This window comes from Ambystoma mexicanum, chromosome 6q, assembly GCF_040938575.1.
Source record: "Ambystoma mexicanum isolate Mex_15411 chromosome 6q, UKY_AmexF1_1, whole genome shotgun sequence".
Classification (NCBI taxonomy): domain Eukaryota; kingdom Metazoa; phylum Chordata; class Amphibia; order Caudata; family Ambystomatidae; genus Ambystoma; species Ambystoma mexicanum.
In genome coordinates, this window is record NC_090937.1 from 24,026,740 (window position 1) to 24,098,828 (window position 72,089).

Sequence of the window (72,089 nt, forward strand, 5' to 3'; positions counted from 1 at the left end):
AAATACGTACTGCCAAACTGCCAAAACAGGAGGTAATTACTCCGAAAAATCAGTGCTGTTACCCGCATTTCAGAGAATTAGGTAAATGTATCCAGCTGATGAACTTGAAGCCACATATGCATATAATTGCACCCGAGAGAGCATTTAATGTTCACACCTTCTCTAAACCAAGAATCTTGCAGCCTGTAGCATCTGTGTACTACTGCCTCCACAATTTGCTACTTGTCATTGAGCTGCAGAGACATGCAGTGCAGCCAAGAATACCAGCTCGGCAAAGGCAGAGGACATGCATGATGAAGAGGCCATCCATGCCTTGTTTCAGTCCCTCCCCCTTAGTTCTGACCAACATTCAAATATTCACACTCTATTTGCTGAAGAGGTACATCATAGCAGAACTTCTCACCCTGATAAAGGTGGATCTCCTGAGTGAGATTAACATCAGGACTCCCATCCCACCCTTGCTGAATCTGGTTCTAGTCTTGCATTTTCCAGCCTTGGGCCCACTTCTGTTTACCATTAAAATTCTACATGGCATGTCCCAGCCAACCTTCCTGAAGAGCGTGATGCACATTTCTGTGCAACAGCCCACTTCTCCAACTTGATTGCTGTGCTGGACTGTGTGAATTTGGCATTGGTTTAACTGCAGGCACAGGAACATGTCCATCACAACAGGAAGCAGTACCATTACATACAAATTAAGTGTTAAGCAGATTTGAAAGCAAGCCATTGCGGTGCCTATTTCCTTGTTTCCACCCATGATGACATGGGCCTGTGGAACATTACCTTGCTTTAATAAATGGACACCCACAGGGATCACTGGACAATGGGCATGCTGCAAAATTGACATTGAAATGTGTATGTGGAGCAAATAATGAGAAGGGGATGAGACGTAGGGGGCAGTGTACAACTGCCATACGCACGTCATGCATGCCCAAATGTGTTGCTACATGATGCATGTCCATAAAATAGCAAGACTACATTGCCCAGGCATCACAAAACTCCTGAATGTTGGCATAGCTGCAGTGTTTCAAAGGCCCTTATGCACAAAATCATTGATGGCATTACTGTTCCCCTGATGCCTAGAACGTGATGCCTGAATTAGGCCCTGGCCAATATCAGTGCCTCCCCAATGCAAAGTGTGACATGTGTGGGCACACTAGTTGGACACCCCCGCATGCAGTAATGTGCATACCCTAATCCTTGACAATCTCTGTAGCATCCAGAAAGGCAGAAACATGGCACGAACACTCAACAATCCACAGTACAAGTAGCATAGATTACCTACAACAGTTCAGCAATTGGATATTGCGTATTTCATTTTGGACAGTGATGTGAGAAAGACAGGCAGCTCATCAACCATGGAGAAGAAACTCCATGTATACCTGAGGTAAATGAAAGCCTAGCAGCACAGTAGCACGACGAACACTTACTCAACAAACACACCTGTCATAAAATACCTCTCTTACCTATTGCAGGTGACTCTGGCAAAGCAATGGCTACCATGGCTGGAGACATGCCTCACAAACCCTGCAACCTCACAGGAGATGGCCTACACCAAGGCACTCATATGGACCAGGGTGCATATACAATGTACGTTCACCCTGCTTAAGGGATGGTGCTGGTGCCTCTACCAGACATGTTGGGCAGACATGTACAGCTCTGAGAAACTAGGGGAGATAGTCATGATCTATGCAATACTGCACAACTTGTGAATTACGAGGAATGGACCCATGACTCCATAGGATGGCAATGACTCCATAGGATGGCAATGATAACCTGAATTCTGATGTTAATGATGACACAGGCAATCACATGCCACTTCGGGGAGGATGTGAAGATGGAAGGGAGAAATGCATCATCTATCAAGAGCTCATTAAGAACTATATTTTAAGGGATATGAATTCACATTTAACTGTGCCATTACTATTGTTAAAGTGCATCTATGACATACACTAAACGACCACTGGATACTTTTGTCATAATGCTATTTTATTCAACTGGCGAATACCCAATGCCACACACTACCCTCAACTCTAATACCATGGCGAATACCCAATGCCACACACTACCCTCAACTCTAATACCCATGCCCACCTACCACTAGCAACACCAACACCATGGCCATCCAGTACGGTTTAATTGCTGGCTGAAATTGCCTCTGTCAGTTCTCACACCCTCTGTCCAACCAGGGTGAGGACAGCAGTTGAGTAAACATCTGAACCATTGAAACACTTGTGTATAGGCACGTTACAAATGCCATATCATAACCAGCGTAAAATTGATTAGGCACAGAGGACCGGAAAAAATACTTTTATTTAATGCCCACATGGATTAAGAGATTCAGCATGTTTTCGGTGGACTCCAATCATTATTCACATGTATCCACAGCTTTAGTAGCATGTACATCCCATTTGGTTAATGTACTTTTGTGCCTAATCCATCCTAAGGTGATTAGGTGTGTTCTCAATGACCGATTATATACACTGTCCAAATCTTTATTACCTTTTACTTTATGACTCTCTTAATATGCAATAGGGTACAACCAAAGACTGAATTAAATCACTTCTACCATTGGCAATTGAGGAAATAGCTGAAATACGAAATGGAAATTTCAAAATAACCTTATGTAAGGTAATTGCAATTTGAGTGACGGTCCATGATGATAATAAAACACAGTGGGCCTCATTACGAGGTGGGCGGTAAGGGTTAACGGGCACCGGTAAGGAGACCGGTGCCGGTAAACCCTTACCGCCCTATTCCGAGTTCCCTTAGCAGGTCCCGCTATGGGCGCCTGGTTTTACCAGGCGCCCTTAATGGGAGCCGCTAAGAGACCAGGGAGCTAATAACGGGCCTGCTATCAGCGGGCCTGTTATTAGCTCCATCCCCATTGAGCCCTACGGGGGCACGAATGGGAATGGGGAATGGTTTTCGGAATGGGGACTTACCGGGTCCTCCAAGGTTGGAATGACCCGGTAAATCCCTAATTCGAGAACCCGGACCCGGAATGCAATAAGGGGGTAGCCATGGTGCTAATAGCACCATGCTACCTCCTACCTCTAATGAGGCCTGAGGCCCAGTATCTTCTGTATATTAAAGGCCATACATTTATATTTGGAATTGTGTTGCCTCAGCAGGATACATTGCGGCTAACAATAACAGTTGTATTGGGATTTGACAATATGTTCTTCAACCCACCACATCTAAAACAACTGAGAGTTAAGACAACTTTACAGAAATATGTTCTTACTTACTAGGTATAGTTTAATACTTAGTAATAACAGTGAAATACTTTGGGCCTCATTCAAAGTTTGGCAGTAATTCTGTGTTAAATCCACCAAATTACCAACAAAATCAGTTACCGTTTCAGATACTTGCAGGCCGATTCATGGAATGAATGTGTGCTGAAAAAACGGCGCACGCGTGCGAAAACGTGCGATTCGCAGTGAAATAGTGAAAATCGCAGTGCAAGTGCGATTATTGCATAGAAAACAGCGCACATCTATTCATGGAAGTCCGTGCATGTGCAAAATGTGGGAAGTGCGCTGAAAAAGTGTGCGGCGCACGCTGGCGCACAGGTCATCCAACGCCGTGCGATAAGGCCACAGCGATTTTGCACATAGCGCGGCGCACATAACAAAAGTAGGCGTAACACGGGGCGTTACACGCAGAATGGGGAACAACTTGTGAAAATGTGGGCATCACAGAGGAAGTACAGGAGGCAAGTGCGCGGAACGCCCACACGCTCGCCTACCACACGTATTCATGGAATGGAATAGGGAAAAACAGCGCACGGCCAAAGACACGCACAGGCCCACACATGTCCGCCATACGAAAGCAGGCGGTAGCGTCCCTGCGCAGGAAGAAAATGTGCGCCAAAGTTCTACATGCGCGAGAAGTTCCACACGCGATCGGGCCTGGGTGTGGCGTGTGGCGTGTGCGTGTATTTCAGAGGTGTGCGAGAAGTTCCACACGCGATCGGGCCTGGGGGAGCGTGGGCGTGTATTTCAGGGGTGCGCGCAAAGTTTTACACACAAATGGCCTGGGTGCGTGTATTTCAGGGGTGCGCGAGAAGTTCCACACGCGATTGGCCTGGGCGCGTGTATTTCAGGGGTGCGCGAGAAGTTCCACATGCGATTGGCCTGGGCGCGTGTATTTCAGAGGTGCGCGAGAAGTTCCACACGCGATTGGCCTGGGCGCGTGTATTTCAGAGGTGCGCGAGAAGTTTCACACGCAATTGGCCTGTGCGCGTATATTTCAGGGGTGCGCAAGAAGTTTTACACGCGATTGGCCTGGGCGCATGTATTTCAGGGGTGCGCGAGAAGTTCCACATGTGATTGGCCTGGGCGTGTGTATTTCAGAGGTGCGCGAGAAGTTACACACGCGATTGGCCTGGGTGCGTGTATTTCAGAGGTGCGCGAGAAGTTTCACACGCGATTGGCCTGTGCGCGTGTATTTCAGGGGTGTGTGAGATTTTCCACATGCGATCAAACCTGGGGGAGCGTGTGCGTGTATTTCAGAGGTGCGCGAGAAGTTTCACACGCGATTGGCCTGGGCGCATGTATTTCAGAGGTGCGCGAGAAGTTTCACATGCGATCGGGCCTGGGGGAGCGTGTGCCTGTATTTCAGGGGTGCGCGCGAAGTTCCACACGCGATCGGGTCTGGGGGAGCGTGTGCGTGTATTTCAGAGGTACGCGAGAAGTTCCACACGCGATTGGCCTGGGTGCGTGTATTTCAGAGGTGCGCGAGAAGTTTCACACGCGATTGGCCTGTGCGCGTGTATTTCAGGGGTGCGCGAGAAGTTCCACACGCGATCGGGCCTGGGGGAGCGTGTGCGTGTATTTCAGTGGTGCGCAAGATGTTTTACATGCGAATGGCCTGGGCGCGTGTATTTCAGGGGTGCGCGAGAAGTTCCACACGCGATTGGCCTGGGCGCGTGTATTTCAGAGGTGCGCGAGAAGTTCCACACGCGATTTGCCTGGGCGCGTGTATTTCAGAGGTGCACGAGAAGTTTCACACGCGATTGGCCTGTGCGCGTGTATTTCAGGGGTGCGCTAGAAGTTCCACACGTGATCGGGCCTGGGGGAGCGTGTGCGTGTATTTCAGAGGTGCGCGAGAAGTTTTACATGCGAATGGCCTGGGCGCGTGTATTTCAGTGGTGCGCGAGAAGTTCCACACGCGATTGGCCTGGGCGCGTGTATTTCAGAGGTGCGCGAGAAGTTTCACACGAAATTGGCCTGTTCGCGTATATTTCAGGGGTGCGCAAGAAGTTTTACACGCGATTGGCCTGGGCGCATGTATTTCAGGGGTGCGCGAGAAGTTCCACACGTGATTGGCCTGGGCGTGTGTATTTCAGAGGTGCGCGAGAAGTTTCACACGCGATTGGCCTGCGCGCGTGTATTTCAGGGGTGCGTGAGATTTTCCACATGCGATCGAGCCTGGGGGAGCGTGTTCGTGTATTTCAGAGGTGCGCGAGAAGTTTCACACGCGATTGGCCTGGGCGCATGTATTTCAGAGGTGCGCGAGAAGTTTCACATGCGATCGGGCCTGGGGGAGCGTGTGCCTGTATTTCAGGGGTGCGTGAGATTTTCCACATGCGATCGAGCCTGGGGGAGCGTGTTCGTGTATTTCAGAGGTGCGCGAGAAGTTTCACACGCGATTGGCCTGGGCGCATGTATTTCAGAGGTGCGCGAGAAGTTTCACATGCGATCGGGCCTGGGGGAGCGTGTGCCTGTATTTCAGGGGTGCGCGCGAAGTTCCACACGCGATCGGGTCTGGGGGAGGGTGTGCGTGTATTTCAGTGGTACGTGAGAAGTTCCACACGCGATTGGCCTGGGCGCGTGTATTTCAGAGGTGCGCGAGAAGTTTCACACGCGATTGGCCTGTGCGCGTGTATTTCAGGGGTGCGCGAGAAGTTCCACACGCGATCGGGCCTGGGGGAGCGTGTGCGTGTATTTCAGTGGTGCGCGAGATGTTTTACATGCGAATGGCCTGGGCGCGTGTATTTCAGGGGTGCGTGAGAAGTTCCACACGCGATTGGCCTGGGCGCGTGTATTTCAGAGGTGCGCGAGAAGTTCCATACGCGATTTGCCTGGGCGCGTGTATTTCAGAGGTGCGCGAGAAGTTTCACACGCGATTGGCCTGTGCGCGTGTATTTCAGGGGTGCGCTAGAAGTTCCACACGTGATCGGGCCTGGGGGAGCGTGTGCGTGTATTTCAGAGGTGCGCGAGAAGTTTTACATGCGAATGGCCTGGGCGCGTGTATTTCAGTGGTGCGCGAGAAGTTCCACACGCGATTGGCCTGTGCGTGTGTATTTCAAGGGTGCGCGAGAAGTTCCACACGCGATCGGGCCTGGGGGAGAGTGTGCGTGTATTTCAGAGGTGCGCGAGAAGTTCCACACGCGATTGGCCTGGGCGCGTGTATTTCAGGGGTGCGCGAGAAGTTCCACACGCGATTGGCCTGGGCGCATGTATTTCAGAGATGCACAGGAAGTTCCACACGCGATTGGCCTGGGCGCGTGTATTTCAGGGGTGCGCGACAAGTTTCACACGCGATTGGGCCTGGGGGATTGTGTGCGTGTATTTCAGGGGCTCACGGGTGGTTTTACACGCGATCGGGCCTGGGGGAGTGGGGTACGTGTATTTCAGGGGCTTGCGGGTGGTTTTACACGCGATCGGGCCTGGGGGAGCAGGATACCACTCACCGTCTGCCTTGCATGTAGAAGAACGCCTAGCCAACACCCACCCGCTGTGAAGTAATAGCGTGTGAACCCCAACGCCTGCAAAACACACGCACCGCACCCCACAAAAAGCAACGCACATGCGCGATACGTCACAAACGCGCATACGCGCTAAGGGCCTTTGGTCCAATGGAATCAGGTATGCGTGCTGACGCGCTTACGCGCTAAGGGCCTTTCCTCGAATTACACGCTGACGTGCAGAATTTTCACGTGCCAAATCACTCCGTATCAAGCTGGCCACGCGTAAGCACACGGAAGACCACGCTCCTGCCCAAAAGGCCGAATTACTGCCCCCCAGAGCCCCGAGCAGCCTCCCACGAGCCATCTGCTGCTGCCTGCCTGCCTGCTGCCACCGTGCCCTGCCATTTGGTGCCTGCACATCGCCATCTGCAGGGGTCCAGTTGCTGTGTCCACCCCTGCTGGAACAGAACACTCCCGACTGGGATACCATCGCTCCACAGCCCAGCCCCAGGACCCAGTTGCCCACCCACGCCTGCCTTGGGGGTCGCCATGTCGGGGCAAACACCATCCAAGACCACTGGCGACCCCCAGCCAGAGGGGCAGAGGGCCACCAGCTTCAGTCAGAAGCAAGTTGGTGTCCTGGTGGAGCTTGTCCTGGGGCATTATGATGCCCTCTTCAGATCACCACGCGCCGACAAGGAAGGATGGGACAGGATCTGGGACGACTTTGTGGTTGCCATCAACGCGGAGGGGGTGGCAACCCGCAACCTCAAGCAAGTCAAGAAGCGCTGGGAGGACTTGAGGTCCAGGACCCTCATAAAGGCCCGGCGCCTCGTGGAGGGGGGCCGGGGCAGCATGAGTACCATCCAGCTGAGGGTCCTGGAACGCGTACGCCCAGCGCTCCATGCCCATATCCTTGAGAGGCAGACCCGTCTGAAGTCGAGCGGTAAGTGGCCAAGCATTGCTGTGTGAGACAGGGCATGTTGCAGTGTGCTGGTTGTCTGATACTTGCCTGTATGTGTGACATAGGCCATGTACACGTGTGTGTGTGCAGGGACATCATGGTCATGCATGTGAGACCAGTAATGTGTGAAGCACACGGTTGGTGTATGTGTTTAAATGCAACATGGGGAGCCGTATGCGGAACGGACACATGAGAGCATGCCAGTCTCTGTTCCTGGACATGGGTGGGGGTGAGGGATGCGTGCTGATGCCATGTACATGTATGGTGTCCATGCCTGTGTTTCTGACCTGCGTGTCTGTGACTTGTGAATGCCATGGATGCATGACACATGTCTGTGACAATGTTCAGAATCACTGATGCAGCCTAGTTATCCTTGCATTCACTGTGTCTGGGGTGTACGAGTCCAGATGGATGAAAGTACGTTGAAGTGTGTGCATGTGATAGGCATGACCCATGATGCATGTGAGTCCAAAAACAACATTGTATGCTTCAAGAGTCCCTTGGACATGTTTGCTTATTTCCATAGCATGCGCCATGCCTGTTACTGCATGTGTTTTGCCTGCACTGACCCATGTGTTGTGGAGGGACATGATGGAAGTGATCTTTGACAGTGCCACTCATCTGCTATTGCGTCCTGTCTAGGGGACCATTGTACAGTACCCTGATGCTTGTGTTCTATGTCTCCCTCTACACATCGCAAAGTGAAGAAGAGGGCGGAGACGGCGCTGTGGGGCTAAGCGGCAGGGATGCCCCCACGGCTGCAGCGGAAGGGGTGGGTGAGCCCTCACAGGGGCTTGCAACGGCGGAAGACGGTGTGGAGCCATCCAGGTTGGTGGTTTCCACAGAGGAGGAGGAGGCCGCTACTGAGCCGCACATGGGGCCTGGTGGGGGCATCCCTGCTGGTGCAAGTGGTGTAGTCCAGGGGCAGGGGCAGGAGGCAGCACAGGTCGCAGTGGAGGTGCCTGTGCATGTCACTGTCCCTGACGCTGTGACTGCACCACCATGCACCAGCAGGGATGCCCCATCCCAAGCCCGTCCGCAGGTAGGGGGGATGTCCATGTCATCTGACTCCCCTCCACCTGTGGACGAGGGGAGCCCTGGCCGTATGGAGAAGGTCCTGATTGGTGTCGCGTTGCGCACGGCTGTCATTCGTGATGAGGTGCGTGCTTCCCGGGGGGAGCACGCACGTCATCACGAAGAGCATTGTGCCAACGTGGCCCAGTTGGGAGCGGTCATGGTTGGGGGTCTCGTACATGTGTCGGGCACTCTGGCGACCCTCTCCTCCTCTGTGGAGGCTATGCTCCAGTCGTACTCCATGCCGTCTTCCGGCCCAGATGCCACCAGGGCCCCTTGTGGACCTGCCCCGACCAATGCAGCCACCTCGGTGGGGATCCCATCCCTGCCACAGTCGGGAGTCGGAGGTCCAGCAGGGGTGGACACACCAGCAACTGGACCCCAGCAGATGAAGGATGTGACGGCATCATCGGGCAGGGCACGTGCACGACGGCGTCGGTGGATTCCAGCAGCCTGGATGCCGTCGTGCTGGCACAGGCAGTTGCGTCGGAGGCAGCGGCAGGCTCGACGTGGGAGGCATCATGGCTCGGGGCCATCAACATCAGGGGTGCAGGCATCGGCCGGAGGGCAGGAGAACCCTCAAATGGGAGTGGCTTCCGTGTGGGAGCAGTTGGGCCAGCAGATAGGTGCGGAGCGGCATCAGGCAGAGGAGGAACGGCTCACAATGGTCAGGGCGGAGAACTCCATGCGGAGGGCGCTGAGTGCCTCGAGGGTCTTTGCACGGAGTTGGAGCTGGACACTGCATTATCCCTGCGAGACCTCGGGGCCAGGGAACATGCCCGCCTCCAAGCCATTGAACAGGAGTTTGATGATGCCCTGGCCCATGACAACAACCAGTGAGCCGTCGGACTAGCCCGCTGCCCTTGTAAATAGTTATGTAGTCAGTGTTAGGTTTCCTTTGCTTTTTTATTTATTTTGGACCTTTTGGACAATGGACCACATTTTTGTATATAGTTTTTTTATTAGGCAGTATTTTTATATAGGTTTCATTTCTTCAGTTGGGATCATGGACCCTGGATTGTTTATCTGTATATAGTTGACTGTTGGATTTTAGGGGTTTTTTGGATTTACCCATGGAGCAATGGTTTTCGGTTTTGTTTTTACCTTGGATTTACTTTCTTGAACTGTGACTTTGGACACCTTTCCTTTGGATTATGATTTGTGGTTTTTCTTTATTTTACGGACATGCTGCTTTTGGTTTTTGGTTCCCATTGTCATTTGTTTATTTTTAATTCCATTTATGCTGCTTTTAATACATTTCTTTCATCAAACTTCAATGTGTAGTATCATCTCATTGGTATCATGCATATCATGATATGGGTTTTGAGATTCACTGACACCCATTGGGTGTATGTGAGGGACATGTGTTCATTTCCAAACTTGCAATTGGGGTTCTATCATGTTATTGGCATTTCTAAGTGGGTGGATGCAATACTCGGGTGGGTGTTTGGCATTTGGAGGCTGACCATAAGGGCCAGGGATCTAGATTGTGATGACATGTTGGCTGGGGGACATGTGTGGGGGCCTGGTGGAGGGTGCCCCGCAATGCTGGGGGGTGGGGGCGCAGGGGGACATGTGTGGGACATGAGTGGGGGCCTGCAGGCAGGTGCCCCGCAATGCTGGGGGGTGGGGGTGCAGGGGGACATGAGTGGGACATGAGTGGGGGCCTGCTGGCAGGTGCCCCACAATGCTGGGGGGTGGGGGTGCAGGGGGACATGAGTGGGGGCCTGCTGGCAGGTGCCCCGCAATGCTGGGGGGTGGGGGTGCAGGGGGACATGAGTGGGGGCCTGCTGGCAGGTGCCCCGCAATACTGGGAGGTGGGGGTGCAGGGGGACATGAGTGGGACATGAGTGGGGGCCTGCTGGCAGGTGCCCCGCAATACTGGGGGGTGGGGGTGCAGGGGGACATGAGTGGGACATGAGTGGGGGCCTGCTGGCAGGTGCCCCTCAATGCTGGGGGTGGGGGTGCAGGGGGACACGTGTGGGACATGAGTGGGGGCCTGCTGGCAGGTGCCCTGCAATGCTGGGGGATGGAGGTGCAGGGGGACATGAGTGGGACATGAGTGGGGGTCTGCTGGCAGGTGCCCCGCAATGCTGGGGGATGGGGGTGCAGGGGGACATGAGTGGGACATGAGTGGGGGCCTGCTGGCAGGTGCCCTGCAATACTGGGGGCTGGGGGTGCAAGGGGACATGAGTTGGTGATCAGTAGTGCAAGGAGACATGTGCCTTTGCTGGGGGGCATGCCCATGTTGGGTGGGCTGCCTGCGGGACATGACCAGGGATGCAGGGTAGTCCCCTGTGGTGTGGGCTGCCTGCAGGGGCAGTGGAGGGTGTATAGGGAACACCTGGGAGGACCCACACTGCCAAATCACATGTAGGACTCCCCGACACCCCTGGAATACACGTACCCAGCCCAATCGCGTGTGAAACTTCTCGCGCACCCCTGAAATACACGCACCCAGGCCATATGCGTGTAAAACTTCTCGCGCACCCCTGAAATACACGCGCACGCTCCCCCAGGCCCAATCGCGTATGAAACTTGTCGCACACCCCTGAAATACCCACACCCAGCCCAATCGCGTGTGAAACTTCCTACGCACCCCTGAAATACCCGCACCCAGCCCAATCGCGTGTGAAACTTCCCGCGCACCCCTGAAATACATGCACCCAGCCCAATCGCATGTAAAACTTCTCACGCACCCCTGAAATACACGCAGCCAGGCCATTTGCGTGTGAAACTTCTCGTGCACCCCTGAAATACACGCACACGCTCCCCCAGGCCCAATTGCCTGTGAAACTTCTCGCGCACCCCTGAAATACACGCACCCAGGCCCGATCGCGTGTGGAACTTCTCGCGCACCCCTGAAATACACGCACACGCTCCCCCAGGCCCAATCGCGTGTGAAACTTCTCGCGCACCCCTGAAATACACGCACCCAGGCCATACGCGTGTAAAACGTCTCGTGCACCCCTGAAATACACGCACACGCTCCCCCAGGCCCAATCGCGTGTGAAACTTCTCGCGCACCCCTGAAATACCCGCACCCAGCCCAATCGCGTGTGAAACTTCCCTCGCACCCCTGAAATACACGCACCCAGCCCAATCGCGTGTAAAACTTCTCGCGCACCCCTGAAATACACGCACATGCTCCCCCAGGCCCAATCGCATGTGAGACTTCTCGCGCACCCCTGAAATACATGCACCCAGCCCAATCGCGTGTAAAACTTCCCGCGCACCCCTGAAATACCCGCACCCAGCCCAATCGCGTGTAAAACTTCCTGCGCACCCCTGAAATACATGCGCCCAGCCCAATCGCGTGTGAAACTTCTCACGCACCCCTGAAATACACGCACACGCTCCCCCAGGCCAGATCGCGTGTGAAACTTCTCGCGCACGCGTGTTCCCGAAACCCGTAATACACGTTCCGCGCTTTGCGTTTGCTGTTTGCCAGTCCGGGAAACTGGTCCAGGGTTGGCGCAGCCCTTTGCGATGGTTTTGCGATCTTGATGGCTTGTCCTTGCGCGAGGGCGTTCTTGGGGGCGTAACTGGCGCTGCTGCAGGGTCGCTGCGCCACTCTGCGCCACGTCTGCTTTTGGAGGCGAGAATACATGAATACGCTGTGCATGGAAATTGATTTTATCGCATGCGGCTGGCGCAGACATTCGCACGGGCACGCTGTGCGCCAGCCGCGTGTGACACTTTTGTGCGAATTTCCATGAATTACCCTGTAGGTCCTGTGGACTTACCACAAGATTCTGGGTGGTGGTATGGCGGAGTTAGTTCCCATTTTTGGCTTCCATAGGACTGCATGCAGATTTTGGTGGATTTCCGCACGAACACTAATTCCGCTACATTAAATCCACCAATTGTTGGGCATTTGATCAAAATATATGCCGCCAACATTACGTTAGAGGAAAATCCTCTACTTAAAGGCCAAACTCTCAGTTTGAGTGTTTGGAAAATGAGGCAGTAATTCCATTACCGCCAGCAAATGTGGAAGTAATTGAATTACGGCCCCCTTTTTTTTAAAAACAATTTTATTTAATTTTCAGGCCACGTCACATATTGCAGCTAAGTATCAAGATGTGCATTTTACAAGAAGTAGAGACATTGAGCAAATCATTCAACTACAATTCGTGGTCTTCATAGTCTGTACAGTGTGAGTATCTTGAGTTGCAGTGATAAGAAGAGACCAGGTTGCACCCCTCCATGGCAACTTTATTGAGGAGCCCAAAGTTCACAGGAAATCAAAGTGTGCCTTAAATCTCGGTTTATACATAATCTGAGAGTATGCCTGTGTGTACTCAATAAACAGGAGTCAGATATTGACATAGTTAGAATAATGATCCATGGACAATTCAGTGTTTTTTTCAGCCACCAGTGCATCCCATATCTTGCCCCACCCATCTGTATGAATGGACCGTCCACCCCTTCCAATTAATTGCAGCAGTCATCCTCCCTGCTACCAATAGATGAATGATCAATGTTGCCCTGTGCCCAGAGCATGGGCATGATCTCACACTAGGGTCCCCACGTAGCTCTGCCCCAGAGATGGCCTTAATGTGTGGGTGCACTTCCTTCCAAAATATAGCAGATTTAGGACAGGTCCAGCACATGTGGCACAGGGTGCCATGAGTTCCACATCCCTTCCAGCAGGTCGGGGAGTAAGCAGGCTTGATTTTGTGCAGTCTGCTTGGGGCAGTTACGATTTGTAGTATCATTTATGTGGGTATTGCTTATCAGTGGACCAGCTGACATTGGGGAATGGCATCAATAAAAAATCCGCTCATAATGACACCCTGACTAGGCCACCAAGCTTTGACTGTTCAGAACATAATACACATAACTAACACCTTAAAAATCATATGTTTCCATGAAGCACTGTAGGACTATGTTAAGTTTTTGTTTTACAATTATACTTACATGTGATGTCCAGTCCATAAATCGCTCCGGTGCACACTTGTAATCTCCACATATGCAGATGATAGGCCCTCAATTGACTAATTCCAATTCTTGAATGATTTGTGCGTAGCCTTTCTTTTGTGCATATATGGTAAATAGTTGGAAAGATTGTTCTTTGACCATCAATAGAGCAGCAGCACATTTTCACTTCTATCCGCTCATATTTAATTATTTTAATTTCAGTGTTAGTAGTAAGATTTGCAACACCCTACCATGAATTTCTCTTTGAGGAAGCCAGCATTTCCTTGGGCATGATTTTTCTTTGAATGAAATCATCATCTTGATAACAGAGATGTGTTTCTTGTAAACACATGATATATTGATATATACAAAGATGGGTGTGTCTTCCAGAACACTAACTTTCCACATTTGGGAACGAACTTCTGGGGTATCACAAGGGAACACAATGTACTTGCTCTCTCATAGCATATGAAGGTAAGGGAGGGGATTGCAGGTTCACACACAGGGACTCAATGAAGTTCAGATTTGGTCAAATGCACATGAATGTAACTGCAACAGGAACTCACTGGTGGATCCACCAACAAATGGACCAAACTGAGTCTGCCTTTCTCTCCCTCACCTCTTTCGTGTGCTTGTCAGCCACTGCAACACCCTATTCATGTACTTCCATGTGCACCCTAAATATTCTATCCTTCTATTTGTATGTATTTTAGTACACCCTAATAATGTTTCTCTTTGCTGTATCATTCGCCACTCCCTCTCGTCTAGGATCATGCTATATACAGCCCAGTGCAAAAATATGCACTGTTCCCACCATTGAGCTTACAATAAATGAGTGCAATGGTTTCATGATTTATTTTGTATCTGTAGCATTATAACAAATCATTATTTCTCTTAGAGATTTTCCATTCCCAGGCTCCCCAACTTTGAACATTCTGACAACCACATCCCCTTTCACAATGCATCTACATTTTACATAAGGCTTCAGCTGGCGCACACTTCTACTTTCCATAATCTCCCATTCAGAACACTTCTTACCTCCATTTTCTTTGCTGTCGTCCCAACAGATCATGGGTAATTCCAACAGTGGAGGGCCTACCAAGCCTGCTGTTCATGTAGTGTGGGCTGCATGGTAACACTGGTGTTGCCTTAGCACAGGGTTACACCTCTCAATGATTGGACAATAAGAGACTACGGGAGTAATTTATAGAATGCAGTGCAGAAATAGCGCATGCACCTAGCGCAGAGAGGGAGCGTGCGTCACATGTGAGGCAGTCACAGCGTAAAACAGGATTAAGGCTCACCGCGCATTCATGGATTTCCCTACCCATTTGCAGCCGTGGCGCAGGGAACATCCAGCAGCACCAGTTACGCCCCCAAGAACGCCTCTTGTGCCAGAAAAAGGCTCTGAAATCCCCAATACAGTGCAATGGACCGCGCTAACCCTGGACCAGAATACAGCCCCCCTTACACCGTAATTGCGTGAAGAAATGAGGGTACCCCACTCGCACCAGCCAAAATGCATGAAAATCTGCCTGCGCACCCCCTTCAATACGTGTACCCCGCTCGTGGCATCCAAAACGCGTGAAAATGTACTCGCACACCCCCTTGAATGCGCGTACCCCACTTGCGGCAGCCAAAACGTGTGAAAATTGCATCCGCGCACCCCCTTCAATATGTGTACCCCGCTTGCAGCAGCCAAGTTGCATGGAAAGTGTCCTGCGTGTGGTGACAGGTGTTGGACTGTTCCCCCTGTGGTGTGGGCTGCCTGGAGGGCATGGTGACGGGTGATGGGCTGCCTGCAGGGCATGGTCATGGGTGAGAGGGGGATCCCCTGTGGTGTGGCCTGCCTGCAGGCCACGGGGAGGGTTGCAGGGGGGACATCTGTGGTGTGGGCTGCCTGTGGGGCATGGTCAGGGGTGATGGGTGGTCCCCTGTGGAGTGGGGTGCCTGCGGAACATGGGGAGGGGTGTAGGGGTCCCCTGTGGTGTGAGCTGCCTGTGGGCCATGGGGAGTGGTGTAGGGGGGTCCCCTGTGGTGTGTGCTGCCTATGGGGCATGGTGAGGGGTGATGGGTGGTCCCCTGTGGTGTGGGAAGGCAATTGGGTCCTGGGGCTGGGCTCTGGACCGATGGTACACCAGTCGGGAGTCTTCGGGGTCAGCAGAGGTGGTTTCAGGAACAGGATCCCTGGCAATGGCTTCTGTGCAGGCACCAAATAGTTGGGTACGTTGGCAGCAGGCAGGCTGGAAGCAGCAGGTGGCTTTTAGGAGGCTGCTCGGGGCTCTGGGGGGCAGGTAAAATGGCCTTCTGGGCAGGAGCCTGGTCTTCCGTGTGTTGTCGCGTGGCCAGCTTGATGCAGAGTGAGTTCGCACGTGAAAAAACAGCATGTGAGCGTGTAATTCGAGGAAAGGCCCTTAGCGCGTAAGCACGTAAGTGACGTGATGCACGTAGGCGTTGCTTTCAGCATGGGTTAAAGGTCCACGTAGCATGCCCTTTTGCTGTATGTGCTTATTGTGGAGAGCGAGCGTGATATTCTTCTACCTCTTGTGGGTTCACACGCGATTACTTCACAACGGTTGCAGTTTGTATTTCTTGTTTACAGTGGCAGAGCTTACTTCTTGTTTTGGCGGGGGAGTTGCATGTTTTTTTCATACTTTCTCCAGGCAGACGGTGATCGCGTATGTATTATTCCCACTGTGGTTGCCCCCATGTCTCGCGTACCCCATTCAAGAGGTCATAGTAGCCTGCGTGTTCCACGCGTATGCATTTTTTGTGTATCTGGGTGCCGCAGCGTACTGCTGGACCTTAATTCCATGCACATGGGCTACCGAGGGGTCGCGTGCACATTTGTTTTTGTTTTTGGGGTGCCTGAGCATTGCGTGACCCATCATTTCTCCCCAGGGGTCACAGACAGCCTTGCAGGAGCACAGGGGTACCTATTCCATCTAGTACCCAGCCCCCTTCACCCCACATGCCCAGGACAATTGTTTTCTGCACCTCCCATTTGCACAAGTACATCAGTGCCATGGTTGGGAGGCGACCAACTGGTAAGGGAGACAAAGCTGGGTGACCTCCAAGAGGTGTCCGTGGTAGGGGATGTGGCCATGATGGCCAGGGTGTCCAAGGTGGCAGCGGTAGGCGACGTAAGCAGGGTGGCCCAAGAGGGCAGTGTGTCCAGGACCATTCAGGGACAGCTATGCCTCCCCCCCTGGGGGTCAGGGAGATGCAGCTGACACCATCCCAGCTCAGGCCCTGCTAGCCCGGCCTGGATTGGTCACGGAACAGACACGGGATGACTCACAGGCTGACTTCCGTGTCACAGAGTCCAAGCTATGTGTGGCAGTGAAAGTTGCTGTCACCAGGCCATGTGGATTTGGGGCAGCAATGTCATCTGCTGTCCTGAGCAGCCAGGTTGTGGAGGCTGCAGGGGCAGCTGCAGCTCACACCACCCCAGCTGTGAGTCACTCAGCCGGGACAGTGTTGGTCCCGGCCCCTCACACTGAGGCAGTTGTCGCGCTTGGTCCTGGCAACAGCACACAGCAGCCAATGCCTGCAGTGAGACCTTTGGTAATCGTGCCATTGCATGCTTTCAGTGGCATAAGCCACTCAGGGTCCGCACCACCTCTCAAGAGGAAGAAGTGTACTCTTGTGGAACTGGCTGGGACCCCAGACATGGCTCGGCCCTCCGGCAAGGAAACATAGTTTCAATAATGTGGAACTCGACGCACTTGTGGGCTACATGTTGGAACACGGCCGCAACATGCTGGTGACAGCAAGGTGCAAAACTGCACCTGATCACGGTACAGGGGCCACTGGCATTGTATCGCAGACCACATTAGTTCCTTTGGATTTGTGAAGCGCACAGCTGATGATTGCTTGAAGCGTTGGAATGACCTCAAACGCAGAGCAAAAAACAAGCTGGCTTCTAATTACACCTCTACTCTGCTGACTAACAGTGGGTCACCACCAGAGGAGGATGAACTCACAGAACATGAGGCAATCACTGAAGAATTCATCGCAGAGGATCAGATCCAAGGTGTGGGAGATCTCCCAGATCTTGAGACAATGTCCGGTGAGTGTCCATACGTGTGTGTCCAGACCATGTGTATGTTGCTTGGGTGATGTATTGTGATCGAGTGCCAGGTCAGGCTATGTAGTCATAACTGCCATATGTGACCCATGTAGTGCCTCCAAGCCATCCCCCACCCTTGGGTCTGGGGTTCACTGTATCCCTACTAACCACTGCAAACACTTTGCACATGATGACTGCACTTGCCCATAAACTGCCGTCATGACACAACATTGTAATTACATTTGTTTTCTCTTCATTGACTGCTGAGGACCTACACATGTACTGGACCCACTCACTTCTGAGCCCTGTTTCAACCTTCAGCATGCCAATTGACTTGTGACATGTCAAAGTCACCTACCATTGATGTATCCATGTGTCTCCCATCACTGTATTTGAACACACTGGCGTTATTTCATCGTGTGACACGTGTGTTTTGACCCACTCTTTTGCATGTTCTGTTTGATTAAATGCATTTTACATGGATGGGGGACAGTAGTGCTTAACTCCCATCTAAGTGTCTTTGTCAGTTCTGCCATGGCTATTCTATGTGCCATCTGTGTGCTGGCATGTGTCATGTTTGTGGACGGTTCATGCCAATCACAGGCTTATGTGTGATGCAGGTGCTTTGAACCATGCAGCACATGTGTTGCTTTTCCATTTTAGACTAATCAGTGTCTGCTTTCAGGGTCCCTTCCCACTTCATTGCCACTGCATGCATGGCTGAGTTTGTGTCATGTGTCACATGTCTGATTAATGTATTGGAAGTCAACATTGTGATGCCTATGTGTGTGGGCTATGCTGTTCACGTGTGTGTTCATGACTTCTTTTTCATTTTGTCCAGGTGATGCGGCACTGGAAGCTGTGGAGGAGGAGGAGATGGTGCAAGGGCAGGAGTACTCAGAGCCCCAACCAACCACCAGTGGAGGATGTGGGGTGTTGCTGCACGAGAATCCATTGCTCCTACAGACCATCCTGTCCACGGGTGTCTCTGGGTACACCTCTGAGGATCTCTATGGCTCAGGTGCTGAACCAGACATTGACACATTTGTCCCGTCACAGGTGAGTGTTTCTGGAAGGGATGCTGTTCTGTCCAATGCACCTGCACTGGGGGTAGACCCCTCAATGGCCCATTCAGTGTTGGAATGTCTGCCTATGGCGGTTACGGATGCAAGGTCACACTCCACAATATTTTTTCCTGTTCCTGGGGCAGCTGATCAAAGGAGGAATGCAGTCCAAGTGTTGTGTCTGGCAACGCGGTGGCTGTGCACCACCAGGCAATACTGTGTGGGAAGACTCCAATTATGCAATTGCACAACAACAGGTGCATCATGCGAGGTGATGGCTCAGGCTGTGGAAAGGGTGGCCACTTCCATTCTGCCCCTCGAAGGCAGGTGGAGCTCCAGCAGCAGGCAACACGGTCCACATGCCGCTCACACAGGCAGGACATGTTGGCCGCCAACAGGACCTGCGGGCTGAACTGGGGGCTCTGTGCACAGCCATATCTGCACAAGCACAGGCCCACATGCCCTGATGGAAGATAACAGCTCCCTCAGAGCTACTCTGGGTAGACTTGAGATGGCCTGGAGTAGACGGTCAAAACAGCAGCTGGAGCAGCTAACACAGAACATCTCGGCTGAGCTCCATGCAACCTGTGAGGAGATCCGTGCATCATGTGAGGCCTTGCAGGCAGAACTCCATGCTACACGTGAGGTGCTGCATGGGTACCTCCGGACCATCATCCTGCAGAACCAAACCTTTCAAACCCTCATGCTTGCTGCCATGAAGGAGCATACCAGGGCTTTACGTGGTCTGCCTCCCGTACCAAGCATGTACCAAAGGGTGATGACAGGGATGGCAGTTCTCCCACTATCGGCTAGCCCTGGGGGCCATGAGCCCATGGAGGGATTTTTTTTTTCTCAACATCCACGTAGCAGCCTGCCATAGACCTGGTCATCAGGCATCCCAAAAAGGCTGGTCCCGGGTAACAAAATGTGGGGCCTGGCTATCCTCCTCCTCCTGCGGTGTCCCACGACCACTGCTGTGAGGAACGGCACATTCATCGTAGTGGTATGAGCTTGTTTGTTGTTTGCGCGCACTTTTATGCTGCACAGGGGCGCTTACACCAGCTTTCGGCTGGCATACGTGTTTCCGGCTTAGCACGTCTTTTGTGGAGCATGGGTTTCCTCTGTTCGATTCCATGAATAAGTGTTGTTATCGCACATGTAGGCGTTGTGAGGATTTTGCAGCGGTCCTTCCCCCATAACACCCACATTTTTGCATGTTGTTGCACATTCCACGTGATCCGTCCCCTTTTTAGGTGTGTGTGCTGGGCGGTGTGTGCCTTCACAGGGCGTCTCGCACACAGCCTTCGGGATGTCGCAATGACATGTGCGCCACAGACGGATTCAGCGCAGGTCCCACGTAAGCCAAGCGCAGCGCCTTCCATGAATCACCGAACGGGCGCTTGCGCAGCTTTCGCACACATGCACTGCAATTTTCATGCTTGCGCCCCTGTTTTAAGCGCACATTAATTCCATGAACTACCCTCTTTTTTTCTTTGCAAAAGGGTGTAGATGTGACGTGGTTTTCAATTAGTCTGCCATAAAACCAGTGAAGAATTAACTTTGTAATCAACTGACTTAGAACAGAATGAAACAACGACATGTTGTAGAGCAAAAGTAGAGATTGTTTGTCCATAATGGTTGATGGAGCACCAACTCAAAACCCATTATGGACAAGCTAAGCCAGCTTAGTGAAAACACTGAGCCATCGTTCAGGTGCAGCAAGTAGCTCAGGTAGAGCCCCTGTACTGACTTTAACTGTAAAAAAGAAACATGTTTTCTCTTTGACCATTTTCAGTACCCAAGGGTGCATTTCGATGGGCCTGCAAAGCCAAGGGAGTTTTGCTTCTCCAGCCTTGCATGGCCCTTTGGGGATGCAGACTGAGGTACTACTTGGCCAAATGTATATAGAGAGCACTCCTGTAGCTCCCTGGATATTCAGGTTCCCCAGTGGTGGTGCAAACACAATTATTTATGACCACCACATGTATGCAAGAACCAAGGAGCTTTCCCTGGTTCCTGGTTCCTGTTTCGTGCTGCACAGGAGCTCAAGGGCCATCATGGGAGCTCCAAGTGGCATGAAACTGAGCCGAGTCTGGACCAGGGCTGAGGGTATGGAAACAAATATGTTTGCATGGGTTTGTGTTTGTAAAATTGTGTGTGAATGAAAGAGTGTATGTATGTTGTTTGAGTATGAATGACAGTAATTTTTATGTGTGTGCGGGTGAATTATAAAATGTATGAATACTGTATGAGTGTGTAGGTGAATGTTTATGAATGCTGTATAAATGCGTGTGCTAGCATATGTGCCGGGAATTGGCTTCTGATTTGTGTGGGGAGGGGTTACATGTGTGCACCAGTAGCCAGTCTGGACATTTCTTGGTATGACATAGCAATTTTTTCTTGCATCAAGCATAAAGCCAGCACAATGAGATTTTTTACATAACTGTACTGGCCTACATTGGGGCAGCCAGTCTCAATCTATTTTCTTAATGTGGCATGGCATTTCATTTTGTACTGGCCATCAAAGTTAAAGCTAGAATTAAGAGTCTTCTTGTGTGGCTATGATGCCCTACATTGCTGCAGATAGGCTGGACATATTTTCATTCTGTGGAAAGACAAGTTTTACTGGGCATCAAGGGTAAAGCAGACATGATGAGTATTCTTGCATGGCCATGCTGGAATGCATCTGTGAAGATGGGTTTTAAAAATGTCCAGACTGGATGCACCAATGTAGGCCAGTATGGCCACGCACAAACACCTTAGTACTGAAGAATGACACTTTTTACTGGACTATTAGTGGGTTTTTGTAAGAACCTTGTTCACCAGGATGCTGGAATACTGGTAATAATCGTTGTGATTTGACCTACATTGTCAAGCAATAAACAAGGAGTCATGTCACTTGTTTCTAGGGTATATCAGTGATTTATTACACACTTAAAGCCAACACGTGTTTTGACCCAACATGGGCCTTTTTCAAGGCTGTGGTGAGTTTAGATAATGTGCAAAAGTATTCATAATGGTTTGCGAACATTCAAGTAATGAAAAACCAAGGTGAATTATCTAATTTTGTACAGTGTTGTGAGTGAACAAGAATTTGAACAATGTATTATGAGTAAGGTAATATACATTTCAAAGTTTAAGTTACATTGTTGAAAGGCCATGTCAAATTGGTATGCAGCACCAAAGAAGAAGAGGAAAAAACAGAGTGAGATAATTGTTGCGGGTTTGGCTACGGGCCATGTGTGTCCTAGGAAAGAAGTTAGCTGATTACTGCCTTTTTCTTTGTGAAAGTCATTGGCTATCTTTTGTTTCTGCCCAAATACACATCACTCAAATGACTAGAGTGTTACACATCAGTCCACCAGCAGAAGCAACACTCTGAACAAATTAGTTGTGTGCTTCTTCATAGCCAATCAATCAAACAGAACCACATGTTTACTAAAGCCCCAAACAAAGATGGTGTCTGGCATCAAAAGATCGCTGTGACTGCTCATCTTTGTGCTGAGGCCCTGCAGGCCTGCCAGATTAGTCCATAATGCACCTCATGTTTTTAAACTCTCAAATTCCCAGCCCTGGCCTCCTCTAACATGGGACAAGCACCATGCCTTTTACTTTGTACAAGTCATTGACTAATGTATTCCACATGCCCTTTACTTTGTGCTAGTTATTGACTAAGTTGATTTGGCCAGACTCCCTCTGCTCATGCTTAGTACTAACCAGCCCCGCCTACAACATGACACATAGCCAGATGCACCAGTTCTTTACCCCACTAGGCCTGAGGCTGCTTGCATTTAAAGAACTAAACAGATTTCTAACTCTCCTTTTACTGCATGCTTAGCCCAATCAGTGGCACCACCCACTCCCACAGCCTCTCCCGCCTGGGAGCCATTGCATCCACCACCAGCAACCCTACTCTCTGGCGAATCCCCACAGCCGGCCCAGTTTTCAACAGCTAAGATCCCTTAATCGCAACCTATGCTCACTACACTTTGCATCCACTATCAAGCATGCTGTGCCTGGCTATGCAATACACTCAATACACTCAATAGTGTCCTCCCTTACTTATTACATGACTTGCACCACACGCAATACATGCATAGTACTGGCAGCAATATTCTCCCCATACCAGAGACCCTCACTTTACCCAATGCCATTCCACGAACCATACGTGACTCTACGCACCCATGGCACCACGCTATGAGACTAACACTTTTATTTGTATCTATTTCTTTTTATTCCTGGTGACACGCCACATTGCTCATAGGCCTCAAAGCGCACAAAACAGACAAACAGCAGACAATGGGAGTGAGTGAGACAGATTCAAAAGCAGAGTAAAAAAAACCACGGCCTACATAGCCCTGAAGAGGCAAGTTTTTAGCTCCTTTTTTAAATCAACCAAGGATGTGATGCTTTTAAGATCCAAAGGAATTGGATTTCAGGTGGCTGGATCCAAGACATCAAAGATTGTTTTCCAAACTTGGCTAGTCGAAACATGGGTTGGCAACATTTGGCCTGATCAAGTGACCTAATAGATTGTGTTTGTACGTACCTCTGAATCCATTCAGAAAGATAGCTGGGCGCAACCCGGTTCAGGCACTTGAATGTTACTGAAAGGATCTTGAAAAACACTTAGTGCTAGACTGGCAGCCAGTGCAGATTTTCTCTAGCTACGGTAATGGACTGCCTGTTAGAGATGCCCAATACTGCTCTGACTGCCCCATTTTGCGTAACTTCTAGGGAAGCCACATTGGATTGAGAAGTGCCTGCCAACATTAGATATAAAAAGGGAGTCATATTCCGATGAGAGATTTTTTAGCATATGACTTGAGGCAGCAATACGAATCTCAGTCTTTTCCGTATTAAGAGCCATAGAATTTTCCACCATCCAAGAGTGAATCATTGTGTAGATGGCATTAATGGCACTCATCATGCCAATCGCAGGACTCCTCCACCCTAATTTTTTAACACAATGGAACCTAACTGCATAACAGTTATGTTTACCCCACAGGTTGCTCAAAAAGGGCCCTTACTCAAGAGTTTGCACCCACAATAACATTACCAGATATAACACACATGGTAAGGAACCATTTTGATCAGCTAACTTCTTTGCTAGGCCACACATGTCACAGTACACAAACCCGCAACAACCAATGCAAACTATCTCCCTCTCTTTTCTCCTCCTCTTCCTTGGGGCTGCATACCAATTTGACATGGACTTTTACATGTTTTTGAACAATGAAACTTGAACGCTCAAATGTATATTACCTTACTCATAATGCATTGTTCAAATTCTTGTTCACTCACAACTATCACCATGACACTCATGCAAAATGTAAATTCCTTATTTCATGCAGCTTCTTGTTATTATCACTGCATTTCACCTGTGCACCTTTATGTCACAACACAACCAAATGCAACACGGTACAACACATGACAATTCATCTTGGTTTTTCACTGCTCAAATGTTCACAAACAATTACAAATACTTTTTCACATTATGTAAACTCACCACAACCTTGAAAAAGACTCATGTCGGGTCGAAACACGTGTCAGCTTTAAGTGTGTAATTAAATCACTGTTATACCATAGAAACAAGTGACAAGACTCCTCATTTATAGCTTGACAATTTAAATCTAGTCACAACCAATATTGCCAGTATTTCAGCACCCAAATGAATGGGGTTCTTACCAAAAACCCACTTATAACTCACTCAGATGGAAGAGCACTGTCTCCCAAAAACCTCTCACTGACAGCGTAATAAGCGCAGTGATCTGTATATTCTAGTGCTCTACCCCCATTTACAGTACTTTCTGCTGGGCATCAAGGGTAAAACCCAACATTATTGTTCTTTTGTGGCCATACTGCTCTATACTGATGGCACCTGTCTGGACATTTTTCAAACATTTCCAGACTGGCTGTACTAATGTAGGCCAGCATGGCCATTTAAAAACCCTTTCTTAATGTGGCATGGCATTGTTTTACTGGCATTAAGGGTTATTCTACATGGTGTTTCTGGCCTACATTTGTGCAGCCATTCAGAACATATTTCTTAATGTAGTATGACATTTTATTTGACTAACCATGAAGGATAACGCTAACATGATGAGTGTTCGTACATGGCCATACTGGCCTATGTCAGTGCAGCCAGTCTGGACATGTTTACTTAATGTGGCATGTCATTTTGTACTTTTATAGGTAGCAGCATGATGAGTATTCCTACAGGGCCGCACGTGCCTACTTTGGCACAGCCAGTCTGGACATATTTTCTTACTGTGAGATGGCAATTGTTACTGCCATCAAGGATAAGCCAACATGATGAGTGTTCTTATATGGCCATCCTGCTCCACAGGCCAGTCTGGACATTTTGTGTTACTGTGGCATGGCATTTTCTGTTAGCATCAAGGGTAAAGCCAACTTGTTGAGTATTCTTACAAGGCCATACTGGCTTACATTGGTGCACTCGATCTGGAGATGCTTTCTAACTGTTGCATGATATTTTGTACTGGCAATGCCAACAGGAGTATGTTCTTACATGTAAATACTGGCATTTATTGGTGCATCTAGCATAGACATGCCTGGGCACAGCAAGCATGCAAACTTATTTTGATACTATCTTATATCATGGGAAAAGGCATCATTAAAATGCGATGGTAAATGTTCCTGTGCACTGTTGGTCCCTTGCACCTACTGAATTATGTCATGTATTACCCTATGAAACTGATTGCGTGTTATATGAGTTTTTACCCAATTTTTCAAAGAAAGTGGGCCTCATTACGAGTCCGGCGGTAACCGAGCCGGAAAAACCGGCACTTGTATTACCATTCTACCTCTGTGATTCCCGGAATCACCGGGGCATTACAACCCAGGTGACCCTGTAATTCTGGAGGCGGAATTCGGTAAATCCCCATTCCCATGGAGTCCGCTAGGAATGCACCAGTTTAACGCATTATTTTGAAACGGTTGTCATGGGGAGAGCATTCCCTAACCTCTGTTGTTGATTCGGGCTCCATCATTACGCTTTGTCTCTCCTGCATATTCGTTGGAAATATTTATGCCCCTCAAATGAAATAAAATCACTCGCTACCCCTGGAAAAAAGTGTGCCGACCCTAATGCACACAATGGGCCTCATTAAGACCCTGGCGGAAGACCATGGTGCTATGAGCACCATGGTCCATGCCGGTAAATTACCGACTCCGCCATGGAGAAAGGAGGAATTACCACCCCATTACAAGGTTGGCGGGGCGGTAATTCCCCTTTCCTCGATGGCCCTTCCCCATTCCCATTTTCGCCTCATAGGGCTCAATCGGAATGGGGAAGGCGCTAAGTACGGTGCCGCAAATTGAGGCACCGTAATTAGCACCAAGGTCCCTTTGCGGGTCCCTACTTTAACGGCTGGTATACACCAGCCGTTAAGGTCGGGTCCCGCAAAGGGACGTCGTAATTAGGCGCTAATAGGTTAACGGTGCCGCAGCCTCTTACGCCGCTGTTAACCCATTAGCGCCTGGGTCGTAATGAGGCCCAAAGTATAGAATTCCTAGTGGTTCTCAAGTTAAAATGTATGTAGTCAATTTTTCTGTTATCCCATGGCACATTTTACCACCATTGCGTGAAACTAACTTCAAATTCTTGGTGAATGCGGTTTAAATGCCGAGTCAACTGTTTTGCTTTTTCAGTAATTTTCTGTGCGAGTTTTGTGACACTGAAGCAGAGCGTTGCATGCAAGTGTTATAAACACCTACACTTACGTGTGCTGTTAAAATGAATTACATCTGCCTGCTTCTCTGTAAATGTACTATGTACATATTCACCCATCAGTGCGTGATATACATTGTGCCACACTATTGTCCTATAGAAGACATTGGCCCTCATTCCAACCCAGGCGTTAAGGGTTTAACGGCGCCGTCGGCGCCGTTAACGCTTAACGCCTGATCTCCACCTTAACGCCTGCTTTTAGCAGGCGTTAAGTACCGAGGCGCTAAGCGTCCTTGGCGCTAATTACGGCACCGTAATTTACGGTGACGTAATTAGCGCCTTCCCCACTCCCATTATGCCCTATGGGGCAAAAATGGGAATGGGGAAGGGTAAATGGGGATTGGGGATTTACCGCCCCACTCACCTTGGAATGGGGCGGTAAATCCGCCATCCACCATGGTGTAAACAGAGTTTACACCATGGTAGTAAAGTAGGGAACTTACCACCTGGGTTGGAATGAGGGCCATTGGGCCTCATTACACAGAAGACGGTAAGAGTTAACGGTCACCGGTAATGGTACCGGTGACCGTTAACACTTACCGCCTGATTATGAGGTCCCTTTGTGGGTTGGTACTTTAATGCCTGCTTTTTAGCAGGTGTTAAAAACCAACCCGCAAAGGGACCAGGGTGCTAATTATGGTACCGCAATTTGCAGTACCGTAATTTGCACCTTCCCCATTCCCATTATGCCCTATGGGGCAAAAATGGGAAAGGGGAAGGGCAATGGGGGAAGGGGGAATTACTGCCCCGCCAACTTTGGAATAGGTTAATAGCACCTTGGTCCACCGCCTACCGTGTAATGAGGCCCACGTCATCACTGTTACCAAGCAAAAATACATTGGAGCCTTTGATTCCAAATATCTGCTTTTTTACTAATGTAATGAATGATTGCAAAATACATTTGTTCTATATTTTGATTTTTTTTAACACTGTTTAATTGCTTTCCTTTATTTTCCAGACCAGGAAATGACGGGCTCTCTATTTAAGAATGTCTACTTTTGACATGTCTTGTGCTGCTATTTTCCAGGCCTTGTTTTCATTAACTTCTACATTGATAGTCAAATTCTTACTCGTGATTGAAATGTCCCCAGAAATTACCCGCCCATGCTGAAAGCAAGGCTCCCTCAACCTCTTGCAAATGCTGTGCGCTATTGATTCTGATTGTGTAAAATAAAATATGGTCTGCATTTGACAAGAAATGATTAAGCGGCAGCTATTTCTTGCTGCCCCCCTTCGCCTTTGCTCGCTGCTACAATCAGCTTTGACTTTAACATTTGCAGCGTGGAAGGAGTTGCTTTTATGGAAAACATCAGCTTGCCCTATTACACCTGAATTCATGTTTTGCATCTTCCAATAAGCAAGCTAACATTATGCATTTAATTCACTGGGGATTTGTGTCCTTTGCTTATACTTATTATTCCATAGTGGCAGTGCTTTTTAGAAGGTTGTCCAAATGAGATGGGTGCATAAAGAGAAGCCATAAGAACCTCGTGTTACAGAAATGTTGCACCAGTACAAGTACAATTCTTCATGGCATTACAAATAAGGCAAAATTGTCATACTGTAAAAAAAATAAAAAAATAAAACAATCAATGCGTTTTACACCAGGTCAATGTTTGCTACAGAGCTAAGAGGGAATAGTATTAGCACAAGGGCAAACATTGCATTGAACAAACAAGGCATTGAAAGCCCTAATGCTAATACCGTGCAAAATCACACCTGCAAAGTTTCTATTATACCGAACTGTACAAACCCGAGCCTCAGTTTGCTTCATGGGAGTTTCTGTCAATTAAGGCCACAGACAAGGAGCCCTGCACTATACAAAGGCATGGTCACAATATTGCAAAAAGAACTTTTAAATACTATGATTCATGGAATTATGTCTTGTAAAACGGGGATTTGCGTGCCATTCCACATTCGTCAAACAGGGATTTGCGGGCAGAATGTCACGCAAATCCCGTTTTGCATGCAAATAACTCCATGAATCAGGGCATAGATCTCAGTAAAACATGCCTGATTCATGGAAGTGTTTTATAATAGCGCAATCCCATCGGAAAACGTTCTATGAATCAGGCCAAATGTTTGACTTCATGAAAATCTACCGAATAACCTCACTGAAAATGAATGGCATGGTTCTAGCTGGATTTTAATTCCGGAATTATTTCCTTTTCTCGTGGATGGTTTTGATTTTGTAGCAAATAGGTTCATTTCTGTCAGGATTTAGTTGTCATAAATTGATGATTTCTTGCACAAATCCAATCAAATTTGCCAAATTGTGCTTGTTTGTTTCATACCTCGATTCATTTGACTGTTAAACCAACTCATTATATTTGCCTATTTCGAGGCAAACAGTGAACGTGTTTGCAATTCGCGTTTGCAATGTGCAATATGAAGTAAAACCTGACCAATTAACAGTGAAATTAATCTGCCCAGTGAAATTAATGTTTGTATGCACTCATCTTATATTAAATCAACCTCATATGTCTGAATAAGTAAACAAGTGGCATGAAAAATAGTTATTTCTAAGATATTTAATGATATGTATAAGTTATCAGGCAATACATTAACGTGTTTCTGCTACAAAAGACTTGAAGAAAACACATATATGTATACAATTGTGGAAGCAGGGGCAAAACTATGTTCTGATGTCCCATTGATTATATTCACCTCTGCAACACACATCTGAAACCAAGATCAAGCTGCTGTTTGGTAATGGGGAAGTGGCAACAGACCTAAAGAAAAATTCAAAGTCAATGTATTCTCCCCTTGTCTGTTGTCTGGCAGCATTTGTTGCACCTGAGCTGCAGGGATTGACCTGTTCCCTTATTGGGCCATGTTTCTAGGTTAATCTGCTGTGTCAATCAGATGGCCTAGGGCCGTATAGAAGCTGGCAGCCATTTTTATTTCTTCATTGCCTGTTTAGGTGGTAGGGGTGGCTGCCTGCATACTGGCTGTTGTGGTGTTGGTAAGTGATGTGTATGGGTTTTAGGCTGTGTTTTATGATGTATTCATATTTTTAGTATTTAGACTGTCGTCACAAATGTACTATCTTTTGCAGTTGGTCCGTGAATAGGAGGAAGAATTCTTCAGCGGCTTACGTGTTCCATCCAAGTGGCTGGTGCTCCTTCCACACTGCAAAGCAGTATTGGCGGTGAATCCTCACAGTATCTTGCGGGTGTTCAAAATCTTAGGGTCCCCATATTGGAGTTCTGGAAATCACAATGCAGTGCTTCCAATACGTCCGGACTGGGGACTTAACACACAAAGCATGCAGCTCACAAAGAGAATGAAATGCACATATCACAAGTTTGATTCTCTTTACGGTGAGCAACACATATTTTGTCTCATTCAAAGCATAACATGAACAGAATACAACCGTCCTGTATTCATCTCTTTGTTTAATGTTAAATAAAGTGATCAACAAAAGAGGTGTTCATCAGGCATTGCAACGTGCAGTGCATGATGTATATCGTAGAATAATTAGAGATGACCAAGCAAAGGAAGGCTCAAGAATGGCCTCAGTTACATGTATGGTTCTGCCTCGTCTTTTGGTCATGCTCTGAGAATGAGCAAAACTGGAGCTGACTCAAGCATACAGAGTCATTGGGGCTAATTACGAGGTTGCTGCTAGGCTGACGTTACTACCAGTGGTCTACCAACAACCTCGGCTTACCATTTCCGCCATCCGATATCCCTGCAATACCGGGATATTAGGGCAACTGAGGAATGGTAAGTTCCCATTCCTGTGGAGTCGGACTCCATGGATATGAGAACACTGAAGCACCGGCACCGTTAGTAATGGTCCCGATGCTTCAGTGAAAAATGGTCAGGTAGGGGCCTGAACTACAAGCAGATCAGGCCTGCTGGTAGTTCACAGCCCCTACCAGCAGACTCAGAGTGACCCGGTCCAGAAAAGGTGACGGTAACCATTGTTACCAGCACTTTTTTCTGGGCCTGATCACTCATAATCAGGGCCATTGTCTCCTTCTCCCCTTCCTGTACCTTCTTCCAAGCCAATTTATCATGATGTATTTAATGTGTAAAAGAAGGAAATGAAAAAAGAAATGTGTGGGTAAAATTCTCTGGAACCCAGGTTTAAGTTTCTACATTACTCTAAACCTGTCAAAGTTTCTATTGAGGGTCTTTAAGCCTGAAATGCCTTTCTTTTGGACGAGAAGTGAGCATTTTACATTTAGTCTTACCAATTAATCTGTTGATCAGCAAAAAAGCTATCTAAAAATACGATAAGAGCAGTCCTTAATGCAAAAGCTAAAAGATAACAGTAAGGCACTAGTAATCATATGCAATTTTCCTCAATTAAATGTCCAAGATAATGGGGGTCATTACAAGTTTGCCGGTCTGGGAATTACGGTATCGGTAAGGTTGCCGATACCGTAGTTCCCGGACCGGTAAACTACGAGTTCTGCTCGCGGGTGCCATTACGGCCGCCAGGTCTGTCCTGGCGGCCGTGCCGGCACCCATGAGCAGAGAATGTCAGATGCACCGGTGCCATTTTCAATGGAAATGGGGCGTAATGCATTCCGGCACCCGCAAATTGTCAATTACTGGGTCTGGCTGGCCTGTAGTGACCCGGTAATTGCCCATTCGCGGGCGACGGAAAAAAATTGCAAGTTTGGTGGCAGCCTACCGGTTTTGCATGTGTATAGCCGTGAAGGGGATGAACGAGTTTTACCATGGCAGTCATACATTTAGGTTTTTCTAATACACCATTTTAATTGTGGTCTGGTTATTCTGGTCTGGTAACTGTTCTAGTCTGGATTTTCTAGTCTGGTAATTCTTTGTTAAATTGGTTTTAACAAAGGGCCAGGTTTAAAAAAACAGAGAAATGTATATTCAGTAAGGCACATAGGAAAATATCAATGAAAGTTGAGACAGGAATTCGGAACAGTGATGGGATGAAGACAGATTAAATAGTGTCAGGTGGGGCTCGTGCAGGGGGATTGTTGCATCCTTCTCATGGCCCCTCAGTGGCGTCTCTGGTATATTGATCCCCTGCCCTCTCAGGAATGGCAAACAAAGTGGAGTCAGAAAATGTGTGGAACATGCGGGATTGAGAAGCTGCGCTAGTGGTACACAAATGCCTGGAATAGTAAGCTAACTAGAAGTGCACATAAGAATATAAAAAGGGAAAGACTGGTCTGAAACAATGGGGAGATTATGCTGCTTCGTTCGAGGAAGTGTCATTAAGGCAGAGTGCATCTAAAATAAGGGAGTTAAAAGACTCAAATGAGAGCTGTTTTGCCAAATTAATATCTGAGAAAAAGAGGTAAAAACGAAAGAGAAAATGACAAAATTCCAGAAATGGCCTTTCCCCGAAATTAAGGAAGATAAACTGGAACAGGAAGAGGAAACCGTGGGAGATGTAATATATTTTGTTCACCAATGTAGGTACACCAGCGGCTCAAGGGGCATGGACAGACACTGTGGCTGCCAGACACTTTGGAAGGGGCCAGGTAACTTCCAGGCACCATTGACGCAGGTAGCAGGGGCAGTTGGTGGTGATGAAGGTGACACTAACCTAATTACAGTATATGTTCCTTGGAGCTCAAGCGATCTAACGAATCTGATTAAGGAGTTGCCAAATATCAGAGAGGAATGTCCGCATTTCACTCAGGTATTCAGGACTGTAGTTCAGTGTTACAACCCAGATTGGGCTGATATGAATCAGTTTATGAAGGCTTAGGTTAGACAGACACTGACTCAACAGCCAGCGAAAGTACCAGGAATATGGAATGAGCTAAAACAGGTCTGAGTCAGGTTTTTGGCAGTGATGCCTTAAGTGTGCCCCCATAAGTCATATGGGGGTTGGATGAATAATTGTAGCCAAATTAAGGGTCACTCCCCTGCAGAATGTTTAGGCCAACCATAGACAGTATGTTCATAACACTCTGGTATCCATTAAACTGAGGTCATAGCTCAGGGGGTTGTGGCCAATGCTTTTGTCACAGAACTACACCCCAACCTTCAGGGCCAGCTGAACATGATCTGCATAGGGTGTCTAAAGATACCCTTATGTGAACTAGTGACCAGAGCAAATCACTGTGTAACGTGTCAGGAACAAATGAAAGAGAACATCGAAAAGCAAACGAATTATGCTGCAGATGCAGACACTTAAAGGACAGGTTCCCCTGCCAGGAAGGGTATGCTATAGAAGAGGATTCAAGGATAGACAGAGTGGAAAAGGAAGAAGGGTACCAATGGAGAATCAGCCTGATCAGTTTGGGGAATTTCCAGCTACTTTCGCCTGAAATCATTGTAAACAGGTGGTGCACTGCAGCATTTTCTTGAATGTTCTCAGTAAAAATCAAAAGCCATCATAGCCACAATGCATCTCGTACAAAGTAGGTCAGAGCAGAAGGAAGATATTTGCTTCTCCCTAGATCTACAAGATGTAATAAATACAGCTACTGAAACCCTTTCATCCGACATAGAAAAAACATCTGCCTATAGAAAAAAGCTAGTGCACCCTTTTTCGAGAAGAACAAGAGCTTTATTTTGGATACAAAAAAAAATGGCGACAATGGTATTATAAGTCCACTGCCACAGAGCTCTAATAAACAAAAAAAACATCATTCATGACGCACCCGATATACCGTGTCAATCCTGCACCTGCATTGGCTGCCGCTAGTTACATGCTAATCATTAATTATAGCCCCTTTGCCGATTGTTTGTGCCATCTTCTCCACACGTGGGTGACAAGCTCTTCACCTTGGAGTGCTGCAAGGCAATTTTCATTCCTAACCAAATGGTGTGCACCTGGATGCAAACATGAACTCGGCAGATAACTTTAAGGTCATCCTGGTCCTTGCAAACAAGGCAACTCTTTTCTCATCCCAGACATGTAGGCACCCCTGTCATGCCTCACAGTCATAATCTTATAATTTGGCATCACACTTTGCTCTCCCTGGTACAAATAACGTACCTTGTTGTGCTCGACTCCCCCCTGTATCAGTTGTCCCTCCCGGGATATGGGCCTGCTGTCCAACTAATCCATTAAATTCATGAAGGATCTAAGAGCACTATTCCTGTGAATTTGGCAGTTCAAATAGAATTAACATTCTTCTGGGGGGCGCTATTGCCCTAAAATTTCAGTTCCTGTTTTGGCAGCTAAAGTCCTCTCCCATGGGTATGGCCCTGGTAGTGGGCCACCACCCGTCACCCATTCAACTTCTTACATTTCTACCTAATTGTTCAAGGGGCTAACCTGATATATTCATACATGTGTGTAGGTGCATGTTCCTAGCTGTGCGTGGGATTGGAATGCAATGATCAAGTAAAAGCCAAGGCCTCATTGTTTTGTGTCTCCAGCACAGCCTGCGAGGATTCAGGCCTATTCTTGGTTTAACACTAATTCATGTTGTCTAATGTATTCTAAATGACCCTATCGAAACACAATGGTTTATAAGCTCCTAAAGTACATGTGTCTCCCACCAACTACCTCCACCCCCTACACCGTCGTCTGCTCATACTCTGAGTTTAATATATTTTCCTCATTCTGAACCATATGGAAGGGGTAGTGATCTGAACATGCATCCCAACAGTACCTATACGATAATGAATTGGGTTACTTCAGAAATGCAGTACACATTAAAATCAAGATAGATCAATGTTCAAAGTATTCCACACGGTATTCCTGTACATCCAGAAGCCCAAGAAGGTATAACACCAGGTAACACATCCCTACTGAAACAGGGAATTATAGTACCCACATCCAGTCCTTGCAACACCATTTTACTTCGAGTTAAAAAGTCATGAACATGTAGATTTGTTCAAGATCTAAGACCTGTAAACACAGTAGTAATACCTGCATTCCTTGTAGTTCTCAATTCAGGCACAATCATATCATGTATTCCACCAATTGCATGACATTTCACAATTGAAGAGTTATTTGTTCTTCTATATCCCTATAGACCCAGGGAGTTAATTGTTGTTCTCTTTTTCCTATTGCAGAATTCAGTGTATGTGGAGGAGGCCCACCGAGGGGTACACAGACTCGCCAACACTCTTTTCTCCTCAGCGTAAGAAAGACTTAGATGACATCAACTTCGCACTTTATATGTTTTAGTGCAGTATTTAGTTGACATATTACTGGCCTCCCCATCATGGGACACCATGTTGGGTATTAGATGTATGGCTGACTCCAGGAAAGTGGCACAAATGAGGCAATATTTACAATTCCCAGACCCAGACAATAACATAAATGAGGGCATGGTGGGTCACTGCAGATAGTGGGTGTTAGGTCATGCAGAAATATCCAAATCGATGTAGAACTAGAGTAAGGCAAACACACAAGGATTGCTCCAGTGCGCATCTGAGGAAGATGGGGCATTCAATACCATTAAGACATTAACACATGCAACTATCCTGTATCTACCAAATTATTAAAATAAATGTATCCTGTATTTCCATGAGCAGAACATATTCTCATGAGCAGTACTCACACAGATGCATGGCAAGTATCAGAGACCCTTTCCATATTACAGTATGGCACTGGTCCCAGTTAGCGACAGGGATGCTTCCTTATCTCTATTCAGAAGCAGCTGCTGCCGTAGCAGTACAACTTTGTGTAAACACTGCTTTGAGTTCCCCTTTAGAGGTCTCAGATCCCTAATCAGTGGTGTCACTATTGCTGAAAACAAAAAATAAACACAACACATGTATTCTGATCCAATGGATATGAGATGTTACACTTGAATTGCTACAAAATTACCTTAACATGATGTCCAGTAGTGAACCCAACATCTTTACTGCCAATACCAACAGATAGAGAGCCACATGAAAGTAAACTGCATGATTGTGCAGCCATTGCTGATCATCTTTTGTCACAGAAAAGTGATATGTTGGACACCCATATATACAATGCTGATATGTGATATTTTGTGGACGAATCTTGTTATAGTGATAAGGACAAACAACTGATAGCAGAGTATAGCAGAGTATACAATGTGTTTGGGGTTATATCTATTACTTTGTGGTATCTTTGATTATGGTGGAATTTGGTGGTATTTTATATGTGGTTACCTGGTGTGGTATATTTATAATGGTGAGACTGATTTCAGAATACTGTCTAATAATTATGTTTTACCTGGGTCACTAACAACAAACAAAATACTGGACTTGATACACTCTGGGTGGATGGCTCATGCCCTCCTGTGGTACCTTATGTACAATACCACACTACGCCATTTTGGCTGAGTTTCAACAATTTTAAAGCATGCAATTGAAATAATGCACATTCATTCAATCTCTCTAGGTAAACAGGACACGGGAGCTACTTTACTTTGGGCTTTCTGTTACCACATCTCTGTCTCTTTATGCATGTTAAATAAAAGGGACTGAATGCAGAAAAAATATCACAAGACTAGGTTACCTTTTAATCTATTTTTTTAAATCTTAAAATAGAAATATGCAAATTACACAGAGAGACACGTATGCCCACATTGTACTTCATAGTGCAAGTACATTTCTTCTTATAATAGCTTTCAGCGCTTTATCTGTGCAAGGCCCTGTCAACTGTCCATGGCATTGTGGAACTTAGCAAGAGAAATACACTTTAAAAAAACACAGTGATACTTTGAGAAATATAAACACAGCCTTACATGCACATTACAAATAGGACCCCTAATACAGCACCTAAAATGAAATGAACTATTTAACCTAAGCTATCTGTTATCATTCACATCATCAGCCCCTCACGTAACTTCATATTTACCCAGATTTGTTGGAGTTATTTACAACTCGATTTGGCAAGAGCAATCTTCCCCAGTCTTTCTGCCTGCCTGGCACAGGGTCAACCCAGATAAGGACAGCTTCAGCATCAATCAGCTTGCCAGCACTGAACACTGCCTTCCCAGCCAGCACTCTGGGCCTTCGTCTTGCAGTGCCTGAAGAGAAAACTGCCTCCCACTATGTCTCAAAACCCGTTTTGTCAAACCCCTTTTTCAATCAAGGGAAAAACCTCCCCTTGAGCAGATCATTCTACTGAAATGGCATGTGATTTCATTGCTGGAGAGAAAAAGATACATCTATCTTGTGCTGCTTCCTGCTCTAATACAATGGGCCTCATTATGAGTCTGGCTGTAGCTGTGCTGGTAAAAATGGCACAGATGCCGTCGGATTCATTTTCTTTCCGGCGCCCGGCAATGGGGACTTACTGGGCCATTACGGCCCCGGCAATCACGGTAACTGCCCATTGCCAGACGCCAACAAATATTTCTCCCCATTCCCATTCAAGTCCTATTGGACTCAATGGGAATGGGGAGGATAGATGCACCAACACCATTCATGAATAGTGGCGGTGGATCCATCAAGGTTTGCGAGCGGGTGCCGTTGAGCCCGCCAGGCCAGATCTGGTGGGCGGAAATGCACCCACTCGCAAACCTCGTAGTTTGCTGGTCCGGTAACAACGTTGCCGGTAGCTTACCAGCAACGTTGTTACCAGAAAAGCAACCTTGTAATGAGGCCCAATGTCGTGTTTTAAGTAGAACATATCTTCACATTTTCTTTTAGTTTATCACCCAGCACAGATTCAGCCTGCACCTTTAAATTCCCTTTTCCAGAGATTCATTCATGTTCCCAATCTGCATTCAGTTTATTCCAGCATGGACTAATTGGCACTAAATGTTATTAAGGTATTCAGTTACATGTTAACTGGGGTTGGATTAATTAGTATGTTAATTTATGTTAGTATTATATTAAGTGCAGCTTAGTTCATTGAAACATCATCCTGAAGCAAAGTGCAATTTCGCTCATGTGCTCTGTGCATTGGCATCTATTTAATTCTGCCTGAGACTCACACTCTTGGGTCTAGTAATGTGTTTCACACCCTGTGCCCCAACTGAAGTTCAAACCCACGCTAACATGTGCATGCTGCAATGATAAATCTAACTGTTAAAATTTGGAGCCCCTACTCCAAGAAGGACATGACTGAAAATAGAAAATGTCCCAATGTTGCGTCCGCACAGGTAGAGAATTTGGGTGCTTTGACATGTGCATGCACACTGGCAGAAGAACAAATAGTGAATTTGTACACAGATTTTAGTTATACATTTGTGGTGACACACAATGTTGGTCAGCTCTGGAGGCAAAGAGGCTTCCTGACATCACGTGTATCACCCATAAATACCATGACTATTTAGAACCTTTGTTGGAAGTCATAATGTTGCCCAAAAAGAGAGCCATAATAAAATGCACAGAACATCAACCACTAGATAGGAAGGCCTCTTTCAGAAATGCTTTAGTGAACTCCGCTGATAAACAGCCAACTAAATATATCTCTCAGGCTCAGCATGTGTTAAGACTGAAAAATGCAACAGAACTGCTTCCATTTCAGACCCTGAGTGAATTAGCCCATATTAAAGAAACAGCTCCTGATATAGAGAAATAAACTTGGGCAAGAAAAGTTTGCTGGTTGCACGAGGGTGGGATGAATATGACTGCCTTGTCAGCAAATGTGTATTTTGTGATACCTGCCACTAGCTGGAATATACCATGGATTTGTTCATGTAGGAAAGGGGGTATGATCAACACATTAAATCAGGACTGGTATTCACCATACTTTCCGCCCATGGCTCAACCTTATTGCAGTGAGTTACCGTCAACAAAATAATACTGGAAGGCCAGTGCGCACTACAGCGTGGACTCATACATGGTCATATATGCCATTGATTAATCTGCAGATAGACTTTACCCAGTTAGCAAGATGTAACAATTTCCAATATGAGTTGGTGATTCTCGACACACATCCATGCAGGAGGTCAGATACTATCTCTGTTGCAAAGCTACTTATGAGAGACTTCATACCCAGATTTGGGAGTTTCAGCCAGTATAAACAGTGACAAGGGCACACACTTTGCTGGTCAGCTTGTAAACAAACTATGCACAGCCATGAACATACAGCAGAATGTCCACTGCCAAAATCATCTGCAGTCAGAAGGAACAGTTAAGAGGCAGAATGGAATCCTAAAAAAACAAGTGAAGAAAAATGTTTGCTGAGACTGACCTCCAGTGTTAGTCAATATGCATAGTACCACAGATATAAAAACAGGATTGAGCACCCATGAAGTGCTTTGTGGGGGGCTGATGCCTCTTCTCAGATGACCACCTGTGAAGAATGCTAATGTCAACATTCACTTGACTGATGATATACTTTGAACTATTGCAGAAGATTGATCTGCACTGTCCAGCGTGTTCAGTCTTACCAAATTAGCCTAAAGAGGATTGGCACACTATCCAGCATAGGATTATGTTATGGTACATACATTCCAAGGGAAGACAGGCTGACACTAAGATGGCATGGCCCCTAGCAGCTAATTTGAGCTACTGGGACATATATTAAGTGGAAAAAGATACCAGCTTAGATGCACACACCCCACTATAAAGAGATTTTGACTTGTGACTTCGGATGGCTATACGATTATGGAGTAGATTTACTCATATGATTTCTCCCAGCACCAACAAAATGCAAAGAAGGACAGATTGTTTATCCATGTCATGCACTTCCCATTTGGCTATCTGATGCAGATTATACACAGGCTTTGGTAGGCATGTTAAAGCTGCAAATTGTGGCCCCAGTCTCGCAGACTCGAACTCTGACTATAACTATCCGTTCACTAACTGCCCGAATGAGATAAGCTGGCACAGGCTTTTACACATATCTAACTTGTTTTCCTATCCCATATTTTGAAGATGGTGGTCTGCATAAGGAGAAGATTACGTTGTGGTATTTGAAAAGTACAGTACAGGTAGAGGTGGTGGATTTAACCACAGATGTGGTAGGGAAGCTGAAGTCAAGAAGGAGGGCACATTTTCCAGAGAGAGCATATATGGTTGCAGTTGCCACTATGTGCGATTTAGACAGGAAGTAGAAGCTAAAGGTCAGGTAAACTGATATAATGTTAACTATTGTTATGTGCTGAAACGTATGAATGCAGAGTACTTGACCGTGGTTGATGGAGTATGTGTACACAACCCCTACTTGTACTGTTATCAGCAGGCTAATTTAGGAGATTATTCCTGTTCTATTGTCCAGGTCTCATTTTCTCATGAGATGAAGATTGTCAGATTTCAAAGGAGTGACTCAAGAATGATCTCAGTCTATCTAGTATGAAAGGGTTGGGGAGATAGGTTGGGATGCAGATACACCATTCTGAATGCATCTCTAGGAATGATAAGCTTCTCCCTCCTGTTATCTATCTTCCAGGTGACATCTAATTTTCCCAATTGCCAGAGAGGAGCAATATTCATCTAGCACAGTACAGCAGTAGCATGTATTACTGTCTGGAAGATGTCGGGGACATGTATGGGATGGGGCAAACACAGCCCTTGCAGTACGGAGTGTGTATAGGGTCCAGTCACTCATTGACAGTTTAAAGAGTAGGAGGGAACTTAAAGAGAGAGAGATTTTGTATGCAACGCCATTCAACTTGGTGATGGTGTGAAGAGATGGGTGAGGATGTGGGAAGGATGAAGAGAGTATGTGTTGCAAATCTGAGAATGTTGAGGGGAGCAAAGGAGAAGAGGGAATGACCAAGAAGAAGGGTCACACAGTAATCTAGCTTCCTGAGGACCACAGTGTTGTTTAGTATTTTAGTTGGCTGATGCTTGAAGGGTGTTCAGCATTTTCTAATGTTTCAGAGGGTGAATATGGCTGCACAAGCAGTAGTTGTAATGAAGTGGAAGATTTTCAGGTAGATTTTAAAACAGAATCTCAAGGTTGTAAATGAGTGGCTCAGGATTTGAGGGATGGGATGTGATGAGTGAAGGTAAGCGTTGGAGGCTAGGAGAAAGGTAACCTCTGTCTTGGAGGAGCTGAACATGAGGCAGAGTAGAGCCATCCAGTTACAGATTGTGGTTAAGCAGAGGGTTTTGAGTTCAGGGATACCGGGAGTGAAGGGAATGAGCGAGAATAGGAAAATAAATGGAGAAAATGTTTTGAGGGGGAGGAGGTAGAAGAGGTGAGGAGGAGTGACTCTATGGCTGAGGGAGGGGTGTATAGGAGGAAGTATTGATGTTCCCTGAGATGGGGCAGTCAGAGAGATGGGATGACAACTAGTCAAGTGTGGTGTCTTTAAATTCAAGTAGGGAAAGGGTTTGAAACTAGAGTGATGATCAACTATGCCAAAGGCTGCAGTCTTTTAAGAAGTTGTTGAAGAGGTCGATAAGAGCTACCTTGGTAGAGTGTTTTGACTGGTATTCATGTAAGGGGATTGACTGAGTGACTGAGCCTCTGAATAATTAACTATGAATTTGAAGACAAACATTTTGACAGGTTTAGAACTGTTGTGTATGAGAGAAATGGGTCTTCAGAATGAGGGGTTGTTGGGGACGGCACTGGGTTTCTTTAGAAGAGGTAGGACTGTACTTGTTCCATAGCAGGAAGGGATGATGCCAGTAGAGGGGTCAGATAGGTTTGTCGGAATAGAAATAATATTATGCCTCCTATTGTAATAATTGTATGTGTATTGGCCTACGCCAAGTTGTCTAAACATCATGCGCGAACAAACTCCACAACAAGGTCTTGACCTTAGAGAAATCAATGTAAGCCGCCATCTTGGATTAAACCACCATTTTAGGTTCTCTTGTTATGTAGAAGTCACCCTGAACATCAAAATGGAGGCCAAATGACATTCTGAATAAGATTCTGGCCGTTGTGACCTCCGTACAGCTGAATAATTAATATGCATCAGGTCACTTGTCGGGGTCGCGAACAGAGACCTTGTCCTACTGTTGACCTATACGTAAATGTACTACTTACATCAGCAAAACCAATCGAAATGCATATATTAAAGGTTGGCCTGGCAAGGAACCCTAAGACCAGAATTATATTTCACAGAATGGCTAACCTGCAAGAGGGTTGGCCAAGGGCTGGACAAATTGTATAAAAGGCCCGGGTATTCCAATATGCAGTCTCTCACTAACACATCGAAACCTAGTTGAAGTTTGTTATGTTATACCGAGAGCCGAATAGCTATCCGTTTGTCAATTGACTTGGTAACTGTTGTAGCTTGAAATAAAGCACTTGTATGTTTCTTTGTAACCTGTGTTGGTGTGTTTCTTTTTGGGCTTCCCGGCCTCATATTATTGTTCTGTTTTCACAGTTGGCGCCCGAATAGGGAACCTCAAGATTGATGCCGGATCATTGAAGGTTGACATAGGCTATCGAACTGGGATCGGACAGTGTGATACTGCGGGCCCGACCGAACGAGCCGCGATACCTCTGCAGACACAATTATTGACCAGGTAACACCAATTTTTTGTGAAATGCCTGGGAAATTGTCTAGCTTCTTTAGGGCACTGTTCCGCAGCGATCGACAATCTTTGGAATTTAACCGCCCGGCACCACAGGAGGGGTCGTCGGCGTGTACTATGTACTGTAAGCATGGCATTGGAAGTATAGTAATTAATTATATTTGGCACAGACAAACCAGACATGACCCCGAATTTCCGTGGCCAATCAATAGTAGTTTTGAGATCCCCCGTATTGAATACCTAGAATCGGTCTTGTTAAAGAAGAAGAACAGACCTGCAGCATTTGATGTTTTGCAGAATTGGAAAAAAGAAGCATTGCAGCAGCTTAAAAGTAGGGATAAGCATGCACGCCGTCATAAAACGAATGCCGAAAAGACGTTGTTATATGATAAGGAAAAACATTCAGAGTCAGTCAAGAGTATGGATAGGGCTTTCTCACTCGGTATCCAGAAAATCTATCCCTATAAAGATTTTCATGCTTCCGAAGAATTTATTGATAAATTGGTAAACGAACGCAGGCCTGGTGCCTCTGCACCACCTCCGTATGATCCTCTCCCTGGTGCTCTGCCCATTCCTGCTGTTATTCATGCTGTTATTCCTGCTGTTATTCCTGTTCCCCCTGTACAACCTATTGTTCCTATTCCTCCAGTTGTTGTTCCTCCACCTATTCTACCACCCCTTCCCCTTGCGCCGATAGTCGCACCTCCATTGAATTTGCACGCACCTCCGCTACCGGGTGGTTCTGTACTGACTTAAGTTGATCAGGGTGCGGGGCCAAAGATTGTCACTCAAAATACTGTCTCTGCAGAAAAGAAACAAGAATTATTTGCATGGGCTAAGCATTGTATGGAGAGAGGTGATCAAGCTGATGTTTTCTCCACATTATCAAATATGGGCAATTTTCCCGAGAAAGTTGTTTTTATTGAAGGTTTGGGGACTTATTTATGTGTAATGTGGGGTAGATTACATAATACAGATCTCCCACAAGGGTTGAGGGATCTGAATACTTTAGGGCTTTCGAGGGACACCTAGGAGAAAGTACATGGTCATGTTGAGAGGTTATTTGAGTATAGGAGGGACTTAGAAAGATTACGGGATGAGGATGATGAAGACGACAGTATGTATGTACAGAAACGGTTCCTTCCGTGTCGTAAATCGGCATCTGAGGAAGTACGAATCTGTATCAAAGATGCGATTCGATGGATCTCGGATTCATCGATACCGCCAGATGAAGTATATGACACGTATAGTCAGTATACGGTAGAAATGCAGAGGAAGGTGATTCAGGTAATGGTACAGTACCTGCAGGATGAATGTGTAAGGAAGAAGGTTAGTTGTCCTACAGAGTTATTGGTATTTGTAAGAGGGCTTTTTCGCCCGACACTTCTTCGACTGCCTTAGTGCTCGACCTGGCTCTGTTGCTTAGTAAGCGATCGGAATTACCTATATCTCAGTTGCCTATGAGAGAGGTTCCCCCGACATTTGTCCCAAAGGTTGAGATTCCTGCTAACGTTGGGACAGGTGCACCCGCTGTGGACATTCCCGCACATTATGTATCACAATTTTTTCACGTCCCGTTTTCGCGACAAGATGTGAACACTATTAGACAATCAATTCCTGATATTAGGAAAAATCCAACAGGATTCTACAAAGAGATACAGCCCGTTTTACAGTCCTCTGTGTTCATCTTAAGTGATATTGACTTGCTATTCCCTGCACTCCTGCCCGTAGATTTATGGAAGTAGGTTCGAACAATAGACGATGTGCCTAGGTTGGGAGATACGTGGGATAACATAACTAGGTTTGATGGGGAAAGACCAGCTGGTGAGAAACCGCCTCAGGTAATACTCACTTTGCCTGATAGAATTGTTGCAAAATTGAAAAATAATTCCTGAGAAAAGAATTATTTGGGACAAGCTTACGGCCTGTGTTCAAGGAAAATCTGAAGGTGCCACTGAATTCTTTAATCGATTCGAACAGGTATTCTCTGACTTCAGTGGACAGGACTTGGTCACAGAGTCTGGGAAAAGATTGTTTGTGGACAAATTTGTGCGTGGATTGCTGCCTGACATCCAGTCACAGATTATGTCCTCTGAGAGCGCTTGGCAGGCGAAATCCCAATCTGAAGTTTTGCACATGGCTCAGAATTATGAGAACCGTGTTAATAATGAAAAAGAGAGAATAGAGAAGAGGAAAGGAGATTTGAAGACTAAAGTATTGTTACAACAAATTGTTAGAAATCCCAGAGGAGGTAATTCACAGACCAAAGGTCAGTATGTTCCGAAAGGGAACGTCCCCTTGGGTCCTGTGAATATTAATCAATGTGCCTATTGCCACCAGGAAAGTCATTGGCGTGCACAGTGCCCCGTCCTTCGACAGAGGTCAAACAACACATTTGGGAGTATGGGTAGACAACCTAGAGGTCGCCCCGGAGTGGGGGTCCCTGATAGAGGTCAGTTCTCACAAGATCCTCAGCAACCTTTTTCACAGGATAAACAGACTCCGAGTGTGGACACAAGAAACATATTTGATCACCCTTCTGCTGCCTACCTTTCTGAAGAGCTTCCTTTCGACAATATCTTGTTTCGTTAGGATTGCCCGAAGCAGGGTTTGGAACCTTCACCTATTCCCGTTAGTCAAAAAGGTCCATACGTTGAACTGTTAGTGGGGAATAGGAAACATCAGTTCTTGATAGACACTGGAGCACAGAAGTGCTCAATTGATCATTCTCGGGTTCCAAACATTCCACTGTCAGGGCAAACTAATGTTTCTGTAGGGTTTTCTGGCATACCAGTTGCTTGTCCGGTTTCTTCGCCGGTGCCTGTTTCTTTGGGTCCCTTTACGGACCACTGTCCATTCCTCATGACTTCGAACTGTGGAGAGAATTTGCTGGGGTTAAATCTGTTGAAGAAATTAAATGCCGTAATTCATTGTTCCTCTGACGGAGTGCGACTGACGATTTCACCACAGCAACTTCCCAGTTCTCAGTTTCTGACTCGACCATTGCCTCCTGAGTTTAGCGTTGTCCCGGAATGTTTGTGGGCGGTCGACGACAATGATGTCGGGGTATTACAGGTTGAACCCGTTAAAATAGTTTTGAAACATTGAGTTAAACTACCACGCATTCCGCAATATAAGATATCTGTTGAGGGCGAGCGTGCTTTGAAGTGCATTGTTTCCGATTTTGTGCATCGAGGAGTGATCAAAGAGATTGCAGGAAGTTTATGTAACAGCCCGATTTTACCCGTGTACAAGAAAGGCGACAATGCAATCCCATTCCGTTTCATAATTGATCTACGCGCTATTAATAAAGTTGTCGCCCCACAATTTCCAATTGTGCCTGATGTGACAACGATACTAACGATGATCCTTGCTACAGCTATTCACTTTAGTGTTGTGGATCTGAAGAATGCTTTCTTCAGTATTCCTATACACAAGGATAGTAGATATTTGTTTGCGTTCACCTTGGGTGGACGTTCGTTCACATTTACTCGTGCACCTCAGGGTTATACTGAAAGTCCAAGCATTTATAGTAGGGCTTTGAAAGAGCAGCTTGACACCCTTGAATTGCCATCTAATTGTACATTGCTTCAGTATGTCGATGACTTGCTTTTAGCTGCAGATTCTGAAAGTGCTTGTAAAGAAGGCACTGTATCGTTGCTTATTCATTTGGCTGAACATGGTCATAAAGCTTCGCTTAAGAAATTTCAATATTGTTGTCAGGAGGTCGCCTATTTAGGCTATCTCCTGTCAAAGGAGGGGAGAAGATTGACACCTGAAAGAATAAAACACATTTATGGCATGTCTGTTCCAAATACACAGAAGGAAGTCAGAGCCTTAACAGGTATGGCTTCTTACTGTAGGCTGTGGATCCCGAACTTCTCACTAGTGAGAAAACCGATGTTGGCCTTGACGAAGAAGGGCATTTCTTCGCTGCTGCCATGGGAGTCGGAACATCAACGATCATTTGAGCTTCTCAAAACCGCGTTATGCTCTGCACCGGTTCTGGGTACTCCAAATTACAATAAGGCCTTTGTGTTGTTTGTGCATGAATGTGATGGATGTGCTTTGGCTGTGTTAACACAGGAACACAGAGGGAAGAATAGACCGTGCGGATACTACTCTTCCGCCCTTGATCCTGTCGCATGCGTTTTGCCAAGATGTTTGAGAGCCGTCGCTGCTGCTGCTGCGTCTGTAAAACAGAGTGAGGGAATGGTCCTAGGCCATGATTCAACCCTGATGGTACCTCACTCTGTAGATGTCCTATGAATAAAACCCAAACTCACCTCTGCACGGCTGACGAGGTATGAATTGACTTTGTTTGCCCCTCACATTCAAATTAAAAGGTGTTATGTTCTTAATCCAGCTGAACTCCTACCTTTCCCGCAAAATACTGTTTGCGGTGACGAAGGATCACATGACTGCCTGTATACTACTGAACAGGAAACAAAGGGCAGGATAGACCTTATAGATACTCCTTTTGATAATGCGGAAGGGGAGCTGTTTTGTGATGGCTCCTGCTTTAAACTTCTGGATGGTACATCTACAGCTGCTTATGCAGTAACTACATTGAGTACGGTTGTTGAAACTAAGAATATTCCACATGACTCTGCACAGGCCGCCGAGATTATAGCGTTGACCCGAGCTGGTGAACTCTCCGAAGGGCGTACAGTAAATATATATACTGTTAGCCAGTATGCCTTTGGGGTGGCTCACAACTTTGGGAGGCTCTGGTCGGAAAGAGGGTTCCTAACCTCACATGGGACCAAGATTCAGCATGGCCCCCTGATAGTGCAATTGCTCTCGGCACTCGTGCTCCCTAGTCAGTTAGCGATCATGAAATGTGCAGCGCATCGTAAGGTCATAGATGATGTGGGGAAAGGGAACGCTTTTGCTGACCAGATAGCCAGGCAAACGGCCACAGACCTTAGCGCAGACATGTATGCTCTAAGAGAAACAAGAGATGCCTATGTAATGGATGAGGGTATTGGGTCTGTATGAGATATCCAAGCTGATGCCACAATAGAAGAGTCTAAAAAGTGGGCCGAAGGGATGGGGAAACTAGATGAAGATGGGTGTTGGGTGGATACATCTGAAGGGAAATGGTTGCTCCCTGATTCATATGTGCTGGCGATGGTTACGATGGCACACGGTCCTACGCATGTGTGTGCTCAGCAGATCACGAAAATGTTAGAACAAGTCTGGGTAAATGATAACATTTTGAAAATCGTGCAGCGCTATGTCCAAAATTGCATGATTTGCTTACAGCACAATGTGGGGAAGTGGAGAGTAACTCCAAGGGGTAGTTTTGGGCCTCCTTCTGTTCCCTTCGAGGTCATACACTTTGATTTTATTGAGATGGAATGGTCTAACAATCCAAAATATGTCCTTGTGATTATTTGTGCTTTTAGTAAATGGGTTGAGGCTTTCCCCGTTAAGGATGCTACTGTCATGACCACTGCGAAGACTATGGAAAAGGAGTTCTTCCCACGATTTGTGCTGCCAAGAGTAATTTGGTCGGTCCACATTTTGTTGCAGCAGTAATTTTGCAGATATGCACAGCATTACACATTAAAAAGCGATTTCACTCGGCTAGACATCCTCAAAGTGCTGGGTTGGTAGAGAGTCATAACGGTATCCTAAAGAATAAGCTTGCTAAAACATGCGCCGGCACCAAACTGAAATGGCCAGAGGCCTTACCTATTGTATTGTTAGCCATGCGTGCCACACCTCAAACTAAGACTGGGCTCTCTACATTTGAGGTAGTGATGGGGAGACCTGCTAATATTTGGGGTCTTCCGAAGCCTAAAGCGTTGAGAGAGGTTGAAAATGTATTGCTTGTAGACTACTGTAACCAGTTGACTAAAAATCTGTATCTCATTTATCATCAGGTTCGATCAGCTTTACCTGTACGGTTTACGGGCCCAGGACACAATATTCAGCCTGGAAGTTGGGTCCTGGTGAAGGCCTACGAAAGGTCTTCCTGCCTCGTGCCTCGCTGGCGGGGACCCTACCAGGTGCTGTTGGTCACCCAGACAGCAGTGTGGGTGGCTGGAAAGAAGCATTGGATCCACACGACGCATGTCAAGAAACTTCCTCACCCGACGCCACACGTTACAGAAGAAGCAGAACCCCTCGCTGATGCTACAATCTCAGATCCTGGAGTAGCAAATAGTGCTGTGAGTGTGTCGGAGAATCCCTCTGAGCCCGTGGAGCTTGGGGAACAGTCCATTTTGTCTCCACACTCTTTGGAAAGGTCACTTCCGGAAAACGTTGTTTCAAGTTCTGCGACTTCCGTCGCCTCTGATACGTTGCTTCCCTCAGGAAGTGACATTACCTTATTTCCGGATCAAACAGTACCGGGAACCACCAGGTACGACCTTCGACGATGAAAATAGAACTACGGCACCGGTTTTGCCTGTGCATCTGGAAAAGAAAAGAGTCATTGAGAGTTTTGTTCTTGCAAAAGAAAGTTTTGGAAAAGAAAGGGATTCTGCTGGCTAGGGTTGGGGAAGGACTAAGAAGTTGTGCGACCGTAGTGTCGCCAGCAACGAACATTGGGGTCGTCGATTGAGAAACTACGATGTCTGACACCTCCACCGCTGCTGCTCGCATTGGACTTGTAAATAAGGGGGTGACCAACTCGGACAATGAACAATGTGCCTGGCCCCCGAAAACATATTGCTGTGTTGTAATGATAGTAATTGGAATTTGTATAGTTACTGCCGTGGCACTCTGGTACTTTGAAGAAATTTATCCTCTAGAGCCACTTTTGCCAATTGAAATTGTACCTACTGCTCTGACTCCCTCTGTACACCTTCATACTTTGTCACCTAGGGACTCCCAGCATAGACGAAAGTATCATAATAACACTTTAATGATAATAATGAATTCAACGCATGCCATTTTTAATAAGAGTAATTGCTGGATCTGCACCCATTTACCGCAACATGGGAACAAGGGGCTAGGATGGTATATTCACCCTTTACCTTTAACGACTGCTTGCTATGCCTCTCTGAGAGCACTATTCTTTGGCCGTTGGAATGACAGCATCTCAGGGAACTTTGATGGAACTAATTTAAATGATTTTGAGAAACGTGAATTGACTCCCCTGGGATGCTCGCTTTTTGCAAATAGAAGTAAGCCTAATGGTGCTTCTATTAGGCCATCTGATAAACTGTCTCTTCCTTTCCAAACTCTAATTTCCTTTAAAATGGCTCCGATAGGCAATAAGGACGCCATGCCTCCTTCCTACTCTATTAACCATAGCCCCGATTCAGTCCCCTGTGTGTACAAAGGAATGGCACTCAGTCAATGGGAGATTTTGAAGGTTGTGTGAACATTGTAAATTTGACCGGAGAGACCAGGCCTCTGTATGTAGGGGGGCCTGTCTATTTCGTTTGCAGTAGTACAGCATTTCCCTGGTTGCCCAAGGATTGGCAGGGAACCTGTTATTTAGGAATCCTGTTACCTGGGGTATTCATGGCTAGCACATTGGACGTTTCTTAGGCTCGCCCACGGCGGGACGAGAATGGAGATACCCCTGGGCAAATATTGGGAGATGTAACAAAATCAGTTGTGCCATTTTGGGGACAGATAGCAAATTCTGAAAATATTAGGGGGCTAGCAAGAGTACTGGAGAGAACCATCAACCGGACCACGGATATACTATATAATATGACACTGGAACAGAAAGCAATAAGATTGGTAGCGCTCCAAAACCAGATGGCATTAGATGTCATTCTGGCAGAACATGGTGGAGTATGTAAATTAGTGGGGTCCGCTTGTTGTGTTTTCGTACCAGATTCCTCACCGACAATTTTCAAAGCAATACAGAACTTGCACGTCCTTAGTTCAGAAGTGCATGTTCCTGTGGGAGATTGGAGTATTAGTGCTTGGTTCTGGGATTCCCTACGATTCTGGGGTTGGAAGGTGCTTTCTATAATACTGGTTATTTTGGGAATTCTGCTATTCCTTTGTTGCTGTATCCAATGTCTACCTAGTATATGTGCAATGCTAGGGGAATGTTGCGCTCAGGCGGTGAGCACGATAGGACATAAAATGTATGCCCCAGATACAGCATCTAAAGAGTTTGTGTTGCAAGAGGTTCTGGTGAACAACCTAATGGCTATAGATATTACAGATAACGATTCAGGATGTATGGACGACAATGCATGGGGTTATTTACAAAGACATTAGAAATAGTATTAGCACTTAGCATAGGCAAAAAGGAGGGTTTGTCGGAATAGAAATAATATTATGCCTCCTATTGTAATAATTGTATGTGTATTGGCCTACGCCAAGATGTCTAAACATCATGCGCGAACAAACTCCACAACAAGGTCTTGACCTTAGAGAAATCAATGTATTGATTAAACCGCCAATTTAGGTTCTCTTGTTATGTAGAAGTCAACCTGGGGGGGCGTGGCTTGACGCCGACGAAGATGGCGGCGTGACCTGGCAGCTCCGTCTCACTGAAAATAAAATAAGGCATTTCCCATTATTCTTTTCCCCTATCACTTACCTTCTCCTCCCTGCGCTATGGTCCGGACCTCCTCCACGAACCGCTGAACGAAATTCAGCGCAGCTCCACGTTCGCCCGCGCCGGCTCACCGGCTCCAGCCAACAAGCTCCGGGGACCGCCGCGGCCGCCTTCCTGCATCCGCGCACCGTGAAGTAAGTGTCGGCGTCACGTGTTACGTGACGCGCCGGCCGCGGCCTGGTCCGCCCTCCTTCTCTTCCCCGCCACAAAACTGCTGCCTCTGGTGCCGGCGCGCAATAGCTCCATAAATAAAGCATTCCCTGAAGAGAGGAAGGAAAAAAAAAAAAAATTAAGGATTAGGAAGCCCATTTCAGCTATATAAAAAACAATACGCCACAAGATACAGAAACGATTTAAATTTAACCAATATCTCGGCCATACCCTTCCACACAAAGAAGAAATTGAACATTTTCTTGATCTCTGAGACTTTTGGGACTAGATAAAGAGGGGAAAGGAAAAAAAAAAAAAAAAAAAACAGCAATAAAGAAACATAGAAAGGAATACTGTTTTATTGCACAGGATCTCCTCCACACGTTGCCACTCATGTGACACAACCCTTTCTATTTGAAGCTCGATTTTGGTTCTAATTGAGAGCACACATAGGTGAACCACGCATTCTATATGCAGGAATATGCATGGAACTGGGCATAACCACAACTCAAAATTGAACTTGACGGTAACTGGATACCCACATTAAATGGAAGCTTCCTACCACTTCAAGGCTTATAGCACTCTCAACTCACACCTAAGTTTACGCCTTATTATTCAACAGTGCTTCTATTAACCTCCTCTATCAGGAGTAGTACTACCTTAATAATATGGACGTAATAATTGTAAACTATGGTACATAGAACCCCACGAAGTTACTATTGAAAGACTCTATACATATGTGCTTACCACCACAAGCCCTTCTCAAAAAAGCTTCTATTTGAAACGGAACCTACTATTGCTCTACATGCAACAACTTTCTACAATTCTTTACATTGCATCATCAATACCGCTTACCAAGCTCTTTTCAATTGCCCACATATCTATATCTTGCAGCCAATATAATGGCGGCCAACAAAAAAAACAATACCTCAACTACCAAAGAACCTAATACTCTCACCGCCAACCTCAAGAGACCCAAAAGTGACTCACCTCCTCCGTTGGGCATCTCGGATCCTGCTTTGGAGGCCATTTTGGCAGAGATTAGATCACTCAAACCCTTCATAGAGACCACAAATTTAAAATTACAACAGTTGGACGACAGATGGAAGGGTTTTGAAAATAGAATGGACGAGGTGGAGAAGCGAGTGGGTCTAGTAGAAGAAACCACACCTAAAGTAAAGCAACTGGAAAATGCAATAAAAGAACTTCAAAAACACAATGAAGATTTGGAAAATCGCAGTAGACGTAATAACCTCCGCATCTCAGGACTGCCAGAGGGATCAGAGGGAACCAATACCATTGTCTTTTTGCAAACATTTTTAGCAAAGCTGCTTCACTTACCCCCTGATCTAACACTTAATATTCAACGTGCGCATAGAGTTGGCCAACTATCTACCTCCACCTCTCCTCGACTTTCGTCCAGAACAATGATCTTTTATCTTCTGGAATACTCCCAACTTCAGCTCATTATATCTGCAGCAAAGGAACATAAATCCCTTATATGGAATGGCTCTAAGATTTTCATTTCACAGGATGTCGCTAAAAGCACGGCACAGCGCAGGAAAGTATTCCTATCCTTTCGCCCAGCCCTGAAACAGCTTAATATACGTTATGGGCTATACCACCCTTGTTCTTTCAAAATCACATATGAAGGCCGTACCAGAATGTTTGAAGAACCAACAGACCTAAAAGCATTTATACGATCCATCAAATCCGATAACATGGACACTACCTCGCCTGCAAGTACCTCCACCTCTTTCGTTACATGAACGTTTTGCTCCCTTTCTCTCCTTCCTATTACAAATGCAATGCCATGACTATCTCCTATATATATGACGTGGGACGGGTGGCCTCGTGACGTCCATCTTCCATCCTGGGTCGCTCTACTTCCCTTTTGACGACTCAGCGGGTGTCACCCTTCCCTACTAATTGAAACTCCCCTAGCCTCCTTTTCCTCCAGTCTGATCAGTGTTCTATTCCATATCTTCAAGCCATTAGGCAACCGTTTATGATCAGACACCCCAACCCTCATCCTATTACCTCATGTGTTTTCCTAATGTGTCCCTTTCTCATTAATTGGTATTCAAAATATTGTTCTTGGGCACTAATTATTTGCATCTATATGGTTCACAAATGCTGTTTCAGACACTGTTCTAGAGCACCTAACATTTGCATGTATAAGGTCTTATATTATCGCTATGCTATCATAACATTTAAACGGTTATTATGATTTTTAAATGTGTAACATGGAACATTAAGGGTTGCAACAATCCCATCAAAAGGTGTAAGGTCATCTCGCATCTTAACAAACTAAACCCCTCCATAGCCTGTATACAGGAAACGCATTTATCTGTCAGAGAAACACTGAAACTGAAGTCCCGTTGGATCAAAGAAATCATTTCCAGTCCTGCTGTTGCTAAAAAAAATGGGGTAGCTATTTTAATCAGCAAGAAACTATCATATAAAGTTCTCGACCAAGGTGCGGACACAGATGGCAGATGGGTTTGGGTTAAACTAAATATAAACTCTACTGATGTTACCATTCTGAATATTTATGGCCCCACCTGCCCAGATCCCAAGTTTTGGACCACCATCAAACAAATGATACTTCAAAAAAACTTTACAAATTTAATTATGTGTGGGGATATGAATCAAGTCCTTGATCCTTTTCTGGATAGAAAATCTAGCTGCCTGTTCAAAAATAACAAAACACACAAATCCTTTTCAGAATGCTTAGCCGAAACTGTTCTTATTGATACATGGAGAATATCTCACCCTACTCAACTTGACTACACTTTCCACTCTTCCCCACATAATACTCTCTCTCGTCTTGACTATATTTTTTCCACTAAAAACCTTACAGGTACCATTATAGATTCCAAAATAGAAAATATCATTATTTCTGATCATGCCCCTGTTTGTACCTCTTTCAGTCTTTCTGATGTTCGGAAACCGTCATCTCGGTGGAAGCTTAACAATTTTCTTTTACAAGACCCTCAATTCATCCTATCCGTAGAGTCTTTTGTTCAACAATTCTATGCGGATAATCAAGACAGTGACACTTCGGTAGGGAATAATTGGGATGCCTTTAAAGCTGCATTAAGAGGTCACATCATGGCTTACTCTGGAAAAATGAAAGCTCTACGCAAAAAACACTTAGATGACCTTTACTCTCAGCTAACTACAGCCGAACAACACTACTATAGTGTTTCCAACCCTACCAATCTCCGCAAAGTACTGACTTTACGCTACTCAATTAACAAAGAGATCACAAATCTTGCTGCAGGGACAATTCTTAAATACAAAACTAAAATATATCAAACATCCAACAAAGCTGGAAAAGCACTGGCCTCTTACCTAAAAACCAAAAAGGAACAATTTTTCATATCTCACATCAAAGACCCTTCAGGCAATGTGCATCACCATCCCAAAGATATACTAAATTGTTTTAGAGACTTCTACACCAAACTATACACTCCCGAAAACTCCATTCCCCATAATAACATCACATCCTTTTTTGATAACATTAATAGATCCTCCTACCCCCAAGCTGATTTATCCTCTTTAGACTCTGTAATTACTCTCCCAGAGATTTCCAAAGCAATCAAAGGATTGGGTAAAAGCAAGGCTCCAGGCCCTGATGGCCTTTCCACAGAATTCTATGATAGATTAGCTCAATCTCTTATACCCAAGCTTCAAAATCTATTTTCTTACTTTATATCCCAAGAAGCATCCTCAGGTTCCTTCTCAGAAGCCTTGCTTATTCTATTCCCCAAACCCGATAAGGACCCGTCTCTACCAGGTAATTATCGGCCCATCTCTCTAATAAACGTAGAAAGTAAAATCTTTGCAAAAATCTTAGCCAACAGGATCGAATCCTCCCTTCCTTACCTTGTCAAACCTGAACAAGTCGGATATGTTAAAGGGCGCAACATCTCTTCCAATGCCAGACTCCTTCTAAATGCTATCCACTTATCCAGTAAAAATAAAAAAGATAAACAGGGCGCAGCGGTTATAGCACTAGATGCAGAAAAAGCCTTTGACCGAGTCAGCTGGGACTTCATGTTTCAATCCCTCCGCTGGCACGGTTGCAGTGACAAGTTCATCTCTCTAGTCAGTTTACTTTACTCATCCCCAAAATCTTCAATATGTATTAATGGTCTTACCTCCCCATTTTTTTCCCTCAGCAGAGGTACTAGACAAGGTTGCCCCCTCTCACCTATTCTATACATCCTCTCCTTAGAACCGTTACTAGAATTAATCAGATCCAATAAAAATATTCCAGGTATAGCAAGTGGCACATCCCATATTAAAATAGCTGCTTACGCTGATGACATCCTTATTCTCATCAAAAACCCCAAAATACACCTCCCATATTTACTTGAAGTACTATCCCAATTTAGTTCAGTTTCAGGGTACAAACTTAACAAAGATAAGTCAGAAATTATGCCCCTCAATCCCTACTGCTTTAAACATGACATAGACCCCTTTGGTTTTAAATGGTGCAGTTCCTCTATTAAATACTTAGGCCTTAGATTTGCTCCTACCATCCAAGACACCATCAAACAGAACACTCAATCATTACTAAATAGACTTAAGGAATTAACATCCAGATGGTCCCCCTTGTATCTGTCTTGGTGGGGTCGACTAGATACGATCAAGATGATGTTATCACCAATAATTTTATATTATCTACAACTCCTATGTGTTCCAATATCTCCTTCCTTTTATAAATCAATTTACTCTATCCTACTAAATTTCCTATGGGGGGAGGGTAAAAGCAAAAGAATAGCCTTAATCAAATTAAAGGGTCCATATGACAAAGGAGGTGTTAGGTTTCCTGATTTCAAAGCATACCACACTGCTTTTCTTTTGAAGCAAGCTAGATACTGGTTTGCCTGCCCCATAACGTCAGACATTGCCACATGGTGTACCATAGAGAAGCAGTTAATGTATCCAGTAGAAATCACCGACCTCATTTATATATCTAAGCACTCCTCACTGGCTATATCAGAACCCATTAGAGCCACAATATCAGCCCTCCAACTCTTTTTATTCACACAGACAGACTCCCCAAAAAAACACCTTTCTCCTTACCTATGGCATAATAATAAGATACTGATTAAGAATAAAACCCTAAATAGAAAATCCTGGAAGAAAAAGGGTATCAGATTTATACAACAAATCATAAATAAATCATCTATCCTTTCCTTTCAGCAGCTTAAATGTCAATTCTCAATTCCCAACACAGATTACAACTTTTATAATGAATTAGTTAATTCATGCTTTGACGCTCTCCACAGCTCCTCCAATGATATTCTGACTCCTGATGCCTCAAGATTGATACATCTTACAATGCCCACTGACACAAAGGCTTCAACATTCTACAACATTCTCATATCATCCCTGAAGTTGTGCTCGATACGCCACAAATGGGAAGATGACTTCGGATACATTTTAAACGATCACACATGGTCTAAGCTCTTCTCTAGAATCAAATATATCTCAACATCAGCAAATAACTCCCAACATTTTTTCTTCTTTATACACAGAGCTTTCATCACACCAGCCAAACTATCTCTATCCAATATCAATAACAATGATAATTGTTGGACATGTGGAGTCACTCCTGCATCGTATGAGCACATGTTCTTCTCATGTCCCTATACCCTTAAGTTCTGGCAACAAGTGTGGAAATACCTTAACTCTATTTTTTTCATTGACATACCACTTTCATTTATGAATATTGTTTTAGGTAGTCTGGCTATTACCACCCACTTGCCCTCTGGTGCATCCAAGCTCTATGATCTTTTCATTTGTTTGGCTAAGAAATGTATAACTGCCAATTGGAAAAATTCTCGTTCCTTGTGTATAAGAAGTTGGTGGAACAATATATGTCTCACGCAAAAGATGGAAATGTGCATGGCAAACAATCTTAATTCTATACCCAAATTTAATGCTAAATGGTCATTTTTCATTCGCTATCTGAATCACTTTAATGTAACCACGCACGGAATGTGACATCCTCAAATATATCATACTCCTTTGATGCTCCCAAGATCTTTACATGTGAATTTTGATCCGATCACTCAACTGAATATTTATTGTAATATATGCCAAGGTGCCTCTCTTCATTAATATTTACCTCCCTTCCTTTTTCCCCCCTCCCCTCACATCTTGTGTTTGTCAATTGTCAGTCTTGTGTTTGTCTTCCCCCACTTAAGACATCATAATGCAGAAATCGTTCTACACTAAGTTTAGCACAATACTGTGCCATGGTTGTTTTCAATTGTATTGACAATTTGTTCCTCTAATGCTTAACTCCTAAATATACACAGTGTACTAAATTAATTGCTCTCTCGGAACACCTTCTTGTACCACTGTTTAACCCATACCATTGTATAGGTTTTACTGCATTATGTTTGTGAAGTTATGACTTTATGATTGTATACTACATAACTTAATAAAAATTATTAAAATAAAAAAAAAAAGAAGTCAACCTGAACATCAAAATGGAGGCCAAATGACATTCTGAATAAGATTCTGGCCGTTGTGACCTCCGTACAGCTGAATAATTAATATGCCTGCAGGCCACTTGTCGGGGTCGCGAACAGAGACCTTGTCCTACTGTTGACCTATATGTAAATGTACTACTTATATCAGCGAAACCAATCAAAATGCATATATTAAATGTTGACCTGGCAAGGAACCCTAAAACCAGAATTATATTTCACAGAATGGTTAACCCGCAAGAGGGTTGGCCAAGGGCTGGACAAATTGTATAAAAGGCCTGGGTATTCCAATATGCGGTCTCTCACTAACACCTCGAACCCTCGTTGAAGTTCGTTATGTTATACTGAGAGCTGAATAGCTATCCGTTTGTCAATTGACTTGGTAACTGTTGTAGCTTGAAAGAAAGCACTTGTATGTTTCTTTGTAACCTGTGTTGGTGTGTTTCTTTTTGGGCTTCCCGGCCTCATATTATTGTTCTGTTTTCACAGGTTGGTGAGATAAGCAAAGGTGACAGGTGCAATCACTTAATAGCTTTTGGCCAAGGCGGTAAATTGGAGTGCCAGACAGTTTGCCAGAGTGAAGGATCATAAGAGGTTCTGAGGGGGGTGTTGGGGAGAAGGTAGAAATGGGGGCATGAAGAAAGAAATGGTGGTAGATGGACGGAATGTCAGGAGAAATAGGAGGGTAGACAGGGTGCTGCCTTTTTCAGTGATTTCAGATGAGAAATAAGAAGCAAAGTCCTCAGCAGAGAGAGAGAAAACTATTCAGCTGTTGGGGGAAAACATGATCTGGAGGGTTAAGGATAGTGTTCAAGGGGCTTGGAGGAAAGAGGTAATGTGATTAGTATAGGAGGAGGATTTAGCTAGGTTTTATGAAGTATAGAGGCTCTTTGTAGGCAGCTAGAAGAGTGGGCGATCGACCTTTGCAGCAGTGGTGTAAGAAAAGATGCATAGTCATCTTCATAAGTTGGGTGGCTGGGGAGATCAAAGGTTCGGGGCATAGTCAGGAAGGACTGAAGAAGTAAGTGGGATGGTGATAATTAAAAGGGGTGTACAAAGCAGAGTTCATGCTGAGTTGATTTGGTGAGAGCTTGGATAGATATTTTGACCTGGCCCAGGTAAGGGAACACAGAGTTGGGCTTGCATTTATGGTTGATGATCGATGAGGGAGAAGGTGAATCCAAAGAGGGGACAGAGATGGTTCAGTAAATCAGAAAGGAACACGAGGTAGATGGGTCAATTAAGAGAGCATTCGATACTAAGTTGGAAAATAGGAATTTGAGATAGAGTTGCTGTGGAAGTGAGCGAGGAGCTCATGTAGGCTGAGTAGAGAGTTGTCAGAGACAGTGGATTCTAATTGCAGATGATGGACCTTGGTCATATTGGTGAGGTTGATGTCCCCATTATAATTTCAGAAATATTATCTGGTAGTGTTTCAAGTAGCAGATCAAGATCACAGTGGAAGAGGTTGAGGGAACCAGGTGGGCAGTAAATGAGAAAGCCGGAAAGAGGAGAGGTAGCAAGAAAATGGATAGAGTTGACTTTCCATAGCCCTCCACCAGTGATGTGAAGACTGACCTTCCAAGGCAGAGGCAAGCTCTGTTCTCTACCCATCTCTAGAGCACATTGGGGGTGCCTTGCTGCTTGAATAAGACCTGCATCCCTGCTAGTCACACTGGTGCCAAGGACATTATCGTGGTGAAGGACCACTGAAAGGGTGCACTAGCATCCCTTGCATTTGGAGCCCAAGAACAAGGACAACACTTGTCCCTGAGAGGGTCTGACATCAGCCTGAGAGTCAAGACAGGCAGGGTCCCTCTGTTTCACTGGTGTAACACTGCAAGTTGAACCAATAGGACCATCCGGAGCTGCCTTTGACACTCAATCGATCTTAGAGCAGCTGTTCTGCACTCTTCAACCAATTCGCCAATGCGCCATGCCTGCTGAGCACATCATTGCCCCAGCTCGAACTTGAAGCTCATTGTTGCACCCGCCACCCTCGAACTGCCTTTCAATCCATCAGCATCTTCGATGCCAATCTTCATCCACAGTTGATCAGACCTTGGCATCCATTCAACTTGCCACCTGACTTGAACTGCACATCCAGTGATCTGCATCTTCTCTGCTGAACTGACTGTCAAAACAATCTTGGTGAACCTCACGATTCGCACTTCCATGAATGCCGCTTTGATCGATCCTTTGAACCGCCAGCATCTTTAATGCCGATCTTCCTCTCCAGTCGACCAAACCTGGTGGCCTCATCGAACCGTGACCCTCGACTCTGCATCGGATCACCCATCTCAAACTGCGCATCATGTCACCAGCATCTTCACTATTGAACCCACTGATGAACCAACCCTGGTGGCCATCACACTCTGCACTTCTTTGAACCGCAAAGAGCTACAGCTCGAACATTGCCCAACACCTGCTCCCCTTCTGGAAAAGCATGACTGATGCATGCCAGCTAATTCAAAGCAAACAGTTCCACTAAATCTACTTCAACACTGTTGAACCGCCAAGCACTGCAGAAGGTATTAATGACTGATAATTGCCCCCTTGGTCTTTCATTGTCCTGAGACACTGGTTAGGTACATTAAAGCTCTTTTTGGGCTCAAGAGCATATCCTTTTAGGAACATTGTGGTTATTACTTGCCTTTCACTCGTGATTCATTGTCCAGAATGCTACATCTTGCTATCTTTGCATATTCTGTGTTCATTCCTTATGCCTGGTTTTTCTGTAGTGTTTTTCTTATTTTTGCAGATGGTGTGTTTATTTAAAGTCTGCATATTCTTTTTTTGATTCCACATTCCCTTTATTTTGGACTGTTATACTATTGCTGCTTGGGTTGTTACTGGATCACATTCACACCTCTCTTGAGAGTATACCCTTGTACTGCTGCGGGGCAGAAGTCATTTAGTCACAGTCCCGTAAGTAAAGGATCACCTGACTTAATCTTACCTTGCGTTCCCTTGCAAGTGTGTTTGACTCATATGACATTTGAACTTTGCTCAAAATCCTTGATCAAATAAGGCCCTGTAAGGCATTGAATGGAAACATTACCTTCCAGTATTTTTGGCCTGTCATTTAACTGCATTTTGGTTGCACTTGGCCTAGTGATGCAATTGCATTGTGGTTGCTTTCTATCCTGTAAGTAACCTGCATTTTGGTGGCTTTGCCTTAAGATTTAACAGCATTTTGGTTGCTTTTGACCCTGTGATTAAACTGCATTTTTAATCGCTTTAGGCCTGTGTTTTGACTGCATTTTGGTCACTCTTGGCCGCATGATTTAACTTCCTTTTGATCGGTTTGGGGCCTAAGATTTCATTTGATTTTGATTGCTCTTGGACCTGTGCTTTAACTGCACATTTCGGTTGCTTTTGGCCCTATGATTTCATTTCATTGCGGTTGCTTTCTATCCTGTAATTTACCTGCATTTTGGTCGCTCTTGGCTGTGTAATTCCTGCTCCTTCTCCTTACAGTCCTTTACTTTGCTTTCTCCCAGGGCTGGTCTCTGCCCAACCGCTCCTCTCTTTTCTTAATAACCTTGGTCCCCTTCCCAAAATGCTGCATTCCCATCCTTCACTCTCGTCCCAAATGACATTTTGGTCTCTCATCTCTCTCATGCCCTACCCAATCCCCATTGAACTCACTCCGAGTCTCTGAAAGCCCTAATCCCTTTTCTGAAAAACCTTCCTCTATTATAAGCACTTTTATCCCCATACACTTTGTGATGACTATCAGCAAATCATTTTCCTCCACGACACCTTCACCATGGAAGCTGTACATGCCGACTTTGCTTCTTTATCTCCATCCTCTTGTGTTTCCAAAATGGTGTTGGTCTCATGACCAGCAATGACACACCCTGTACTCCGTCTGATATCACTCCCTCCTCCTTTCAACACATCTTTGTCCATGTTCTTGCCAGCTCACCTCTTACCAGATTTCTCATTTACTGCCCACTCGGTTCCCTCAACCTCTTCTTCTGGGATCTTGATATGCTACTTGAAACACTATCAGCGGATATTTCTGAAATTATAATGGGAGAATTCAACCGAGGTCCAATGAAATGCTTTCTTAGGTTTCTTTTCCAAAGTAAATCAAAGAAAAGGATGACCCATTTGTTTAAAGCCAACATTCTATGGGTGATTGGCCAAAAGCAAGTCTGCTTTAAGGGTCGAAACCCTGTTTTTGAACAAGTGGACTTTGCCTTCTGTGACATCACACAGAAGGTGCTTTGTGTTAAATAAGACAGGAACAGGAATTAAGAGAGATAGAGAAAACAAGATGGTAGGACCTTCCTCCAGCCAGTCTGAACATCTGTCTACAGTAGCCCTGCCCCCTTCCTTTGTCAATAGCATCAAAGGCCCTTTTGGTATCCAGCACCCCGGTGATAGGCTAGTGCTTATGTGTAGGGTGTGCTCTTGTATTCCTGTTCCCAGGATAGCTTTCTGTGCAGTGACTGTGTCCCTGCAGAGGGTGTTACCTACCCTCACACAGGATCAAAGAGGCAACCCCCAGGACAACAGTCTTGTTGGGAGCAGCAGAGATAGCCTGGCTGGTGGAATACACATTACCCTTCCACAGCTGAACTGGCCTCACAGGGCTGACACATGTGTGATATCAATTTCATTCACGTGGCTTGGATAATTAAGAGAGATACTAGCCATCATACCGTAAACTCTGGTCTGGCTTTTATTTAAATGTTAACATGCCACCAGGATAACAACTTTCATAGTTATCAGGTATTTGGGAACAGGGGTGCAAGTTTAAAATGCAGCACCTGGGCTGCAGAGACTTGTCAGTCACTACAGCAGTCAAGAGGGCACCTGTGACCCCTGTACCTGCCTTCTGCCATTGGAGAGCAGACGCTGAAGATTAGGGCACTGATCTAGCTAGGTACTGGTGTACACTTTGCTTTTGGCATGGAGCTTAGGGGGAACTGGTTCACAGATTGCCCTCCCTGAGATGAAATTACCAGTATCATTCTATTAGTTTAATCAAAAATCAAAAAAGCCAGGTCTTCCACACCCTTGCCAGAAGGCAATCTGATCCAAGACACAAGGAACATAAGTATCACATTATTATTTCAGTACTGGCAAAAAGCTCAAAAGAGGGGAGATTCATGACGGGATGTGTGGTTTAAGGACTTCAGAGTTCCAAACATAGGCAGATAGACCTTGCACTGGGACACTTAGGATGGCTGTTCCTGGGCCATGGCCATGTTAATGGTGAATGGGCAGGGGGTTGCTGCAAGTTGCTCCCAGTGGGAGCCTTTGTAATGGCAGATGGTTTGCTGCATTGTCCTGAGAGGGGTGCTGGTCACTGCAAGGATAGAATGGACTTAGTGGGTTGCGGGATGATTTGGAGGCTTCCCAAAGGTTTCATGGTTCTGCTCAGCCAACTAGTCCTCTGGATGCCAGTGCATGGCCATTCCTGGTTCAGGGTAAGGCAGGTGGAGAAAGGGGTTGGGTATTGCTGCAGTATTGTCTGGGTGTGATTCTTTGCTGTTTCATCTGACTGCCTAGGTGCTCTGAAGGGGAACTCTGCTGTTGTTGCCTTCCACGGAAGAGATGAAGTGAGGCTGTTTGTGCACATCTAGGGATTTTTGACTACTTCCCACTGTCACATGATTCCACCGACCCAATTAGGCCTCTGTCTGATTGTAAGGTGACAAGGGGAGGGAAAGGGATTACAAAATAAAGCATCATAAAGGATTTCTCAAAGAGGGATACATACTTTAAGGAACTTCACACAACAAGCACAACACAAAATATAATAGAATTAGAGTTAATGAAATGTAAAAGGGTACACAAACATTGATCTCAGTGGCTACAACACAAGCTCCCCTGGTCTCTTCTAGTGGATCAGCTATATTCCTCCTGAATGTTGAGCCCAACCCACTGAGAATCAGAAGGTGAGTTGGTTCTTTTAACAAGCCACCACACCTCCCTAAATATTCTAGAGATATTATTCACCTGAACAAACCACACTCAAGTGTTCATTAATTCTGATTGGCCTGTCGAAGTAGGGTCCACCCGCCAACGAGTTTGAGATTGATTTTGGGATACCTGTGGGTGCTTAGAGACCTCACAGGACGAACAATTCCTGAGCACTCAAAATGGATCATGTCAAAGTTGTCCCAGTCTTACGCTTGCCATATGACAACCAAACCTATTGGCCTTGCCAACTCTTGCTAAACAATGGGCCTCGTTTCAAGTCTGGCGGTTGGGAAATAACCCTTTACCGACCTCCAGACTATGAGAATGTCTGCAGGGGCCAGTGAACCCAGCACCTGCTAGGAGCATCAGCCCCTGCAGGCATGGTTTTCACAGAGGTAACGGCACTGTTTACAACAGTGCCTGTGCTTCTGTGTCGCCATTCCCGTGGAGTCCTACTGGACTCCACGGGAATGGGGACTAACAGTTTCCGCAGCCTGACATTCCGCCTGTCGCCACCTGGAATATCGTGTTGACACTCGGATATCAGGCAGCGGAAAAGGTGTTACAAGGTCGGCAGCAACCCGCCAGTGGCATCAGTGAATTACCGCCAACCTCGTAATGAGGCAGAATATGTACATTTGACTCTAAGTACACAGAATGTGTCTAAGTCCTAAAATACAGACATAATTAGCTGTTGAGAAGATATTACTCTCAAAGCAGGATATCAGTAGCATGTATAGCCAAAGCAAAAAGGAACTGTCTCTTGTGTGCCCATTACCTATCATGTTATTGAAATAGGTGACATTGTGTCCTAAAGAACAAATGACTTACCCCGCTGTAATCTTTCTGATAGATTAGTAATTCCCCCCACAGATTCCTCATTTTAGATATGTATCTTCCAGCACCAACTGCTCTCTGAAACGTATTCGGCTCTGCTTGTGTTCTTTGTATCCATCACACCAGACGTGATGCCACGGACAGTATATATGGTGACAATGGTCACCCATGATCTAAATTCTGCATTTTCCCTTGCACTCAGTAGCTGAGGGACTGCAGAACAGCAAGAAGTGAATGAACAATCTAACATGTGTTATCAGTTGGGAGGTTGATAAGGAATCTGTGTGAGAAATGACTAAATCATCAGAAATAACTTTTTATGAGTGGAAAGTCATGTGTTCTTCTAATGGATTGCTTCCTCACACAGATACTGATTCCTCATCTTAGATAGGCTCCTAAAGAAGGACAGAACACTTCAGAAGGGAGGACAGTAAAAAAACACCACCTCAACAATAATCTCCGTAGCACCATTTCACCAGAATGGGTGCCCTGACCAGATAAGTAATACAGACAGTGCTGTTTGGCAAATGTGTGCAAGGATGCCCATGTAGCAGCTTTACAGATGTCTAAAGCAAGGGTACCTCTGTGCAGAGCACATGTGGCTGCCAAGCCAGTGGTAGAATGGGCCGTGAGACCCTCAGACACATCCTTTCCAGACATGTTATACCACTCTCAAATGCAGAGGATGATCCACCTGGACAGGTTCTACTTGATAACAGCCCTACTTGCAGGAGCCATCCCCAGAGTAACAAATGAAACGTTTGTCCCCCTTCCTCATTTCCCTTGTCTAAGAGACAGAGTAGCTGAGAACACTCTTGGGTTCAAAATAGTGCAGCCCCTCCTCCAACTGGGATGGGTGAGGTAGAAGGTAGAAAACAGGAACATTCCTCTTCTGCAAGGAAATCCAACAAGATTTTTGGAAGGAAGGTCGACCTCAACCTCAGTGCCACCATCGGTTTAGAGATCACCAGGTCTATAGCTCCCTTACCTGTGTTGGAGGTGATGGTGACAAGAATGATTGCCTTAAGTGTGAGCAACCACAAAGAACAAAAGCAAAGTGGCGCAAATGGTGCCACCATCAGAAAGGTTAACACAAAATTCCAATTCCACAAAGGAACAATTAATTGGCATGGAGAAACTGGTTAGCAACACTTCTAAAAAAATGCATGACAGTGGGGATAGTAAAGAATGAGACCAACTCAAAGATGACCCTAAAGACCAAAATAGCAGACAGGCACCTTTTCACAGTGACAATCTGCAGGCCGAGCCAGTCCATAGAGGGAACAAAATCCAAAATAGCAGAGGTTGAATAGTTCAAATGGTCCACACCTCTTTTCCGGGTCCAAGCAGAATATGCTTGCCACATACAGGCATAGATAAACTTGGTTGAAAGCCTCTTGACAAAAAACTGTAAATCTGGCAAGTCTCAATCCTTAAATCTCAACCTCTGAGAAGCAACGCATAAATGATGTAGCTGCTGATGCTCGGATGGAGAATTTGGTTTTCTGACTGTGAGTGCAAAACACGCCAGTCCGGGAGACACCAAGGAGTGCAGATGGACATGTGCTGAAGCTCTGGGAACTGCACCCTCCAGGGTCATTTCAGGACAATGGGGATCATAGCTGATCCTAAATTCTGTGTTCTGCAGAGAACCCGCAGAAGGTCAGGAATTAGAGTGAATAGATATAGGAGAGAGAAGTACCACTATACAATCAATGTGTCTGTCAGAACTCGCCATGTGGCAAATTCCCCAGAGCAGAACAACTTCCACTTTCTATTGACAGTGGAGGTAAATCTGTTCACCTCAGTGTCCCCTAAAAGCAATCTATTGTCCAGAACATCTTAGCAGAACTTCCAATCATGGGAACTGGACATGTGTCTGATCAAGGCATACATAACCACACTCATTACCCTGGCAAGGTGGACAGGCGACAGAGGGATGTTGTTCTCCAAAGCCCAAAAACACCGTTGCATTGCTTCCCTAAACAGAGGCTGCAATCCTACACCACTTTCCTTCTTAAGCAAATACATAGCCACCTTATAGTCGATCACAACCAGGTCACACCACCAAAGACCAGAGGGAAGGAAGAGGATCAGGGTGAGATGAAATGCCTACAGTTCCAATATATTATGTGCTTCCATTTCTCTGCAAGGGACTGTAGACCATTCGCCTCCAGGTTGTTCAGATGAGTTCCCAAACCTCCAGGGAGGTGTCCATGACAAATGTCAAGAAACGTGTAAGGTGTCAAAAAGGCTCACCTTTTACTGCATTGCATTGCTGGGTTCACCATAGGAGGTTTTGTGACGCTTTGTTTGCGATCTCCAAAAGGCCCATCAGGTTGTCCTGAAACAGAGACCACTGACAATCATGTGCTAACAAAACGGTCTCAGTATTAAGTGTGTATTAAATGAACAATTATAATTATTATGTGCAACAGGTCAAGTCTGGGGTGCAAGCTCAAATGAGCTAATTGTCCATGTATGGAAAGATGGAAAGCTTGTAGCTCATGAGCAATGCAGCCAACACAGCCAACGGCTTGGTGAAGACACTTGGGGCTATGGTAAGAGTGAAGGACAGGACTGAATTGATTATAAGTTTCCACCAACCACGAACAGTGGCTACTTTCTGTTCTTTGGATGATGGGACCATTGAAGTAGATGTCCTGAAGATCCAGTGACACTAGCCAGTCCTTTAGTATACGGGCTAAGGTAACCATTTTGAAATTGTCCTTGCACAGGGACACATTCAGCAGCTGCAGATAGAAGATGGGATATATTTGCTGCATTTGTTTGGAACTAGAAAGTAAAGGGTGTATCGTCCCTTCCCTCTCTCTTCCAAAGTTATGGGCTCTATAGCTCTCTTTCCAAGATGCAGCTTTACCTCCTCCAGCTGGAGGTATCCTCAGGTAGGCGAAAGGTGGGATGGAGGATGGTCCGGTGGGAACTGTTTGAATGGGAGGCAGTAGCCCTGTGACGTGATCTGTAAGGCCCCAGAGTCAGTCATTGTAAACAGCAACTCCCTGACATGCAGGGACACAAGGATGCAGCAAGTCCACCTCTTTGGAACCTAGGCTTCTATTGTGGCTGTGGAAATGCTGCTGAGTGTGTTTTCTGTAGGGAACCCTACCTCAGATGGCTAATGATTTATAAGTACAAAAGGAATTAGCTTGGGACCAGAGTCAGCAGGTTGCTGGACAGCTAAACTCAAGGACTCAGCCATGGCTTTGGAAACCTTAAACGTTTCCAAGGACTCATCGATCTTAACTCCAAATATGCCACTAAGTGGCATGTCAAGGAGCTTTGACTTGTCACTATAGGAGCGCATCACTAAACTCTCTGGAGTCAGGTGGCTGGACAAGAAGTCCGGAACAGACAGGGACAGTCGTCACAATGTCCCGGTCCACAGAGTGGAAGCTAGCTTAACCAATGCAGCCATCTCAGGGACAGCCACAGTGGGGTTGAATGCTGGAAGTATTTGCCTTAAAGGGCTCCACTCCAGAATGCTTGGAAGTTCAAATGGGACAATGGGTTTCAATGGTGCGATCAAACTCAGAGTCTCTACCACCTTGGTAATTGTTATCTGGAAGGTCAGATGGGGCTTCCATAGGCCAAGACCTGCCTAAAATCAAGATTCGGAGATGTGTCCAGATGACTGGCATCAATTAAATCTGAGTTCAGTTAATTTACAGCAGCCTCATGCCCAATAAGTGTTCTGGATCATGATGGAAAGGGTCACCCTTGTCATCAAAAATGAAGCACAAATTTGCAATAAATGTGAGGCGGTGAAGCCATAGCAAAGTCTATCGAGGTGTCAGAGTCGAAGCTATGGAAGCCGGCACTGGGGCAAAAATGCTGGAAGGTAGAGCCACATAGCGATGGAGGGGAGACGTTTCCCAGGCTGGAGCCAGAACCGAACCACAGAGAATGTGGTTGCGGCCAGAAATGGTGCCTTTGATGGTTTGGCTAAATGCAGGAAGACCTTGCTTGGCCGCGGGCACTGCCACTGAATCCTCCAGTGTCCAGCCATCACTTCTTGTTTTTGCATTGGCAAAAGATGTTCAATATCTGTTGCCTGATTTTGTCCCACTGCTCTGGCTAGCAGGGAAAGGTTGTTTGGTGGTGGGAGTCCTTGGAATGGAAGTGATCGATTTCCTTTCCAGAGGGTGTGGGGTAGGGGATGATACCCTGATAGTTGACTAGCAGAGCATGGCCTCTCATAGCACTTCTTTTTCTTCCTACCTTTCTGGTCACTTCCGTGTGAGTGGGATTCTACCGATTGTTTCTCATCATGAGAGTGGTGTTCCACCGCAGCCTTTTCGGCAGTGCAGGCCTTCTTGGAGATGGGCTCCGAAGCTGGAGCCGCTGGCGCTTGAAGACATTTATCTATTTGCGATGACGTATTTGTTGGAAGACAGCACCTATTGTTGGGGGTCGCCTGCCATGGCCATCTGGCAGGCGCCCCCGGGGTGCTGTTTCCTCGCAGCACACCACAGGCCCAGTGCCTGTGGGGGTTTTGGGCCTGCCATGTCCATCCGGCAGGCCCCGTGGCACTAGGGGACAGCAGCGCCATCGGGGTGGGGGCACAGCCTGCCAGGGCCCTGACCATGCGGGCTTCGGCCACCGTCCTGGCACGAGGGTCCCATGGCAACAGGGCCTGCAGGCCTGTACCTCCCACTTGTAGGCCTGAGGCCTACACCATTAAAGAGACACGGACTCAGACCAACCTTCCACGGAGTCTGCAGCCGTTCTGCTTCACGTGCCTTCAGGGGCTCCCTTTATTAACTTGGGCCATGACACAGTCATGGCCCATCTTAAAGGGGCAATACACGTGGGAGGGACACATCCCCTTAAAGGGGCAACACACATGGGAGGGTCCCACGTAACACTCCTCATTTTTCATAACGAACAAACAAACGTGGCTAAAACACACATGCATCCCTCCAGTTACAGAACAACAAAATACGTATCAATTAGTACTTGCAGGGTAGACCGAAGATAGGATATGCCACTGACACATACCTAGCTAACGCCAACAGTTACAGATATAAAGTATACTAACACGTTTCTAAACATGCTCAATAGGTGATCATGGTGGCCGATGAGCTGCTGGAGGACCACAGGCAGATCCACCACAGTTTGCAAGACCCTTTATTAACCTGGGGTTCGGAATGGCAACTACACAAACAACGCCATGGTCGAAGGCTGGCACTACATGCACACCTCGCAATTACGGGATCACAGCCTCACCTCATTGTTATTTACTGAGACCACTTAGAGCATGTAGTTACTATTCAGGTTCACAGCCTCAAACACACAGGATTACTGAGTCCTCTTTAAGCAACTGCAGAACAGCCGACAAACAGTTCCGCTTCCATCAGCGTCCGTTCAGGAGTCACATCCCAAGTCCAGGTCCATTGATGGTACAGTTCACGGCCGGCAAAGCCGCGCCTGGCAAGTGCCAGGGGCCACCTCGGCATGGTCTCTTGATGTTCCTAGCAGAGCAGCGAGACGCCGGTCACAGGGCAGCCAGGCTACTCCATGTGATGTTAATAGGGCACCGTGGTGTTGATGGGGTACGGGCTGACAGGACATCGCTCACCCCCTTCGTCAGCAATGTTCTCCCGATCTGGCACATGTCCTTCCTCCAGGAGCACAGGAGGGCGCACAAGCACTCATGATGAGCTGCAACCCATCCCTTGACTGATGTACTGATTCTTGGTGTTGGGGACCAGGGCTGCCTGGCTGAACTCAGGGGGTCCGGCAGGTATCTCCCCGAAGCCCTGTTTAGCCTGGTCCTTCGATGGCATAGCGTGCAGGGTGTCTTTAGCGACAGGCCGCCAGGGTGTCCTCAGTGGCAGGCAGTCAGGGCCACCAACATGGTAGGCAGGGTGGCCTGTGTACCGATGGCACTGTTCCGGGAGATGATCGTTTCTCTGCTGGTTAGCCTTCCCTTCCGATTGCTGTAACAGTGCACCAGTTCTTGTCTGGCTGTCAACGCAGGGCTGGATTGGCGTTCCAGGTGCGTGGTGGGAGCTACCACCTCGGATCACCTGATAGCGCCGGGGTTGCACAGAACGCAGGATGTCCTAGTGCTCATGGCAGTGACCCCCACCCAAGGGGCCTGAATGTGACAGTCCCACGTCGGCCACGGTGAGGCTACTGTTGGCGCTGGAACAATGCCACGCTTCAGTTGCACAGGGCAGTCTTTGATGCAGAGAGGCATTTGTCCATCGTGTGCAGCCTCTTGGACATTCCATTGGTAGTGAGGTGTACGATGCTCTGAGTGCAGTGCGCTCACGCACCCAGGACTTGGAATTCTGATGTGATGCTGACGAATCTGATCTGCACTGTGACATGTGTTGACCCAGAATAAGCGATTACTCACATTCCACTGGATGGATCGGGCTCATCCCGACCTGCCTTGCCTGTTGGTGCCTGTGGAGTAAACTTGCCTCCTCACCTCTGCTCTGGTGTGAAGCGCCTTATAGTTGCCCCCCTCAGTATGCTGCTCCAGACTGGAGCCAGTCATCACTTTCCTGGCGGGCGGCAGACAGGCGGGCAGGCAGGGCCCCTGGAAGATGGGCTCGGTGACTGCAGTGGCGCAGTGTGGGGCCACTTACGCCGCAAACAGATTGACCGTGTTGGAATCGTGTTGGGCTCGCCGGCTGCCTGGGACTCCCCACTGCAGCAGAAGGGCACCCTCTGGTTACCTGGTAGTGCAGAACGCCTATTGTCCACTGCATGGTGAGAGTCATTCTTTCTGGACACCTGGTGGCACGTGGTGCCTCTTCCCCAGTGCAGGATGGTACTGGGGTTGCAGGTGCGCAAGGACATTCGGTTTCTCTAAGTGTCCAGCCGTGCACAGTGCATAGGTCGCAGGACACACCACTGCCCTGGCTTGGAACCCTGAGGAGCATGAGGGTGGAGTCCCCACCTCCAGAGGTGTCGCGGTCCCAGTTGGTGCTGGTGCACTAGTTCTGCTTGGTGTCTTGTCGGCTCAGCACCGGTTGCGCCCCCCGGGATCATCCAATGGGGCGCCTCTGGCACAGGCTTGCCACCTCTATAGGTCCGGGGGCCTCGCTGGTACTATTTCGCCCTGTCATCCAGTGTACCCTCATCATCAGCTCCTGCGGAGCGTGCATGCTTCTTTCCTTTCTGCATCACGGCCCGGGTGTCTACTGGAGTCTCTCCTTTTTTTGCCATCACTCCACAGGTGCTACCTCTCAAGTAGGTCTGGCAGCAGATGCAGCCAGGGTGCCTTCTACTGTGCTCCTCCAATTGCTGTAGCAGGTCTTCACTGTGGATTTCTTTATTTCTTTATTTATTTATTTTTTTCCAGCATTTGTTGTGCTCTGCACGGCCACGCCGCTCTTCATGCACTTGTTAATGGCCAGCAGGGCTCGGAATTGCAAACCTGCATCTCACTGTAGTCCTCCACCGCAGGCGGCCCAGAATCAATCGGGGCTGTGTCGGTCTCATGGCGCCAGCAAATGCAGGACTTCTCTCCTTCGTTCGGCTGGAGCTTACCTTCATCACACCGCTCACCGGAGAACTTTCATGTTTATTTTCTCTGTTGCAGCGGAGACTGCCATGACGTGCAGGTTGGTTTCCTCCCTGGCCGCACGAGCACCCTCAGTGCAGAGGGCCATGGCCAGGCAGGATCACAGACAGGGCTCCTCCGCCCACCGTCTTTTGCTGCCTTGGGGCATCTCCACCCACCCCTCGGTCGTGGCAGCGGGCATTCTGCCTCTTCACAAGGCAGGAGGCAGGGCAGCACGGCTTCTCCCCACGCGGCGGATGCCGCTCATTACTTCTCCATGGGGTTGCACAGTCGTCCCCTCTGGCGGCATGCTGCTGGGGCGAACCACAGCATGACACAACCCACCCCAGGCGGGAGGTATTACTTCTGCTTTGCCGGCACGATGGAAGCCGCCGGGGGGCAGGCTGGCTCCCTCTCTTTCCCCCAACAGCTCAGATGCCACAGGGGTAGGATGGCTCCCCCACCGGCCGCACGAGCACCCTGCACCCAGAGGGCCGCGGCCAGGGGGGGCTCACCCGCAGGCCTCTCGCTGGGGAAGACCCACTGTACCGGATACCTCTGAGCCCTGCTGTCTTCCAGCAGGCATCCTTTCTTTTTTTTTTTTTTTTTTTTTTGCTGCAGCAGGCCCGTATTCTGGATGGGCTGCCGCTGGCAAAAGTTCCCTTTTGCAATTTTTTTCTCTTCTCTTTTTTTTTTTTTCTCGAGTATTGCTGCTTCTCCCCCTCCGCGGTGGATGCCACTTCGCATCTTC